This window comes from Scyliorhinus canicula, chromosome 31, assembly GCF_902713615.1.
Source record: "Scyliorhinus canicula chromosome 31, sScyCan1.1, whole genome shotgun sequence".
In the NCBI taxonomy this organism is placed as follows: domain Eukaryota; kingdom Metazoa; phylum Chordata; class Chondrichthyes; order Carcharhiniformes; family Scyliorhinidae; genus Scyliorhinus; species Scyliorhinus canicula.
This window is the reverse complement of record NC_052176.1, coordinates 1,524,497-1,595,660: the sequence shown is the minus strand read 5'-3', so window position 1 is coordinate 1,595,660 and position 71,164 is coordinate 1,524,497. Positions and strand designations below refer to the sequence as shown.

Below are 71,164 nucleotides of genomic sequence, written 5' to 3'. Positions count from 1 at the left end.
TGATGATAGGGTGAGATTAAGCATGATGGGAGAAGGATCGGGAACTGCCGAAACCTGTTAGGCCGAATGGCCTGTTTTTGTCCTAAATTTTCAATGTATATTCTACAGCAAAACACTCCGTTTTATTTTGAACTGAACATTTCTCTTCACCTCCTCCAATGGTACTGTCACGGTCCTGAAGGAGGCAATGAAAACGTTGCACTCAAACCCGCACATCAATACAGCGCACAACACACTAATGTATTTGTCCGTAACCCATTTTTTCTTAAAGCATTTCAAGCAAACTTCCTGTGATTCCGAGGGGTGCACATCTCCAAAATTCTGTCCTGGTCTACCCACTTCGACGCGGCCACCAAGAAAGCAGAACATAGAACATAGAGCATAGAACAGTACAGCACAGAACAGGCCCTTCGGCCCTCGATGTTGTGCCGTGCAATGATCACCCTACTCAAACCCACGTATCCACCCTATACCCGTAACCCAACAACCCCCCCTTAACCTTACTTTTTAGGACAATACGGACAATTGATCATGGCCAATCCACCTAACCCAGCGCCTATACTTCCTCAGGAAACTAAGGAAATTCGGCATGTCCACATTGGCTCTGACCCACCTTTACAGATGCACTATAGAGAGCATCCTATCAGGCTGCATCACAGCCTGGTATGGCAACTGCTCGGCCCAGGACCGCAAGAAACTTCAGGGAGTCGTGAACACCGCCCAGTCCATCACACGAACCCGCCTCCCACCCATTGACTCCGTCCACACCTCCCGCTGCCTGGGGAAAGCGGGCAGCATAATCAAAGACCCCCTCCCACCCGGCTTACTCACTCTTCCAACTTCTTCCATCGGGCAGGAGATACAGAAGTCTGAGAACACGCACGAACAGACTCAGAAACAGCTTCTTCCCCGCTGTCACCAGACTCCTAAACGACCCGCTTATGGACTGACCTGATTAACACTACACCCCTGTATGCTTCAACCGATGCCAATGCTTATGTAGTTACATTGTGTACCTCGTGTTGCCCTATTATGTATTTTCTTTTCATGTACTTAATGTACTTAATGATCTGTTGAGCTGCTCGGAGAAAAGTACTTTTCACTGCAGCACGGTACACGTGACAATAAACAAAGCCAAATCCCTAATATTTTGGAGAAAGCTGTCAATCAAAATAGACACCAGTCAGCTACTCGGCATTCCCAAACCTGCGCGTTTCAAGGTTTGTCTATTTTTCGACTGATCGGACTCAGGCTGAAGGCTGACAAAGTTTAGAAATCAATTCGCCAAATATTTCCAATGCTATTAAGCGACAGGTAGGCTGAATGAATGCATCGGGAATTACTCTGCGAGGAGGATGTTGTGCGTCGCTGGGAAGAGACGTCCATCAATTGGTAACGATCGCGCAGTTACGGAGATTGTGAGACGAGGGATGGGTGGACAGCAAGGCCAAAGGTCAGAGGCCATAGTTGGCGGAGCGGCTCCGGCATTGGGCGCGATTCTCCCAGCCCCGCGCCGGGCCGGAGAATCGCCGCAACCGCGCCACGCCTCCCCGACGCCGGTGCCCGATTCTCCGAGGTGCGGAGAATCGGCGCCGGCGCGTTTGGCACGGCGCCGGCCGCGGGCCGCTGTACGAGGCCGGACCGCCGATTCTCCGGCCAGGATGGGCTGAGCGGACGCACGGAAAAAGCAGAGTCCCGCCGGCACCATCCACACCTGCGGCGGGAGCTCTGCGCGAAGGGTCGGGGGTTGGGGGAGGCCTCCGATGGGGTCTGGCCCGCGTTCGGGGCCCTCCGATCTGCGGGCCGGCCTCCCCCCCCCCCCCCCCCCACCCCTCTGGGCCTACTTTGTTGTGCGTCCGGCCCCGGAACCCCCGCGTCGGGGCTGGCTCGTTCCGTAAAGCCACCGCGCGTGCGCGGATCGGTGCCGCCCCCAGTGCGCGGCAGGAAGTGAGGCTGGAGTGGCGTGAACCGCTCCAGCGCCGTGCTGGCCTCCTGTGGGGGCCAGAATCGCTCGTGCCCGCGCCCGTTTCGCGCTGTCGTGAAACGCGACAGCGTTCACAACGGCGCGGACACCCTGTCCCACGATCAGAGAATCGGGCCCATTGGCATTCTGGTCAAGGGATGGCTGCTTGGGCCGGATGTCAAGTCCGTGAACTCGGGGTGTCCCCCGTGGAATTGTGGGTAGCCTGGCTCAGACCCCCATTGCTGCAGTCTGTGGTGCTCCTCACACCCCTGTGGTGCACCTCACAGGCCCCTGGCTGCTCACACTGCTGAGTATCGCACAACCTCAAACAGACCATTGTTTGCAGCAAACTACCCAGCCTTCAGAACAGCGACCACGACACCACGCAACCCTGCCAGGGCAATCTCTGCAAGACGTGCCAGATCATCGACGTGGGTACCACCATTACACGCGAGAACACCACCCACCAGGTACGCGGTACATACTCGTGCGACTCAGCCAACGTTTGCAACTCGTGACAATAAGCGATTTTCATTTTCATTTCATTTCAAGCAGGCTTCAAATGAAGTTACTGTGAAAAGCCCCTAGTCGCCACATTCCGGCGCCTGTTTGGGGAGGCCGGTACGGGAATTGAACCGTGCTGCTGGCCTGCCTTGGTCTGCTTTCAAAGCCAGCGATTTAGCCCAGTGTGCTAAACCAGGGGGTACTCTAAATTTATATTTAAAAAAAATAAACGATTGGATTGAGCTGCTGTTTTCTTGTGCCCCCTTTGTGTCCATGTATGTTGAGCCCTTACTATTTGCCTCAATAAACATTTTAAAAAGGGAAGCGATTCTGGAAGCAGGGAGAAAGAACAAGCACAGGTTCCGCTTCTCTGTGGCCGTCGTTAAGCAACCGAGGATTGCCAAACAAAACCCTGGATTGGTTGTTCAACACCGTCAGCCAAGCAGCCTCCCTGCTTCCTGTCATGTGAAAAAGCTGAGCACACGAAGAGGAAGTGTGGGAAGCTGCCTGAAGCTGGTAGTGGAACAGAAGGCTGCCTTATCGGTTGTCTGAGGCTTTCCTGAAGCCAGCCGCCTGTCAAACAGCACTTCCTGCACTCCACATGTTCAGCTGCTCTCGTTTGCAGCTTTAGCCTGGTCGGGGAGCTGGTCGGGGGCACTGCGAGGGAGGTCAATGGAGGAGCCGAGCCCCGCGTCGGCATTCGACAAAGACCCGTTCGACCTGACGGCGGAAGATGTCTACGACATGTCCTACATCATCGGCCGGGATTTATTCAAGCTCAGCGGCGCGGCGGAGGGCCGCACCGTGGCGGAGCTGCAGTACAAGATAATCAGGGTGCTGGAGATATTCGAGGCCTTGGTGGACAAGCAGAGCCTGGCGGCGGAGGCGCTGAGGCTCGAACGCGAGGTGCTGAGGGCGGAGACGGAAAGGCTGCAGGGGGAACTCCGGGAGGCGAGGAGCTGCTCGCCGGCGGAGCAGGCCACCGGTCCGGACAAAACGGCGGCGGACGTTAACGACCCCGACCGGCCGCGCTTCACGCTGCAGGAGCTGAGGGAGGTGTTACAGGAGCGCAACAAGCTCAAGGCTCAGCTGCTAGCTGCGCAAGAGGAACTGGAATGTTACAAGAGAGGGTTAATCGCCGCGAAAGAACCTCAAAACCCAGGAAAGGACACGCCGAGTGCCGGCCGGGAACATGAACGAACCACAGTGAAAAAGCTGTTTGCGCTCAAACAGAGGAAAAATCCTTAAGCTCCAGGTCTTCGAAAGGTTTTGTGGGCATTTACTCATTGTTTTGCTAAACGGAATGACGGTACTCTGGAATAACTGTGCAATGTATTGACACAGAGCGTTTACTTTTCTACACAAACCAAAAAATTGATTTTTGCTCCGTATTAAATGAGGCGATGTGGGCAGCACGGTGGCCTAATGGTTAGCACTGCTGCCTCACGGCGCCGAGGTGCCGGGTTCAATCCAGGCTCTGGGTCGCTGTCCGTGTGGAGTTTGCACATTCTCCCCGTGTCTGCGTGGGTTTCGCCCCCCCCCCCACAACCCAAAAGATGTGCAGGGCGGGTGGATTGGCCAACGCTAAATTGCCCCTTCATTGGAAGCAATTAATTGGATACTCGAAAACATTTTGTTTGTTCAAAATTAGGTGCGTTTGTCTGGCTTTTTCTTTTGTCTAACTGGAGTTGGAATAATAGGGCCAGAAAATGAAACAAAATAGGCTTAATTTCCAAGTCGCCGCGTTTACTCAATGATAAAGGCATAGATGAAGGAGCACGGTGGTTAGCACTGTTGCTTCACAGCGCCAGGGAACCGGTTCGATTCCAGGCTTGGGGTCACTGTCTGTGCGGAGTCTGCACGTTCTCCCCCACATCTCCATGGTTTTCCCTCCGGGTGCTCCGGTTTCCTCCCACAAGTCCCGAAAGACGTGCGTGTTGGGTGAATTGGACATTCTGAATTCTCCCTCCGTGTACCCGAACAGGAGCCGGAATGTGGCGACGAGGGGATTCTCACAGTAACTTCATTGCAGTGTTAATGTGAGCCTACTTGTGACAGTAAAGATTACTGTTATTATAATAGTGCTTATGTTACGAGGCGAATCATTTTTTTATTTTACTTTTTCTTCAAATTTAGAGTACCAATAATTTTTTTCTTTCTAATTAAGGGGCAATTTAGCGTGGCCAATCCACCTAACCCTGCAGATCTTTGGGTTGTGGGGGCGAGACCCATGCGGACACGGAGAAAATGTGCAAACTCCACACGGACAGTGACCCAGGACCGGGGTCGAACCCAGGCCCTCAGCGCTGTGAGGCAGCAGCGCTAACCACTGTGTCACCATGCCGCCCTGAGTTTTAAAAAAATTATCAGTTCACAGGGATGTGGGCGTCGCTGGCTGGGCCCAGTATTTATTGCCCCACCCCCTAATCGCCCCCTTGAGATGGTGGCGGCAGCGTAGTGGTTAGCACTATGGCTTCACAGCGCCAGGGTCCCAGGTTCGATTCCCGGCTTGGGTCCCTGTCTGTGCGGAGTCTGCACGTTCTCCCCCGTGCCTGCGTGGGTTTCCTCCGGGTGCCCTCCCACAGTCCAAAGATGTGGTTAGGTGGATTGGCCGGGCTAAATTGCCTTTAGGTTAGATGGGGTTGCTGGGTTACATGGATAGGGTGGAACGGACATTTTACGGCCTTAGAACATAGAACATAGAACAGTACAGCACAGAACAGGCCCTTTGGCCCTCAATGTTGTGCTGAGCCATGATCACCCTACTCAAACCCACGTATCCACCCTATACCCGTAACCCAATAACCCCCCCCTTAACCTTACTTTTTTTTTAGGACACTACGGGCAATTTAGCATGGCCAATCCACCTAACTCGCACATCTTTGGACTGTGGGAGGAAACCGGAGCACCCGGAGGAAATCCACGCACACAGGGGGAGGACGTGCAGACTCCACACAGACAGTGACCCAGCCGGGAATCGAACCTGGGACCCTGGAGCTGTGAAGCATTTATGCTAACCACCATGCTACCCTGCTGCCCCTTGTCGAGCCAACGCTGCTACTGCCCGAGCCTGTCGACCAAGACAAAATGTTGCGATCGTTTTCAGGAAATGAGCTCACATCACCTTCCCCCAAAACGGCTCCGGGCGACTGAGCATGCCGATGGCAAACTGGAAGAGCTCTAAATCAATAGGAGCCATGTCGTGTGATTAACCTACGGCAACAAATGCGTGTCAGGGTCCGGCGTCTCATTTTCCAATCGCATTCCACTTTTCATCGCATTCCCACATGCTGAGAAAGACAATCTTTGCAAAGTGCCTCTGGCTAATGCCTATCGCTGTAAAGTATACAGCGTTGTGCGTACTGACGGACCAAGTTGTTTTCTGAACAATACATGAATCGATAAATTTTGGCCCTTGCAGCTCTCAATCTCTTGTAGGTGTAATGTCGCTGTAGAGATTAATAAATGCATTTATTATTCAGTAGTCCCTCCTGTCTATAACATGTATTTGAGAGAATTGAGATTGATTTCCGGCTGAGCTGTCACGACTAGATAATGTTTTGCAAGAATTTACGTAGATTTCTTCCCAAACCCCTGCATTTTGTAACACTGAGATGGACTCTGATTGGGGCAGCACGGTGGCGCAGTGGTTAGCGCTGCTGCCTCGCGGTGCCGAGGTCCCAGGTTCGATCCTGGCTCTGGGTGGGGCTGGAGTCTCCGATTCTGAGGCTATGTCCCCCACGCTGGCGTGGGTGGGATCGGTGGTGTTTTACGCCAGAGAAAATGGGGTAAAGCGGCCAAAGATTCCCCGTTTGGCTGGGGGCTCGCAGGGCAGCAGCGTAGAGCACCCCGGCTCGAGCTGCCGTTACGCCCCGGTCCGTTGCCGCGCGCGCGCGTGGCGGGGGAAGGTGACGTGAGCTAGTTTCCAGAAAACGATTGCAACATTTTGCAGGCTCGGGCGGTAGCAGCGTTGGCTCGACAAGGCCGTAAAATGTCCGTCCACCCTATCCCTGTAACCAGCGCCGGCCCTAGGGTTGCTGGCGCCCCGGGCAATCTGAACTTCGGCGCATGGCGAGCACATGGCGCCCCGGGCAACTGCCCGAGTTGCCGGTACCTTGGTACCTTGCCGGTAACCCAGCAACCCCATCTAACCTAAAGGCAATTTACCATGGCCAATCCACCTAACCTGCACAACTTTGTGGGAGGAAACCGGAGCACCCGGAGGGAACCCACGCAGGCACGGAGGGGAGAACGTGCAGACTCTGCACAGACAGGGACCCAAGCCGGGAATCGAACCTGGGACCCTGGAGCTGTGAAGCCATAGTGCTAACCACTACGATGCCGCCACCTTCTCAAGGGGGCGATTAGGGGATGGGGCAATAAATACTGGGCCCGGCCAGCGACGCCGTTGCCGCGCAGCCACGCCGCGCTACGTGGCGGAGGCCGCTCACGGACCCGGCCCGTGAAATAGTGCCCCCTCGTTGGCCGACTCGCGCACCCTGAACCACCCCCCCACATTGCCCCCAGCCCCTGATCAAGACCCCCCCCCGTGCCCGCGGATCGCCCAGCCCCCCCCCCCCTCCCCCCCCCCCCCCCCCCCCCCCCACCACATATTCCTTCCATGACCGGACTGGCTTACAGGCTGTCCACTTTCTCAACTCCTTCCAGGAAGGACATCGGCAGCGTTAACTCTGTACCTCTCGACCTGCTGAGCATTTGCAACATTTCCTGTGTGTTTATTTTGTTGACCGGATTCCGGGACGCTGAAGGGAATTGTACATTGGGTCAGGTAGGTTATAAGGCACCGAAACGGGCCATTCGGCCCGACGAGTCGGTGCTGGTGCCTATGCTCAGCTCTGGCCTCCTCTGCTAACATTAACGTGTTAGTGCGTGCGTTATCACCTGCCCGGATCCTACTGGCTGGGGACAATTGGTTACCCCATGCTCCTTGGGGAATATGAGCTCCCCCAATGAGGGGGGGAGGGGGGCGCGGAGCAATCATTAACAGTGCAGCTCTATACATAGAGCTGGCCAGTGTGGTACCGGCTGGAAAGGGAATCAGTGGTGAACCACTGGCATTGTGTACATATGGTCGTAAATAAAGTTACTTTCTGTTTGACTCCACCAACCCGTGCTGGATTCTTCGTGGCCCTCACAAAGATATGCTGGAGGAATAATACAGTAGTTTGTCTTTTACCTTCAGCAAGTTTATTTTTCATCCAACTCGACAGAGACACAAACTCCCTATAATTTCCCCACAGGGGCCAATAACCATTACCTGTCCATAACCATTAATAAGGCAAAATTGCTTAACAATGTTGTTACACGAGGGAGATATTAGGAAATCGGGTCCAGGAATGAGACCCCAATGTAGCGGGCAATTTCGGGATGAAACCGACAGAGGGAAAATACTGCTAAAATGGAATCAGAGGGATACGCGCATACCTGGATTATCCCAGTCAGACACGTGAGTGGAAATATACAGGATGCCCCCAGATCCATTGTTCTTCGGGACATTCCCTTCTGACCAGCTATTAGCCCATTAGAGTCTTATGGCCTCTTTGTTGGTCAACGGGAGGTCAGTTGCATATCAATAAGATGGCTCTGTTCTTTTGTATAAAAGGGCTATCAAACAGCCAAGATAACGATGATGGGTTCAGGTCTGGACACCCCAGCAGAGAACCTTTGTTCGAGGGGCTGGGCAGGGCTCAGAGATAGAGCATGAGAAGGAATGCTGTTTTGAACAGATAGGGGGAAAGGCTTCAGAAATCGACCGAGAGAAGTGATGAAAGTGCCAACGAGGCAGGCTTTGCAAAAAGGGTTCTGAAAGAACGTCCCTCACAGAAGAAAAATTGCTTCGTAAATGCAAGTATTGCCTTTGCCTGCGTAGATGGCATGAGAGTTACGTGTTTATTTAAAGTAATGTTTAATGGAAACTAATGTGTTACGGTTCAGAAACTACATGTAATCAGTTATCGTTAGGGTTGAAGTTGGAATGTTTAAATAATGTTTACTTTTGCTTTAATAAAGTTTGTTTATAAACTAACCAAGCCCTATTTCTTATATTATCACTCCTGGAACAAATCGATCTTTCAGCGCCTTCTGAAAACTTTATAAAGTTATACACTTGAAGTATAGTGTTCAATTCAGGTCGCCACACTACCAGAAGGATGTGGAGGCTTTAGAGAGGGTGCAGCAGAGATTTACCAGGATGTTGCCTGGTATGGAGGGCATTAGCTATGAGGAGAGGTTGAATAAACTCAGTTTGTTCTCACTGGAACAACGGAGGTTGAGGGGCGACCTGATAGAGGTCTACAAAATTATGAGGGGCATAGACAGAGTGGATAGTCAGAGGCTTTTTCCCAGGTAGAGGGGTCAATTACTAGGGGGCATAGGTCCAAGGCGCGAGGGGCAAGGTTTAGAGGAGATGTACAAGGCATGTTTTTTACACAGAGGGTAGTGGGTGCCTGGAACTCGCTGCCGGAGGAGGTGGTGGAAGCCGGGACGATAGTGACATTTAAGGGGCATCTTGACAAATACATGAATAGGATGGGACTAGAGGGATACGTAAGTGTAGAAGATTTTAGTTTAGACAGGCAGCATGGTCGGCGCAGGCTTGGAGGGCCGAAGGGCCTGTTCCTGTGCTGTACTTTTCTTTGTTCTTTGTTATGGCTCTGGTTCACCACTATTAAGAGCTGTCCAGGCGACCGTAACAATGTAATTAAAGCATGCTTTGCTGACACACTGACATCCTCCAACCTCTCCTCGGCTAAACCTCATAACTCGCTATTCTCTTCTCCATCATACATAGAACATAGAACATTACAGCGCAGTACAGACCCTTCGGCCCTCGATGTTGTGCCGACCTGTGAAACCTCTCTGAAGCCTATCTACACTATTCCCTTATCGTCCATATGCCTATCCGATGACCATTTGAATGCGTTTAGTGTTGGCGAGTCCACTACTGTTGTAGGCAGGGCATTCCACGCCCTTACTACTCTCTGAGTAAGGAACCTACCTCTGACATCTGTCCTATATCTAGCCCCCTCAATTTAAAGCTATGTCCCCTCGTGCTGGACATCACCATCCGAGGAAAAAGGCTCTCACTGTCCACCCTATCTAATCCTCTGATCATCTTGTATGCCTCAATTAAGTCACCTCTTAACTCTCTAACGAAAACAGCCTCAAGTCCCTCAGCCTTCCCTCATAAGATCTTCCCTCCATACCAGGCAACATCCTGGTCCTTGGGCCCTGGTAAATACACTTCCCCCCCTTTCAATGCATCGTGCTGTTCGCTTCAACCACTCTGGTAGTGAGTTCACATTCTTGCCGCTCTCTGGGTAAGGTTTCTACTGAATTCCCTGCTGGATTTCTTGGTGACGATCTTATGCTGATGGCCTCCAGTTCATGTTCTAACCTCACAAGAGGAAGCATTCTCTCCGTGTCTACTCTTATCAAAACCTTTCGGAATTTTCAACAGCTCCGTCAGGTCACCCTCAGCCTTAAGGAAGAGGAGTCCAAGCCTGTCAGTCCTTTCCTATTTAAAAAAATAAATAAATTTAGAGTACCCAATTCTTTTTCCAATTAAGGGGGCAATTTAGCATGGCCAATCCACCCGCCCTGCACATCTGTGGGTTGAGGGGGCGTGACGCACGCAGACAAGGGGAGAATGTGCAAACTCCACAGGGACAGTGACCCGGGGCCGGGATTCGAACCCGGGTTCTCGTGCGCCGTGAGGCAGCGCCGCCAACCACTGCGCCGCCCTGCCAATCCTTTTCTGAGGCGGCACAGTGGTTGGCACTGCTGCCTCGCGGCTCCAGGGATTCGGCCTCGATTCCGGCCTCGGGTGGCTGTGTGGTTCGCACGTTCCCCCCCCCCCCCCCCCCCCCACCCACCCACCGTGTCTGCGTGGGTTTTCCTCCGGGTGCTCCGGTTTCCACCCACAGTCCAAAGATGTGCAGGTGAGGTGGGTTGGCCACGATCAATGCCCGGGGTCACGGGGACGGGGATGGAGAGTGGGCCCAGGTAGAGTGCTCTGTCGGAGGTTCGGCTCACACTCGATGGGCCAAATGGCCTCCTTCTGCACTGTAGCGATTCCATGGATTGGCGTACCCACACATTTCTGGTCCCATCATTGTAAAAGAAGAGTTGCGGATTTCTTTACCGCAGCAGAGGGCGAAATGCGCTGGGCCGTAATGTCTGCTCCAGGCAGAGGTGGAGAGTTTTTAATTAGTCGGGAATCGAGGGTTGTGGAGGTAAGGCGGGAGAGTTGGGGATTATCACATCAGATGTCACAATCTCACTGAATGGCAGAGCAGACTCGATGGGCCAAATGGCCGACACCTGCTCTTATGGAGAAGTAGAACTGGAGACCCCCACCGATGTCTGGCTGTCGGACATGGCAAGCTTTCTCGGCTTGGAAAACAATCAAGTTGGCCTTACGAGGATCACTCTCGGGGTTCGCCCGGAGGTGGCAACCATTCATCGACTTCTTCACGGGGAACTAATCGTCAGCGGGGGGGGGGGGGAGGTTAGAATAGTGTAGAGTAGGGGGGAAGAATAGGCGGGTCTATCTGCGAGAATGGTACTGTTATTTGCACTGTTTTCTGTAAGTGGTATCTGCACACTAACGTATATTGTTACTGTTTACAGTGCCAAAAATACCTCAATAAAATTGTCTGTTAAAAAAAAAGAACTGGAGACCCCCTCAGCCACCCCTCGTCCCCTCCAAACAACAGAACCTTCCCCCCCCTTACTTTCTGGCTGAAAGGTCATACGAGGAACATTTCACCCTACAGAGAGCACTGATGGACCTTCTCCTCCGAGCTCGTTCTTTCAATAATAACAATCTTTATTAGTGTCACAAGTAGGCTCACATTAACACTGCAGTGAAGTTACTGTGAAAAGCCCCTCGTCGCCACATTCCGGCGCCTGTTCGGGTACGCGGAGGGAGAATTCCGAATGTCCAATTCACCCGACAAGCACACAGGGCTAAATCGCTGGCTTTGAGAGGAGGCCAGCAGCACGGTTCGATTACCGTAACAGCCTCCCCGAACAGGCGCCGGAATGTGGCGACTAGGGGCTTTTCACAGTAACTTCATTTGAAGTCTACTCGTGACAATAAGCGATTTTCATTTCATTTCATTTCTTTCGGGACTTGCGGGAGGAAACCGGAGCGCCTGGAGGAAACCCACGCAGACACGGGGGGGGGGGGGGGGAGAACGTGCAGACTCCGCGCAGTGGCCCAAGCCCGGGAATCGAACCCGGGTCCCTGGCGCTGTGAAGCAACAGTGCGAGCCGCTGTGCTCCCCGTGCCGCCCGACAAGCGTCAGCAACATATGACTCACCTTCAGCCAGGTCTTTCCACGTTGGAATCTCATCCAGGGTGACATATTGTCCGGCTCTGTAGTATCTGCGTCTTTCTGGGCGGTCAATTTTCTCCAGGTGCTCTTCGTGCGAGAGAGAGAGAAAAACAAACAAAAGAGGTTCTGTGTTTGTGACCCTGATGGTACCTCTTTCTGCAGAGGCCTATTAGGCTGGAGAACGGCAGCTTATCATCCTCAAAGGGCATCAGTGAAGCAGATGAGTTTTTAAGATTTGATTTTGATTTGATTTATTATTGTCACATGTATTAGCATACAGTGAAAAGTATTGTTTCTTGCAGACAATGCATACCGTCCATAGGGAAGGAAGGAGAGACTGCAGAATATAATGTTACAGTTATAGCAAGGGTGTAGAGAAAAGATCAACTCAATACGAGGTGGGTCCAGTCAAAAGTCTGATGGCAGGAGGGAAGAAGCTGTTCTTGAGTCGGTTGGTACGTGACCTCAAACTTTCGTCTCTTTTTCCTGACGGAAGGAGGTGGAAGAGAGTACGGCCGGGGTGCGTGGGGCCCTTAATTATGCTGCCTTTCCCGAGGCAGCGGGAATTGTAGACAGAGACGATGGATGTGAGGCTGGTTTGCCAGATGGACTGGGCTACATTTACGACTGTTTGTAGTTTCCTGCAGTCTTGGGCAGAGCAGGATCCATACCAAGCTGTGATACAGCCAGAAAGAATGCATCTGTAGAAGTTGGTGAGAGTCGTAAGTGACAAGCCAAATTTCCTTTGGAAAGGGAAGAAGGTGTCACCATAGTGACACTTCCAAATTTCCGAGGGTGGGGGAAATCCCCTAGTTGCCACACTCCGGCGCCTGTTCGGGTACACAGAGGGAGAATTCAGAATGTCCAATTCACCCAACAAGCACGTCTTTCGGGGACTTGTGGGAGGAAACCGGAGCGCCCGGAGGAAACCCAGAAAGAATGCTTTCCATGGTGCATCTGTAGAAGTCGGTGAGAGTCGTAGCTGACATGCCATTGGTTACCATTGATGACACCGCCTGTTTATTGAAGAATTTAATCCGGAACTACATTTAAATTCGCCTCCCCCCCCCCCCTCTCCCCCCCCCTCTCCCCCCCTCCCCCCCCTCCCTCCCTCCCTCCCTCCCCCCCCACCCCCCTCCCTCCCTCCCCCCCTCCCCCCTCCCCCCCCTCCCTCCCCCCCCCTCCCCCCGCTCCCCCTCCCCCCCCTCCCCCCGCTCCCCCCGCTCCCTCCCCCCCCCTCCCTCCCCCCCGCCTCCCCTCCTCCCAGTTTCTGTGGCGGGATTTGAACTCACGCATCATCAGTCCGGGAGCCACTATGTCAACCTAACCCCTGAACGCGAAGGCAGAGTGGCCACACATTGTAATGTCTCAATCCTGCCCTCACCTCACAGCCCTCACCCCCACCCCAAACTTTGTTAACTTAAATTGCAAATGGGGAGCAGGAAAATGGTAAGCCACGCATGGACATGATCAGTGGCTGTATTTCAATACTCTTCGAAATCCCTGTGATTGGAGTTGGTGCTTTTTGCCCCTGCTACACTCCCCCCCCCCCCCCCCCCCCCCCCCCATAGCTGTGACCGTAAACTATTTTGAATGTTAGAATCCCAGCGTGCGCAGGGAGGCACGGCGGCGCAGCGGTTAGCACTGCTGCTGCTTCACGGCGCCGGAGATTGGATCCCGGCACCTGGGTTACCGTCCGTGTGGAGTTTGCGCGTCCTCCCCCGGGTCTGCGAGAGTTCCCACCCCCCCCCCCCCCCCCCCCCTCCCCCATCCCTCCCGACCCCAAAAGGATATGCAGGAGAGGTGGGTCGGCCACGATAAACTGGCCCCTGAATTGGAATTGTCTTTTTTTTTAATCTGATTATGTACATCCCCCCCCCCCCCCCCCTTCCCCACCCCACCCCACCCCCCGCCCCGGCTAAGTACCAGACGACCGTTGTGGTGGAATATTCTCACTTAGCATCTGGCGATAAATATTCCGCAACTTTGGCTGCAGCAAGGTTGGGAGCACATTGGTGGTTTTGTAAATCTTTGCTGAGGTGCTGTTTATGGTTTATCTTGGAACTGAGAAACACGGTGGGGAGGGTTACCCCGGCTTCCCAGCCGCATGTTTCTTGGCCGAATCTGAATTCCCATCAAAGGCTCCCCACGCGGCCGGGGAAACTCGCGGGGAGGGGGTGCGCCACCGGCAGGGGGCCTGGAGAATATATGTGTCGGAAGAGAGGAATTGAGATGAAGTGTGTTCCTGCCCGACTTCCGTAAACTATGAACAGCCTCCGAGCAAGGCAGGGAAGGAGGTTAACGGGCCAAGGAGCGGTCATTCCAAAGATGTGCAGGTTGGGTGGATTGGCCATGACAAATTGTCCAAAATTCTATGATTAACCTAGGACAAAAGTTCGGCGCAACATCGTGGGCCGAAGGGCCTGTTCTGTGCTGTATTTCTCTATCTATCTATTCGTTTTAAGTCCTATTTTATTTTCCACTCCACATCTGGGATCTCTCCGCCCTCCCATTGATTCTGTCTCCGCCTCCCGCTGCCTCAGGAAGGCAGGCAGCATTGTCAGAGACCCCCTCCCACCCAGGCTTTGCCCTCTTCCAGACCCTTCCATCAGGCAGAAGTCTGAAGACCCGCACATCCAGACATAGGAACAGCTTCTTCCCCACGGCTACCAGACTCCTCAACGACTCCCCCCTCGGACTGATCTATTCCCTGTAAGAACACTATTCACGACGCCCTATGCTGCTCTTGCTCATGTATCTGCTTTGTTTGGCCCCTTGTTCCGCACTGTAATTTTCATAGAATTTACAGTGCAGAAGGCGGACATTCGGCCCATCGAGTCTGCACCAGCTCTTGGTCATGTATTTTGCTTTGTTTGGCCCCTTGTTCCGCACTGTAACCAATCACTGTTTGTCGATGTACCATTTGTCAATGTGCACTGTTGAATATTCTTTTTTGTCTACTATATACGACGTACTGTGTACGATTCTTTGGCAGCAGAAAAATACTTTTCACTGTACTTCGGAACATGTGACAATAAATCAAACCCAATACCGTGTACATATTTGGTCTTATTATTTGAAGAAGCTAGCTGCGGTTAAGAGCAGTCCGCTCGACCCATTCCTGAGCAACTTTTTGAAAATAAATTTAGAGTAGCCAATTCATTTTTTCCCAATTCAGGGGCAATTTAGCGTGGTCAATCCATCACTGCGCCACCTTGCCGTTCTTGGGATGAGGAACCTACCTTATGAAGGAAGGTGGAACTGGTTAGAACATAGAACATACAGTGCAGAAGGAGGCCATTCGGCCCATCGAGTCTGCACCGACCCACTTAAGCCCTCACTTCCACCCTATCCCCGTGACCCAATAACCCCTCCTAACCTTCTTGGTCACTAAGGGAGATCTATCACGGCCAATCCACCTAACCCGCACGTCTTTGGATTGTGGGGGGGAAACCGGAGCACCCGGAGGAAACACACGCAGACACGGGGAGAACGTGCAGACTCCGAACAGCCAGTGTCCCAGCAGGGAATCGACCCTGGGACCCTGGCGCTGTGAATCCATGGTGCTATCCGCTTGTGCTACCGTGCTGCCCTAGGTCTGTGACCCGCTCCCGTCAGGAGTTCAGAAGAACAAGAATTGATCTTACTGAAACATGGAAGATCCTGAGGGGACTTGACAGGGTGGATATCAGCAGTATGGACCCATTCGTGGGGGCGATCAGGATGAGGGGACACAGAAAGAATACCAGGGAGATTTGAAACGGCAGCAAAAAATATTTTCACAAAGAAAATTTGAAATGCCGACGAAAATATTTCAAAAAATATATAATTCCAGGGAGATGGAGAAGGTGATCCAGGAGGAGGGGGTTTTAACGAAGGGGATGAAAAGACCAGATTCTGTGGCCCCCAAGGGCAATTCCACCGTTGCCCGTGGATTTCACGGACTGAGAAACACGCGGCTAGAAGGCCAGAGGATCCGTCCGATTTTCTTCCCTCCGAGGGCCGTCGGTATGTGGAATTCTCTCCCCCACCGAATGCACTCGAGGCTGGGTCACAGAGCAGGGTTAGACTAGCCGATCTAAAGGGGCTGGTGGGTTGTCAAGGGCTGATGAGTGGACAGACAGGGAAAATGGAGTTGAGACCTCAACCAAATCAGATGTGATTTTATTCAATGGGCCGAATGGCCTCACTCGTGCTCCCATGTTCCGGAGTTTAACAGTCCCCGGCCGGTTCTGCCCTTTTATTGTAGAGTAGTAATACGATGGTCATGTTTATTAATAATAATAATCTTTGAGTGTCACAAGTGGGCTTACTAAACACTGCAATGACGTTACTGTGAAAATCTCCTCGTCGCCACATTCCGGCGCCTGTTCGGGTACACGGAGCGAGAATTCAGAATGTCCAATTCACCCGACAAGCACGTCTTTCGGGACTTTGTGGGAGGAAACCGGAGCGCCCGGAGGAAATCCATGCAGACACGGCGGGGAGAACGTGCAGACTTCGCACAGACAGTGACCCCAAGCCGGGAATCGAACCCGAAGACCTTGGCGCTGTGAAGCAAACGTGCTAACCACCGTGCTACCGTGCTAACTGCTGAACACAAGCCGTTTGTAAATGCGCAAGAAGGCGACGGCGGACGGATTCATTCCACACAGTTGACACCTGGAGACAGATAGTGACAGCAGTTACTGTGAAACCGAATGGCAAACATTGGTGGGAAATGACGGCCAATAATGCTGACCTCCTGCACATCACCCATTTCCAAAACCTCACCATGACTTTCCGGTCTCTTAAGCGTCAATCTCTGAAATTCCCTCCCCTCCTCTTGAAAGATGCTCCTTAAAACCTGCCCCGTCGACCAAAGATTTGGTCAAATATCTCTACCATGTACCTCGGTGCCAAAGGTTGGAGTTTGCGAAAGTCAATTGGACTGTTGCTTGGCGAGGACTAGTTTCCAGGGCTTATAGTCTCCTTCTGCGTTGACATGTTCTCAGGCTCCTACAAACTGCACCTGGTGGAATATATTTCTACAGCTCCCAGCACTATCTCGTCAGTAACTTTCCAGGGTGGCACAGTGACGCAGTGGTTAGCACTGCTGCCTCACGGCACCGAGGACCTGGATTCGATACCGGCCCCGGGTCACTGTCCGTGTGGAGTTTGCGCATTCTCCCTGTGTTTGCGTGGGTTTCGCTCCCACAACCCAAAGATGTTCAGGGTAGGTGGATTGGCCGCGCTAAATTGCCTCTCAATTGGAAAAAAAATAATTGGGTACTCTAAATTTATATTTAAAAAGAAAGTCAACAACTTATGGACGGCACGGTAGCACAGTGGTTAGCACCTCCAGGGTCCCAAGTTCAATTCCCGGCTTGGGTCACTGTCTGTGAGGAGTCTGCACGTTCCTCCCCATGTCTACGTGGGTTTCCTCCGGGTGCTCCGGTTTCCTCCCACAGTCCAAAGATGTGCAGGTTGGGTGGATTGGCCATCCTAAATTGCCCTTAGTGTCCAAAAAGGTTCGGTGGGGTTACTGGGTTGTGGGCCTAGCGTGGAGGTGTGGGCTTGTGTGGGGCGCTCTTTCCAAGGGCCGATGCGGACTCGATGGGCTGAACGGCCTCCGTCTGCACTGTACATTCTATGAGGCTGTGATAACTTTGTGATCAAACCTATAGTGCTTTTCCGAGACTTGGCCAAGATGGAAAAGGAAGAGGGGTGTTTGAATCAGATTGAAGGCGCGATATAAACGCACACCACAATATGGCAGTGTAACATTGGTTGTGAGGAAGAATCTTAATGTCGGATAAACTTTTACAAAGTGCTTTCATTCGCTCCCAACCTATTCAAAACAATGAAATGAAAATGGCTTATTGTCACAAGTAGGCTTCAAATGAAGTTACTCTGAAAAGCCCCTAGTCGCCACATTCTGGCGCCTGTTCGGGGAGGCTGGTACGGGAATTGATGCTGCTGGCCTGCCTTGGTTTGCTTTAAAAGCCAGCTATTTAGCCCAGTGTGCTAAACCAGCCCAGAGGGATAAAATTGAAAGTTGGGCCTTTCCCAGGAGCAGACCTGGTCAACCGGCGAGGTTAACGAGAACGTTTCCAGGGATGAGCAACTTCAGTTACGAGGATAGATTGGAGAGCCTGGGACTGATCTCCTTGGGGAGAAGAGGGCTGAGGGGAGATTTGATACAGATGTTCAAAATTATGTGGGGGAGGGGGGTTTGGGTGGAACAGAGTAGATGGGGAGAAACTGTTCCCGAAGAGGGCACAGGTTTGCAAAAGAAGAAAATGTGACATGAGAAAAAAACCTTCATACGCAGCGAGTAGGTTGGGTGTGGAATGCACTGCGTCAAATGCGTTCAAGAGTGCGTTAGACGATTATTTGAAGAGAAGCAGTTCAATCGATGCATTCAAAAGAGTGCTAGATGATTATTTGAACAGAAACAATGTGCAGACGGGGGGGGGGGTGAAGGCAGGGGAACAGCACGAAATTCATTTGGCGAACGCGATGGGCCGAATGGACCCTTCTACGCCATAACAATGCCGTGACTCTGTGAGGACGACGGTGCGGGCAAGATGAAAACGCGGCGGCAAGGAAAACTCCGAACGCGACGTCGGGTGTTGAAGGTGAATCTGCAATCGGGCAGCACTTGCTGAACAACCCCAGAGTGCGCCAAGGATTACGTTAACAATGTAACATTGCAGTCGGGCTCGCAACGTGGCTCACTTTCGCCTCTGAGAAACTGCGTCCAGTCACGCATATATGGGCTTGTCCTGCGCAAACAGAAAGAACAGGACCAAGCATTGCCTCTTTTTTTTGGTAATTAAAAAAAACCTGACGACAGGGACAGGATTGAACGAGCACCCCAGTTCGTGTTTTCAGGCAGGATGGGACGGGTGGACAGCGGGATCTCCCACCCCGCCGTCAGCTGCGCCCCTCAATGCCGGTGGGACCGGGATTTCCCGCCGGCGCGAGCAGCCGGTAAATCCCACCCTCGTCGCCAGATAATAATAATAAAAGCAATCTTTTATTGTCAGAAATATGAAGTTACTGTGAAAATCCCCTAGTCACCACATTCCGGCGCCTATTCGGGGAGGCCGGTACGGGAATTGAACCCGCGCTGCTGGCCTTGTTCTGCCTCACGAACCAGCAGTCTAGCACACTGAGCTAAACCAGCCCACCGGCAGCGCCTCAGCCAACCAGAGATGACACGCCGACCGATCAGGGAACCGATCCTCATCCCTCCCTCGGAAATTTGGCATTCTTGTGTTTGTCCCAACGCTGGAGGTTTACCACCCTGGCGAAGTCTGAGCTTTTTTTTTTCAGCAATAGGTGTAGACTGAAGTGTTTGATGTGTGTGGGGGCTGCAGTGACACTTACTTTTGGCCACTTTCCAGTCGGTGCTGGGGCGAGCGGAGTGAAAGTCCTCGGGGCTCATGGCGCCGGTGGCCGCCTCGCTCGTCGGCACCGAGTGCGGGGGGCGTGTCCCGCCGGCAGCCAGCCAGCGCGCAGGCGCGGGGCCGCCGCCTCGGCCGGCAACGAGCCAGCGCGCAGGCGCGGGGCCGCCGCCTCGGCCGGCAACGAGCCAGCGCGCAGGCGCGGGCCCGCCGCCAACGCCGGCCGACCGTTGGCCCGGCCGCGCGCCCCAGGCCGACGCCCTCCGCGCCTGCGCCAAGGCCCGCCCGCCCCAGCGCAGCAGGCGGCTCCGCCCGAGCCCGGATGCCATTCTCTCCATCGCTTCTTCTCACGCCGAGCTGCCGCTCCGTCCAGCCCGTTGGAAAATGTTGTGATTTTGCACCTCCCCCGAAGCACTACCGGGGCATCGGGTCCCGCCCAAGAGGATGGGCCAATCAGAGCGGGGGGCGGTGACCTCCGCGCGCGGGGCCTTCTGGGATCTGTAGTCCATCCATTGAAGGAGTCCACATAATAATGATAATTTAACCAGAATGGAACAAAGTCCAGAACTCTGGCTTCTACACGAGCATTTCCAAACTCCGCTCTTGAAAAACACACCTTAAAGGAACGGTACATGGAGTGGTACAGCGATAACAAGCCTACCGTACCAGCCTCCCCGAACAGGTGCCAGAATGTGGCGACTAGGGGCTTTTCACAGTAACTTCATTTGAAGCCTACTTGTGACAATAAGCGATTTTCATTTTCTTCATTTCCTCAATCTCTCCCTCCAGCAAAACTAAACAGTAGCAATTGACTTCAGGAAGCAAAGTACTGTATACCCCCACCCCCGTCAGCATCAACGGGGCCCAGGTGGTGATGGTTGACAGATTCAAATTCCTAGGGGTGCACATCACCAACAATCTGTCCTGGTCCACCCACGCCGGCGCTACCACCAAGAAAACCCAACGGCGCCTATGCATCCTCAGGAAACTAAGGAAATTCGGCATGTCCACATTGACTCTTGCCAACGTTTACAGATGCGCCATAGAAAGCATCCTATCTGCCTGCATCACAGCCTGGTATGGCAACTGCTCGGCCCAGGACCGCAAGGAACTTCAGAGAGTCGTGAACACAGCCCAGTCCATCAGACGAACCTGCCTCCCATCCATTGACTCCGTCTACACCTCCCGCTGCCTGGGGAAAGCGGGCAGCAAAATCAAAGCCCCCTCCCACCCGGCTTACTCACTCTTGCAACTTCTTCCATCGGGCAGGAGATACGAAAGTCTGAGAACACGCACGGACTGACTGAAAATTAGCTTCTTCCCCGCTGTTACCAGACTCCTAAATGACCCTTTTATGGACTGACCTGATTAGTACTACACCCCTGCATGCTTCACCCTATGCCGGTGTCCATGTAGTTACATTGTTGTACCTTGTGTTGCCCTATTATGTATTTTCTTTTATTCCCTTTTCTTTTAATGTACTTAATGATCTGTTTGAGCTGCTCGCAGAAAAATAATTTTCACTGTACCTCGGTACATGTGACAATAAACAAACCCAATCCAATCCAATAATCCTGCTTTCTCCCCAAAGACTTTGATCCCATTATTCCCAAGTGCTGTATCTAGCCGCCTCTCGAATATATTCAATGTTTTTGCATCAGCTACTTCCTGTGGCAATTCTCGTGGCGGCACAGTGGTTAGCACTGGGGCTGTGGCGCTGAGGGCCCGAGTTCGAATCCCGGCCCTGGGTCACTGTCCGTGTGGAGTTTACACATTCTCCCCATGTCTGCATGTGGGTCTCGTCCCCACAATCCAAAGATGTGCAGGTCAGGTGGATTGGCCACGCTAAATTGCTCCTTAATTGGAAAAAAATAATAATTGGGTACTCTAAATTTATTTTTAAAACAACGATTTCAATCTCTCCTTTCACTGTTCCTCTGTCTTCGATCATCACATGAATTCAAGCTTCCACATAATGTCTCAGGTCCCCCAAAGAACATTGATGCTTCACAGCCTGTATGAAGGTATCACCAGTATTTACACCTGCTGTCTGCTTTCCCGCTTTCGAAATCTGGTCACTGCAGGTTGTTCTTTCACTCAGGACACTTTCTCCGCCTTTTACTTGAATCCTCCTGAACATAACTTTGTTCAACTTCTGATTCTTCGTTCCTTTATCTGGTACTTCTCCTTCATTCCCTGGTTTGTACAGCTATCTGCTCTTGAGCTTCTGGGACTTCTTTCTGCCCCCTTACTCCATTGGCTTGCCTCTCTTGTCAGCTTTTGGTGTGAGACCTGCTTTCATCTCGATAACCTGGCTCCAACTGAGGCACATTTCAGCGTGGGGCCCCTGGTTTCTGAGCAATAGCCTCATCTCATCTCTGCTTGTTTTCATGTCGTAAACCCTTTCATGACAATGGGGGCACAGTTTAAAGTGAAACCAAAAGGCCTTTGATTCACATGAGCTAACTAAAATTTCAACTTCTCCAGAAACGCAAAATGGGCCGGTTTAGCTCAGTGGGCTAGACAGATGGTTTGAAATGCAGAACAAGGCCAGCAGCGCGGGTTCAATTCCCTTACCGGCTTACCCGAACAGGCACCGGAATGTGGCGACGAGGGGCTTTTCACAGTAACTTCGTACTTGTGACAATAAGCGATTATTATATTATTATTCAATTAAATTTCCTTAATGCTATACCCTGTTTCTCATATTCAAAAATACAAATATAGATCACTTCAAACAACCTCTTTCCCGATGACATGAAGCTACACTTCAGATTTGGCGCACAGTATGCACTCAGTTACGCAAACTGAATGTTGTCGGTGCAGACCCGATGGGCTGAAGGGACTGTATTATTCCCTGATTTCATTAATGACGGTAGTTAGATACACAGAAGGTACAGGGCAGCACGGTGGTGCAGTGGTTAGCACTGCTGCCTCACGGCGCCGAGCACCCGGGTTCGATCACGGGCCCGGGTCACTGGCCGTGGGGAGTTTGCATATTGTCCCCGTGTTTGCGTGGGTCACACCCCCACAACCCAAAGATGTGCAGGGTTAGGTGGTGGATTGGCCATGCTAAATTGCCCCTTTATTGGGATTTTTAAAAAAACAAGATACACAGCAAGTAGCAAAACCAAAATGCTTCAAAAGCGCAGAAGAAGCCGTACCGATAATAATAATCTATTATTGTCACAAGTAGGCTTACATTAACACTGCCATAAAGTTACTGTGAAAATCCCCTCGTCGCCACATTTCGGCGCCTGTTCGGGTGCACGGAGGGAGAATTCAGAATGTCCAATTCACCCAACAAGCACGTCTTACGGGGACTTGTGGGGGGAAACTGGAGCGCCCGGAGGAAACCCACGCAGACACGGGGTGAACGTGTAGATACCGCACAGACAGTGACCCGAGCCGGGAATCGAACCCGGGACCCTGGCGCTGTGAAGCAGCAGTGCTAACCAGTGTGCTACCGTGCCGCCCAATATTCCCTTTTTTTGTGTGTGGGATCTTGCTGTGCACTTACACCACTACAAGCTACTCGCTTCGTTGAAACGCTTCATGGGGCCGTGAGGGTTGGGGAATACAACTCATTCGCTCAACGTGGCAGCAAACCCCCAAAGTTTTTCTGGAGGGACGCAAATGAGGGGGTTGGCAGAACCTGAGGTCAATTAAAACCATTTTTAAAAATGGACACAAAGTTGTGATTTTATTTTTGCATATGTTTTATGATTTGCCACGCCGCGCACCCAGCCAGGTGTGCAGTTGGAATTGCAGTTTGCAATTCATCTATGGGGACCCTTGAGGACCCAGGTTGAATGGACACCCTCGGCCCAGTTCCCGGAAGTGCCACCCTCGGCTGATTGACGGCCGCTGGGGCCAACCGGCGGTGGCCGGAAGGGTTCCGCCGGCCAATCGCAGGCCTCTCCATGGCCGGAGGCGGGTCCGGGCTGCTGTCCGTGCGTCACGGGGAGGGGGGGGCGGGACCTGCGCGCCGTGATTGATGGCCCAGCCGACCAATCGGAACGGAGACCTACCTGGCCCAGTGACCAACGGGGACGGGGAGTGACGGACGGGCCGGCCGGGCCAATGGGAGGCGGTCGGCGGGGCGGGGCTTCCGGCGAGAGTTCTGGTAAGTTCCAGAAGGCGCATGGTGGTGAGCTGCTGGAGCTGCTGATGGAGCTGGGGAAGGTAAGACAGGGGGAGAGGGGAAAGGGAGAAGGGGGAGAGGGGAAAGGGAGAAGGGGGAAGGGGAGGGAAAGGAAAGGGGGAGAGTGAGAGAGAATGGGGGGGGGGAGAGAAACTCCTTTAATCACACCCCCCACCACCAGATCCCCCCCCACCACCAGATCCCCCCCACCACCAGATCCCCCACCACCACCAGATCCCCCCCCCACCACCAGATCCCCCCACCACCAGATCCCCCACCACCACCAGATCCCCCCCCACCACCAGATCCCCCCACCACCACCAGATCCCCCCCACCACCACCACCAGATCCCCCCACCACCAGATCCCCCCACCACCACCAGATCCCCCCACCACCAGATCCCCCACCACCACCAGATCCCCCACCACCACCAGATCCCCCATCACCAGATTCCCCCCACCAGATTCCCCCACCACCAGATTCCCCCCACCACCAGATCCCCCACCACCACCAGATCCCCCCCCCCCACCAGATTCCACCACCACCAGATCCCCCACACTAGACCCCCAACCAGATTCCCCCCATCACCAGATCTCCCCACCACCAGATTCCCCACCACTAGATCCCCCACACTAGACCCCCAACCAGATTCCCCCCATCACCAGATCACATCACCAGATCTCCCCCCACCACCAGATTCCCCACCCACTTACCAGATCTCCCACCCACCTACCAGATCTCTCCCCCCACCAGATTCCACACACCCACCAGATTCACTCCCCAAACCCACCAGATTCACTCCCCAAACCAGCCCCCCACCCACCAGATTCCCACCACCACCACCAGATTCCCACCACCGCCACCAGATTCCCTCCCACCCACCAGATTCCCACCCACCCACCAGATTCCCACCACCACCAGATTCCCACTCACCCACCAGATTTCCACCGCCACCAGATTTACCCTCCCCCACCAGATTCTCTTCCCCCCATCCCACCAGACCCCCCCACCAGATTCCCCCACCACCAGATTCTCTCCCCCCCATCCCACCAGACCCCCCTCACCAGATTCTCTCCCCCACCAGACCCCCCTCACCAGATTCCCACCACCACCAGATTCTCCCCCCCACCACCAGATCCCCCCACCAGATTCCCACCCCTACCACCAGATTCCCACCCCTACCACCAGATTCCCACCCCTACCACCAGATTCCCCCCCACCACCAGATTCCCCCCCACCAGATTCCCACCCCCACCACCAGATTCCCACCACCACCACCAGATTCCCCCCACCACCAGATTCCCACCCCCACCGCCAGATTCCCCACCACCAGATTCCCCACCACCAGATTACCACCATCACCAGATTTACCTTCCCCACCAGATCCCCCCTCCCACCAGATTCCCCCCCATCAGATACCCTCCTCTCACCAGATTCCCCCCCCACCACCACCAGATTCCCCCCCCCACCACCACAGAGTCCCCCCACCCGATTTACCACCTCCACCAGATTCCCCTCACCCCCCCCCCAGATTTCCCCCCACCAGCGTCTCTTCTCCCCACCCCCAGATTTCCCCCCACCAGATTCTCTTCTCCCCCCCACCATATTCCTCCCTCCCACCAGATTCCGCCCCCCGTTCCAGATCCCTCCCCCCCTTCCAGATCCCTTCCCCCCCTTCCAGATCCCTTCCCCCCCCTTCCAGATCCCTTCCCCCCCCTTCCAGATCCCTTCCCCCCCCTTCCAGATCCCTTCCCCCCTCCTTCCAGATCCCTTCCCCCCTTCCAGATCCCTTCCCTCCCCCCTTCCAGATCCCTTCCCTCCCCCCTTCCAGATCCCTTCCCTCCCCCCTTCCAGATCCCTTCCCTCCCCTTCCAGATCCCTCCCCCCTTCCAGATCCCTCCCCCTTCCAGATCCCTCCCCCCCCCTTCCAGATCCCTCCCCCCCTTCCAGATCCCTCCCCCCCCTTCCAGATCCCTCCCCCCCTTCCAGATCCCTCCCCCCCCTTTCCAGATCCCTCCCCCCCTTTCCAGATCCCTCCCCCCTTTCCAGATCCCTCCCCCCCTTTCCAGATCCCTCCCCCCCTTTCCAGATCCCTCCCCCCTTTCCAGATCCCTCCCCCCCTTTCCAGATCCCTCCCCCCCCCTTTCCAGATCCCTCCCCACCTTTCCAGATCCCTCCCCCCCCATTCCAGATCCCTCCCCCCCTTTCCAGATCCCTCCCCCCCCTTTCCAGATCCCTCCCCCCCTTTCCAGATCCCTCCCCCCCTTTCCAGATCCCTCCCCCCCTTTCCAGATCTTTCCCCTCCTTTCCAGATCCCTCCACCCCCTTCCAGATCCCTCCCCCCCTTCCAGATCCCTCCTCCCTTCCAGATCCCTCCCCCCCCTTCCAGATCCCTCCCCCCCCCCTTCCAGATCCCTCCCCCCTTCCAGATCCCTCCCCCCCTTCCAGCTCCCTCCCCCTTCCAGATCCCTCCCCCCCTTCCAGATCCCTCCCCCCCCCTTCCAGATCCCTCCCCCCTTCCAGATCCCTCCCCCCTTTCCAGATCCCTCCCCCCTTTCCAGATCCCTCCCCCTTTCCAGATCCCTCCCCCTTTCCAGATCCCTCCCCCCCTTTCCAGATCCCTCCCCCCCCTTTCCAGATCCCTTCCCCCCTTTCCAGATCCCTTCCCCCCTTTCCAGATCCCTTCCCCCCTTTCCAGATCCCTCCCCCCCCTTTCCAGATTCCTCCCCCCCTTTCCAGATCCCTCCCCCCCTTTCCAGATCCCTCCCCCCTCCCAGATCCCCCCAACCAGATTCCCCCCAGATTTCCCCCCGCAGATTCCCTCCCCTTCCCCCCTGATTCCCTCCCCTTCCCCCCCAGATTCCCTCCCCCCGCAAATCCCCCCTCCCACCCAGATCCCCCTCCTGCAAATCCCCCCTCCCGAACCCCCCCCCAGGTCCCTCATCCCCCGCTGATCTCCCCCCTCCCAAACTCCCCCGAAACCCCCCAGTTCCCCCCACCCCGATTTTCTCCCCCCCCCCCCCCCCCCCTCCCAACCATGCCCCTAGATTTCCTCCCTCACAACCTCCCCTCCCATTCCCGGAATCCCGCCGCGCCCCCCCCCCCCACCCACATGGAATCCATTCTTCCACCACAATCCCCACTCCTGAATTATCCCCTCCTTTGGACCCTCTTCAAAGTCCCTGAACCATCACTCAGCAACCCCCCCTGAATCTCCCCTCCATTGGACCCCCCTCTTCAACCCTCATTCTCTCTGGATAATAAAACCTCCCGATGGACAATAATACGGTGTGCCCCCCCAGGGATGGGGGGGGGGGGGGGGGTCCCCTAGGGATTGGGTAAGAGGGGTGTGTGATCCCCCCCCCCCCCCCCCCCCCCCAGACTCTTCCAATCTGTCCCAATGGTCAATAACCTTCAAAATCAAATGTGTACTTTCCTCTTTAGTTGTCAGTGGGCTGTCAAAAGTACAATATATAGAAATTCATTTGTGTTGTCTACAATCCTTCTTTAATCTTCAATATTCGGGGACGGGGAACTGCTATGGGCCTGTCTGGCTTTTTGACATCACTCATGCCATCTCTTTAAAAGTGAGTTTGGGTGACTCCGTGTCAAGGTTTAGCTCTTCAAAATTAAAATTGGGCGGCACAGTGGTTAGCTCTGTGGCTTCACCGCTCGAGGGACCCGGGTTCGATTCCCGGGCTTGGGTCACTGTCTGCGCGGAGTCTGCACGTTCTCCCCCCCCCCGTGTCTGCGTGGGTTTCCTCCGGGCGCTCCGGTTTCCTCCCACAAGTCCCGAAAGACGTGCTTGTTGGGTGAATTGGACATTCTGAATTCTCCCTCGTGTACCCGAACAGGCGCCGGAATACAGCGACGAGGGGATTTTCACAGTAACCTCTATGCTAACCATTTAAAAGCTTAATCTTGGACAGTCCGTGATGTGGAGATGCCGGCGTTGGACTGGGGGTGAGCGCAGTAAGAAGTCTTCCAACACCAGGTTAAAGTCCAACAGGTTTGTTACAAACACTAGCTTTCGGAGCACTGCTCCTTCCTCGGGTGAATGGAGCAGTGCTCTGAAAGCTAGTGTTTGAAACAAATATGTTGGACTGCGTGGGTATCTCCATATCATGGCATCGCCGGCATCTCCATATCATGGCATCGCCGGTATCTCCATATCATGGCTACCTCTGTGCTGCCCTTGATACTAACTATTTGACCATTTTGTGTTGCGTGCGTTCTGGAAAACGAGTCTTTGAATCTCTTTCTCTGCTACCTTCTGTTACTTGGCCTCTTTCGAAGAGTTTTAAATTGAAATTGTTTTTTTGAACTTGTCCGTTTTCCCCCCTCTCCCTTGGTGGATTTTAGGACTGGACTGCTTTTTAAATGGCCGTTTTTAAAAATTGAACCTCGCGCGCATGTTTTTCATAAAAAGCGGAAGATTATCCCAACGACAGAAAGGTAGACTGGTGTTTTGGGTGAAGTTCCTTCATCATCAATCCCAACAATCATCGCCGAGTCTATTTATAGCGCCTGATCCTGGGAAAGCAAGTCTAGGGGGAGTAGTTTTCCTTCCTCCTTTTTCCCAAAGTTGGAACTGCAAAGCTGTTGATTGCCAGACTCACTCTGTGGAAAGCAGCAAATACGCCGACTCATTCTGCTGTTACCAGCTAGTTAGGGTTGCCTTTCTCTGCTTAACCTGCCTGAATAATAGCTAGGAAAGTCCAGCAGGGACTGTGTCGTTTCCAACACTACCCCACCCAAACACACACTAATCAGCCAAGCAATGAGTTATTTCATTCAAGAACTAGCCCTCTTGCTATAGTGTGACCTACTTTCTTTGCCTCTGCCCACCTGCTGCTCATACCCTCATTTATTTGTGCCTTTGTTTATAGTCTCACATCTATGACCTCTAATAGACTCATCTATTCGGCACTCTAAACTTGAGGCCAAATCAAACTCTGCTGCCTGTGTCCTAACTTCCAACTCCAGTTCTCCTATCGCCCCCTGTGCTCGCTCATCAATGTCCATAGAATTTACAGTGCTGAAGGAGGCCGTTCGGCCCATCGAGTCTGCACCGTCTCTTGGAAAGAGCAGCCGACTGAAGCCCACACCTCCACCCAATCCCCGTAACCCAGCAACCCCACCTAACCTAAGGGCAATTTAGCATACCCAATCCACCTAACCTGGACTGTGGGAGGAGACCGGAGCGCCTGGAGGAAACCCACGCAAACACGGGGAGAAAGTGCAGACTCCGGACACAGTGACCCAAGCGGGAATCGAACCTCGGACCCTGGTGCTGTGAAGCCGTAGTGCTAACCACTATGCTAACGTGCTGCCCACTATGCTACCGTGCTGCCCAGTCAAGTAACACCTTTATTCCAAGGGGGTTTTTCTTTCAAACCCCTCCCTATCTCCTAATCTCCTCCAGCTTCACGACCCTTTTGAGATACCTGTGTTCCTCCAGATCCAGCCTCCTGCATGCATCGCTGATTTTAATTGCTCCATCATCAGTCCTGCCTTCTGCTGCTCGGGCCCCCAACCCGGAGTTCTGGAATTAGCTCCCCTCACCCCTCTGCCTCTCCCTCCCGGTCGCCCCTCCCTTGTAAGACGCTCTCGCTGAGCTCCGGACTCTTAAACATCCCACCGATTCTCGATGCTCAACATAATTGGTGTCCCCAAGCTCTGGGACTCTCTCCCTAAACCCCGTGGCCGCAGTCCGCCTCGCGCTCGTTCCTGATTATTTCGTGCCGTGCTGGGAATCCGAGATGGAAGCAAAAAAACACTGGAAAGACTCCGATGGTCAGGCAACATTTGTCGAGAGAGAGAAGGTGGGCTGACGTTTTGGCTCGATCGACTTTCGTCGTAACGAATGACAGGTCATCGGCACGAAGCGCTAAGTAGCTCCGTTTTCTCCACAAAGATGCTGCCGGACCTGCTGAGTATTCTGTGTTTTTTGTTTTCCGTACTGCTGTGTTATGACTCGCGGCAACCTCTGTGGAGATAGAAGTGAGTCCCTGAGGGAGAGGTGCGATGAAAAGTGGTCACTATTCGATTGGCCTCTGTCTAAACATCCAACGCTGTGGGTAATAGGCAAAAAAATCCATTTCCGTCTATGTCTTTTCACTGCCGCCCAGGAATTATTTCTACCCAGGTATCCAAAGCGCTGTTTAATTCCCCTGCTGTCAAAACAATAAGAGTGAATCCCCGTGCACATGTGGTACCGAGATAACAAGTGGAGAAGAAAAATGAGACACGTGCCAGGACTTGTCAGAGTTTACCTCTGATTTAGAACGAGCTTCTGGTGTCCAGTTTTCCAACTTCTCCCATCTCCCCCCCCCCCCCCCCCCCCCCCCATCCTTTTATAGTGAGGACGCTGCATTCTGTAACAGAATCCGTCATTTCCGCCAGCTGCCAGCTGTTCTGGGATCTTTACTTGTCTGCGTGTCGGTGCCCGGGCAGACTGTGTTGACCATATGTTAATGTCCTCCTGCAGCCTATAAATAGGAGCTGGAATGGTACTGAAACCCGGCTTGAGTCACCCGATTCATTGCCTTCTTTGCCGCAGAAGGCAGTGGAGGCCAAATCACCGAGTGTCTTTCAGACAGAGATAGATAGGTTTTTGATCAAGCAGGGATTATGGCGAGAAGGCCCACAAAACTGGCATTAAAACTGTCTTCTGGGTTACTGGCCTGGATATTCCGACGTTCGGAATGGTGCTTTTGAGGTTAGAGCGGAGGTGAATTGCTTGCAGAGGAGAAGGAACGTTATCTCTCATTGAACCTGTGCCATCTGTGAATGGGGGCAGGAGAACAGTCTTTGTTAGTTGTAGAAGTGGGGTTGTGTTCCATTCCCAGCCTTTGGGCCATCTCTGGTACTTGGTTACTGCATGAGTCACTTGGCGTACAACTCTCGCATGCCACCCCCAATCTGATCTAATGACAAACTAAAAACAACACCTGCCTGTCTATCTTGGGCAATTACTTCTATTCCTTACAGTCCGAGAGCAATCCACCTTTATTCCCTGACCGGGAATCGAACTTGAGCCCTGCCCACCTTGAATTTGGTTCCAAAATGTTAGAATCGGGGAATCACTGTCCTTCAGAAAGGTGCGCTGGCCACGCGATCCAGTTGGGCCTCTCGCCGGGATGAACGCTCAGAGCCACATATCGGAGACTCTGCCCCAATTCAATATCGATAAGTAATGGTGGATAATGCCGATTCTAGCGATGAATGTATCTGCTGGGGTGCATGGTTATGCCAGGAATAAGGATAGGTTTAGACTACCGGAGAGGCGGAGTACCGCGGGCATCGGAGCAGGAACCGCCCTTTGAGCCGGCTCCACTATTCCCTTGACAACCTTGCCTCACAAAAGTCCGTCTAACTCCGCCTGCAACAAATTCAATGGCCCAGCCTTTGTGGACAAGACAATTCCGCAGGCTAACGACCCTTTGCGAGAGAACCTTTCTCCTCATCTCAGTTTAAAGATGAGGGGCGGGATTTCCCTGTTCCCCGACACCAATTTCACAATCGCCGATCGGACGGAGAATCCCTTTGTAGATGAAATCGGGCGACGCCTGTTTTCAGATCTCTGCCCCTCCAAAACTGAGTCATTGGTGATTACGTCGCACGCTGTTGGGACGGCCTCGCGGCGTTACCCAAAGGCCCTCTCCCAATGCTCCGCCCCCGATGGGCCGAGTTCCCGATGGCACGGGGCACGTGTGGTCTGAGCGGCCGGGGACCCTGTATGGCGGCTGCGGACTGTGTCAATATCTGGCAGGTTGGGCCGGCGCAATGTCGTATGGTGCAACCGCTGCAGGTTGTCGCCATGCACAGCCACGGGCCCGGCAATTCTCCAGGCGTTTATATCGGGAAGGCCGTGGGGCCTCGCCGATTTTCCCCACATAAAACGCCATGGATCCTCCAGAAAAGCCCGAAAATCGGTCTCCTCTCTGAAGACCCACATTCCCTGGTTCCAGTCCCACCCACAGGAGGAGACACGCTCTGGGTATCCCCCCCCCCCTATTTAATCCCCTCAGGATCTTGTACGTTTTGTAAGATCACCTCTCGTACTCCTAAACTCCCAGTGGGTTATAAACCCAACCTGTTCAACCTTTCCTCATCAGGCAAGCCCGTTTCATCCCAGGAAGGAGTCCAGTTAACCTTCTCTGAACTGCTTTGAGAGCAATTACATCTTTTTTTTTCCAATATGGAGACCAGAACTGCACGCAGTGGGTTAAGACGAGCTGATTTTGTAACTTTTTGAAAAGTTTGGTTCTGTTGTCATGGTTCTGAGTACAAAAGCGACATTGAATTGCCTGCTTTAAATCTCCCGTTCAGCAGTAACAGTACTAAGAGAACGTGTTTAAACATAGAACAGTACAGGCCCTTTGGCCCACGATGTTGTGCCGACCACTTATCCTAATCTACGATCGACCTCACCTACACCCCTTCAATTTACTGCTGTCCATGTGCCTGTCGAAGAGTCGCTTAAATGTCCCTAATGACTCTGACTCCACAACCTCTGCTGGCAGTGCATTCCACACACCCACCACTCTCTGTGTAAAGAACCGACCTCTGACATCTCCCCTATACCTTCCTCCAATCACCTTCAAATTATGTCCCCTCGTGACAGCCATTTTCGCCCTGGGGAATAGTCTCTGCCTATCCACTCTATCCATGCCTCTCATCACCTTGTACACCTCTATCAAGTCACCTCTCTGCCTTCTTCGCTCCAGTGAGAAAAGCCCCAGCTCCCTCAACCCTTCTTCATAAGACATGCCCTCCAGTCCAGGCAGCTTCCTGGTAAATCTCCTCTGCACCCTCTCCAAAGCATCCACATCCTTCCCATAATGAGGCAACCAGAATTGGACACAATATTCCAAGTGTAATCAGGGTTTTATAAAGCTGCAGCAAAACCTTGTGGCTCTTTAACTCAATCCCCCTGTTAATGAAAGCCAACACACCTTCTTAACAACCCTATCAACCTGGGTGGCAACTTTTGAGGGATCGATGTACGTGGACCCCAAGATCCCTCTGTTCCTCTGCTGGGTAAACGGGGGGTGAACTTCAACAGCACATTCAAAAAGCCCTGTCAATAGTATCTCCGTCTGTGAGCAGGATTTTCGTGATCCCAATAGATACTGGGCAGAGACACCAATATTTTATTTAATTTCGTAAACTGAGGAAGGATACCTTCGCTCCAGCGACGGTTTCCTCAAAGAAATCAGGATAAGGTTTATTAAAACAAACTTTATTACTAACACAGTGTTAAAATCTTTAAATCGCACAAGAAAATAGCTTACAATTACCCCTCAAATATACTACTCAATACAGTGAATATAATACCCTCAACTGCTATCTTTATTCCCATCAAAACAAAAAAAAACACCATCTTGGCTCTAAATCCAACTACAATGGCGCGTGGAAAATACTTGCTTCACAGATGTTCTTTGCGAAAGAGAGATCTCTTGACAAACTGCTTCGAAGATAAGATCAGAGTCCGGTCAGAACATGCAGAAAACTCTGGTCTGTATCTCCAGAAGATGCTTTTCAGCCAAGTCTGCGCCGCTTTTAAATACTGTTGATCTCTTTTACTGAACTGCAGTGGGTGAAAAACTGCTTGCTTTCTGGACACCGCTTCATTCAGACCAGAACTGAACTGCTTTCTACAAAAATGCCTGATGCTTTGCTCCACCCAGCAACTACATTGTCGTACCGAGCTGAAATCTAATTAACTCCACAGGGAATTCCCTCAATCCAAACAAAATTCCCTGAGCCCAAAGTTTTTTTTTACGATGGTTTAATTGCACCCCCATCGGCTCCCAAAATACACTCGCCTTTCAAACTAGGATTTATTTCAAAACGTGAATGCAGCAGTCGCGCACACTAACCCAGGTTTTTAACCCGCACGAGACCGATTAACCTGTAATACATTTCTACCTTCATTTCGCGGGAAATGTTTGCATTGACGTTTGCTGGCTGACTCCTCGGTGGTGTTTGTGGGGGGGGGGGTGGCGTACGTACAGAGGAGTTGCTGCAGCATAGTTTGGAATATGGGTCTGGCTGCATTTTGCTTGCTGCCGTTCAGCTGCAGGTCACGGATATAAGACGGCAGGGGGCCCCCAGAACTAGCTTTTAGGAAGCTGCGCTTGCACTTTCCAAAATGGTTTGCTGTGGCTGAGGAGTCGGGAATACAAAAACGTTCCAACAGCTCTGCGTAGATTCTGACCCAGAGCTGTCAGCAGCTAGGTCTGGGGCCTGGTTAGCACAGTGGGCTAAACAGCTGGCTTGTAATGCAGAACAAGGCCAGCAGCGCAAGTTCAATTCCCGTACCGACCTCCCCGAGCAGGCGCCAGAATGTGGCGACTAGGGGCTTTTCACAGTAACTTCATTGAAGCCTACTTGTGACAATAAGCGATTATTATCAGGGGGTTGATCGCTACAATTGAACAGTAACAGATTTGTGCGACTGCACAAGTTGAGATGAGGATCTTCCCAGAGTGGTGACTTGTTTTTTTTTTCTCTCTCTGGCAGGTGACTGAACTTAAAGAGAAGGGTAACCAGGCCCTGAGTGCTGGGAAGATTGACGATGCCATCATGTGTTACAGCGAAGCCATTAAGCTGGACCCCAAGAACCATGTACTCTACAGCAACAGGTCTGCTGCGTATGCCAAAAATGGGGAATATCAGAAAGCCTTCGAGGACGGCTTGCAAACTGTTGAAATTAAACCAGACTTGGGGCAAGGTAGGTCGAGGGGGGGTAGCAATCAATCTGTACAACGTCACTGTATCAGTCAGTACGTGCTCTGATTAATCTGTTCGAGATGTGGCAAGGTGCTGTATCAACTCAAGCTAATGGGTCTTTAATGCCGGCAGTTAGTTGAGGGAGGATTGCCAATTTGACGCGAAAACTCCCTGCTCCTTTTATATACAATAAACGATGCCACAGGCCTCTTTGACGTTTTCCTGGCCCCGCCGAGGTAGGCAGAGAAGTCAGTGGGAGGAAGTTGGGACCCCAGAATGTGATTTGCTGGTCCTCGCCCACACTCGTCTGCCACCTCCCTGGAAGAACCCACTCCTCCTCGCCCGGGGCTTAAGACCGAGAGCTGTACTGGTGGATTAACCTACAGGTTACGACCTCTGGTCGGAGTGGAGACTCGAACCCACACTTTTTCTAACTTGAATGGGGGTGCTCCGCTAACTGAACAACGTTAACATTCCCGAGTCTGGGTTCAAGCTCCATCTTGGCGGATTGAATTGCATAAGAGGCATGTTACAGAAGCCAGCCACTCGGCCCATCCTGTCCGTGCTGGTATTTGTGCTGCTCACCAGCCTCCTCCAGTCATTCCTCGTCTAAATCTGTCATCAGACCCCCCCCCCCCCCCCCCCCCCCCCACAACACTCTATTCTTCGTTCCCGTAAATGCTTATCCAGAATCCCTTGAAATGTACCGACACAATTCATCTCCTCCACGCCTCGCGAGACCAAACTCCATCTTCTCCTCCGCTCCCCGGCAGAGCGAGTCCCACATTCTCCTCCACTCCCCATGGGAGCGAGTCCCACATTCTCCCCACTCCCTGTGGGAGCAAGTACCACATTCTCCCCACTCCCCATGGGAGCGAATCCCACATTCTCCCCAGTCCCCGTGGGGGCGAGTCTCACATTCTCCCCACTCCCCGTGGGAGCGAGTCCCACATTCTCCCCACTCTCCGTGGCAGCGAGTCCCACATTCTCCCCCACTCCCTGTGGGAGCGAGTCCCACATTCTCCCCACTCCCTGTGGGAGCGAATCCCACATTCTCCCCAGTCCCCGTGGGGGCGAGTCCCACATTCTCCCCACTCCCCGTGGGAGCAAGTACCACATTCTCCCCACTCCCCGTGGGAGCGAATCCCACATTCTCCCCCACTCCCCGTGGGAGCGAATCCCACATTCTGCCCCACTCCCTGTGGTAGCCAGTCCCACATTCTCCCCACTCCCCGTGGAAGCGAGTCCCACATTCTGCCCCACTCCCCGTGGAAGCGAGTCCCACATTCTTCCCCTACTCCCTGTGGGAGCGGGTTCCACATTCTTCCCAGTCCCCGGGGGAGAGTGGAGGAAAGATTCTCCTGAATTCCTCATTGAGTTGATTACTGAGTACCTTATACTGGTGGCCTCGAGCTTTTTTTCAACGTATTTTATTCCAAACAAATTCAAAAGTAGAAAAACACAAATCCATAACATTATCAACATCCCACAGTTCGCAATTTGTGCAGATTTCCACCTTTTCACCCTCTACCCTCCCTCCTCTTTCCCCCCCCCCCCCCCCCCCCCCCCCCCCCCCCCCCCACTCCACTCCGCGACAAACAAGTCCTCAAACATTGTCATGAACAGTCCCCACCGTGTCGCAAGGCCCTCTGCTGATCCCTTCAACTCGAACTTGATCTCTTCCAGCCAAAGGATGTCATCCAGATCCCCCAGCCAGGCTGCCACCCCCGGCGGCGTCACCGACCCAGCCAGGCCTCCACCCCCGGCGGCGTCACCGACCCGGCCAGGCCTCCACCCCCGGCGGCGTCACCGACCCAGCCAGGCAACTGCCCCCGGCGGCGTCACCGACCCAGCCAGGCGGCCAACCCCCGGCGGCGTCACCGACCCAGCCAGGCTGCCACCCCCCGGCGGCGTCACCGACCCAGCCAGGCTGCCACCCCCCGGCGGCGTCACCGACCGCCAATCCAACAGTATTCTTTGCCAGGCAATGGGAAAGGCGAAGGCCACAACATCGGCCCACCTCCCCTCCATCAGCTCCAGCATTTCCGATACTCCAAAGATCGCCACCATGGGGCCCGGCCCAACCTCTACCCCCTCAATCTTCAATAGCGTCCCCAATACCGCCTACCAGTATCTTTCCAACGTCTCGCAGCCCGAGAGCACCTGCACATGATTCGCTGGTCCTCGCACCCCGTGCACCACCTTAAATTGAATCCAGCTCATCCTCGTGCACGGTAGCGCAGTGGTTAGCACGATGGCTTCACAGCGCCAGGGTCCCAGGTTCGATTCCTGGTTTGGGTCGCTGCCTGTGCGGAGTCTGCAAGTTCTCCCTGTGTCTGCGTGGGTTTCCTCCGTGTGCTCCGCCTTCCTACCACAGTCCAAAGATGTGCTAAATTTCCCTTAGCGTCCAAAAAAGGTTGGGTGTGGTTACCGGGTTACGAGGATAGGATGGGGGTGTGGGGCTTAGGTAGGGAGCTCTTTCCAAGGGCCGGTGCAGACTTGATGGGCCAAATGGCCTCCTTCTTCACTGTAAAATCTATGATGAGGTTGAATTTACACTAGGCATCTCCTCACTCCACACCCTATCGCTCTTTTCTCTTTCTCCCCCCCCCCCGCCCCATTCTTGATCCCCACCACCTTTGCTTCCCCAGCTAACCATATATATCACCAATCCTGCCCTCCACATCCAGGAGCAGTGATCGCTCCAGCAGGATGTGCTCCGGCCGCTTGGGAAATCCTCTCCATTCCTTCCGCGCAAAGACCCTCACTTGTAGATATCTGAATTTGCTTCCCTTCGGCAGCTCCACCCTCTCCCGCAGCTTTTCCAGACCTGTGAATCTCTCTTTCAGGTACAAATCCCTCGCCCTCACCAGCACCGACATCCCCTCCATTAATGACCTCTGGTTATGAGACTCCGCTATAATATCGGCCGAGGTTACCCAAGGATCATTGTTGGAGCTGTAATGTTCCGAATCGGATATTGTCTCCCGGCCCCCCCCCCCCCCCCCCCCCAGCCGCTCGTTCCGATGGGTGGATAAAGATTGTGACACTTTTAGTTTCGGAAGACGCTCGGGACGTTTTTCTGGTGTCCCGGCCGTCTGTCATAACGGCACCGCCTGAAACTATTTGTTCCAATGATTTTGCCGCATTTAGGGTTACTCGAGGAAGGCTGCAGCCTTGGAGTTCCTCAATCGCTTCGAAGAGGCGAAGAAAACCTACGAGGAGGGTCTGAAGCATGAGCCAGGCAACCAGCAGCTGAAAGATGGAATGCAAAACGTGGATGCCAGGCTAGCAGGTAAGCTGCTAACTAACGGCGGGCGACGTTTGAATGTGAGTGTCCCTTTAAGAAAGGTCTCGCCTCTGATCATGTGCCTTGTAGCACATTGGGCTGTGGCTGTCTGATGTGAGGGGGTTCAGTTTGATGGCTTTCGACTGCAGAAGGAGAAAGAAGTGCTTTCCCTGTTTTTCATTTTTACTGTTCCAGTAAAAGGCACATTGGGCTGTGGCTATAACTTTAAAGATAAGAGGTGTTTTCCGGAAGGAGTTTTGAATCTGCTGTTTGGAACTGGATTAGAATCTCGGGGAAAGAACCAGTCTCATTGAAGTGAGATTACAGTGTGCTGGGCCACGCCCTTGAAAGGGGTTTTGGTTTCTTGAGTTTTGTTATTGAATTGGAACAGCTAAGGGGGAATTCATTAAGTGTTATATACATAGATTACTGTAGCTATGTGGGGTCTTTATGTTTGTAATTGATAAAAATTCTTGCTGTGTATAACCTTGTTTTGATTAAAGCGCCAAGGAAGTCTGATGAATCACACCTGCAGTGAAGGCACTGGTGTTCATCGTAGCCAAATTCTACATAAAAGGTTGTAGGTCAGTGGACTCCATAATGCACTTTGGAGTTTCTGAGCCCTGGCCCTTCACACGTTGGCAATTTGTCTTTCATTGGAGTACGATATTGTAGGAAACCTAGCTGTCACCAAAATGGAGTATCCGTGCGTGGGCCAAGAGAGATTCGCACGGGCAGTCTCTCAAATGTCATTCTTGCTTTGGAGGTACGGTCCGCCTGTCTGGGGCTACGGTCCGCCTGTCTGGGGCTACGGTCCGCCTGTCTGGGGCTACGGTCCGCCTGTCTGGGGCTACGGTCTGCCTGTCTGGGGCTACGGTCCGCCTGTCTGGGGCTACGGTCCGCCTGTTGAGAGGGAGGAAAGGCGATGCTGTATCTTCCTTTCTTGTAAAGAAAGTTTCCCTCGAGTGCCTCGGAACAAATCACGTGGCTAGCATTTCATTAGGGGATTTGAAGTGGGTGGGGCCAGGAGACTGATTGGAGGACGAGGTGGGATAGAGTACAAGAGCAAGTCGGTTATGCTGAACATATTGTTATGGGTCAGGGTTTAGAAAACTCCAAACTATATGATGGAGTTCACCTGGCCGACAACTGTTTGTTGATTTTGGTTACGGTGAGCATAAGAGCCTGCCTTTCGGGTGTTATTCAACAAGTTCTTAGGCGTTTTTAATCAAAAACCGGCTTTATTCTAAGAATTTAGTTAACATTTGTATAAACACACACGTATGCAAGAATTTTTATCAACTACAAACATAAAGACCCCACACAGCTACAGTAATCTATGTATATAACCCTTAATGAATTCCCTTTTAACTGTTCCAATTCAATAACAAAATCCAAGTAAAACCAGAAACCCCTTTGCAAAGGTGTGGACCAGCGCACGGCATTCTCACTGGTATATGACTTGTTATTGATCCTCTGTTCAAGTTATCACGCTGTCTGGAAACAGCTTTTAAAATGAAGATGGAGAGACATTTCTTTCAACCTGTGCAGTTCAAACCCAGTCCAAACTCAAAGCGAAAGTCAAACCCGCAGAGCCACAGCCCAGCTCCGCCCACACAATGACATCACTGAATCCATGTGATAAGACCAAACCATTTCTTAAAGGGACACGCCCGTGGCAGCACACAAGACGCTAGTTAGACTCCAGCTGGGCAGTTCTGGGCGCCACACTATAGGAAGGATGTGAATGCATTGGAGAGGGCGCAGCAGAGGTTCACGAGAATAATCCCAGGGATGAAAAACTTCAGTTATCCGGGTAGATCGGAGAGGTTGGGACTGGTCTCCTTGAAGAGAAGGCGACTAAGAGGAAATTTGATAGAGATGGTCAAAATCGTGAGGGGTCAGACAGAGTAGACGGGGGGGGGGGGGTCACTGTTATCGCTTGTTATAAGATCAAGGGCAAGAGGGGCACAGATTTAAAGTGACTTGCAAAAGAAGCAAATGCGATGTGAGAACTTTTTCGCACAAGTGGTTTGGGGTCTGGCATGGCGCTGCAGACTGGTGTGGTGGAGGCAGGTTCAATCGAGGCGTCCAAGAAGGCTTTGGGATGCTCATGTGCGGCGTATGGGGGAAAGGGGCAGGCTATTGGCAGCAAGTCAGAATGTTCATTGGGAGAGCCGGTACAGACACGATGGGCCACATGGCCTCCTGAGCTGTAACAACTGTGATTCTGTTTGGAACACAGCGAACTGCAGTTCGAGAGCCTCCCTGTGCTGCGCGCTCGCCGAGTGGGGTTTCCCCGGAGAATAAAATGCAGAATGATTCCTGGTGTTGGGCACTACAATTGCCTGGTTTCGTTTCCTTTTGCAGAAAAGAAGTTCATGAACCCCTTCGCTTCCCCCGGCCTGTACCAGAAGCTGGAGAAAGACCCCAGGACAAAGTCCCTGCTGAGCGACCCCAGCTACAGAGAAATGATCGAACAGTTGAAAAACAAACCTGCCGACTTAGCCACGTGCGTACAATCCCTTCTTTACAGCTTTCCTTTGCCGTTTGGGGGAATGTTTAGTTGGGAACAAGATTGACCTTGAAGTCATCTGGGTTGCTGGCTGATATCACATTTTGTTCTTTTACTGCTCTCCTAGACACACTGAAAACCTGGTTCCAGCTCCAGGGCAGTGGATGTTGAATGAACTGATCCCAGCTGGTGCCATAAGACATAGGAGCAGAATTAGGCCACTCGGCCCATCGAGTCTGCTCCGCTATTCAATCATGGCTGATATTTTCTCATCCCCATTCTCCTGCCTTCTCCCCATAACCCCTGATCCCCTCATTGATCAAGAACCTATCTATCTCTCTCTTAAAGACACTCCGTGATTTGGCCTCCACAGCCTTCTGCGGCAAAGAGTTCCACAGATTCACCACCCTCTGGCTGAAGGAATTCCTCCTCATCTCTGTTTTAAAGGATCGTCCCTTCAGTCTGAGATTCTGTCCTCTATTTCTAGTTTTTCCTACAAGTGGAAAAATCCTCTCCATTCCACACTATCCAGGCCTCAATAAGACCCCCACCTCATCCTTTGAACTCCAATGAGTACAGACCCAGAGTCCTCAACCGTTCCTCATACGACAAGCCCTTCATTCCGGGGATCATTCTTGTGAAACTCCTCTGGACCCTATCCAAGGCCCCAGCACATTCTTCCTTAGAGACAGGGCCCAAAACTGCTCACAATACTCCAAATGGGGTCTGACCAGAGCCTTATACAGCCTCAGAAGTACTTCCCTGCCTGTGTATTCTAGCCCTCTTGACATGAATGCTAACATTGCATTTGCCTTCCTAACTGCCGACTGAACCTGCACGTTAGCCTTAAGAGAATCGTGAACAAGGACTCCCAAGTCCCTTTGTGCTTCTGATACCGAGGCATTTCCCCATTTTGAAAATAGTCTATGCCTCCATTAATCCTTCCAAAGTGCATAACCTCACACTTTTCGCACATTGTATTCCACCTGCCACTTCTTTGCCCACTCTCCGAGCCTGTCCAAATCCTTCTGCAGCTGCCTGCTTCCTCAATACTACCTGCCCGTTGATTAATCCCACCTGGACAGTTTTAATTTCTGTTGGCCCTCTTCCGGAAGGTGCTTTTGGCAGTACGATTCCTCGTGTTAGCTTTGCTCCGGTAGTGCTTCCACGTGAAAACGTAAGGAATTGATGTTGCCCGACAAACCATTAGGTTTCAGTCCTGCGCCCATAGTTCACACGCACTGGGGTGAGGCATCATTCATTCGCAATTTGCTTCCCTAAAGCGGCCGGTGGCCCCCTGGGATTATGGAGACTTTGTGTTAGGGAGCCGTTTCAGCTCAATGGGCTAGGCGGCTGGTTGTGATGCAGAGCGAGGGCCAGCAGCGCGGGTTCAATTCCCGTACCGGCTGAGATGTGGTGACCCTCGGGGTTAAATCGCCATCAGTTCGCTCTCGATGGGGAAAGCAGCCTGTGGTCATCTGGGACCCAGGCGACCTTGCTTTAGCCCATACACCATCCATGTCAGTAGCACAAGTGGATAGCACCGTGGTTTCACAGCGCCAGGGTCCCAGGTTCGATTCCCCGCTGTGTCTGTGCGGAGTCTACGTCCTCCCCGTGTCTGCGTGGGTTTCCTCCTGGTGCTCCGGTTTCCTCCCACAAGGCCTGAAAGACGTGCTGTTCGATAATTTGGACATTCTGAATTCTCCCTCTGTGTACCCGAACAGGCGCTGGAATGCGGCGACGAGGGGATTTCCACAGTAACTTCATTGCAGTGTTAATGTAAGCCTACACGCGACACTAGTAAAGATTATGATTGTTACTTTGAACCAATCTTCCAGATAATTGGGTGCATTATTTTAAATCTGTGACTGGACTGTCTGACACGTTTCAGACTTTCTGGAAGCACCATAAAGTTTACGCAGGTAAACCAGCGATCTCGTCCAATCGGGAACGTGCTGTTGAATGTAGAGTAAGTGGCTGGTGACTTCTGCTTTCCCAGGAGACTACAAGATCCAAGAGTTATGACGACTCTAAGTGTTTTGCTTGGAATTGATTTACAAGGAGCAGAGGATGATGAAGAGGATAGTCCAGCCCCCCCTCCACCTAAGCCGAAGAAGGAATCGAAAGTGGAGCCAATGGAGGAGGACCTCCCCGAAAATAAAAGAAAGGTACAGTATGAACGAAAAGGGCACCTTGGAGCCCCATGTCGATAATGGGGTGTGAATTACATTGTTGGGCGAGACGGAAGTATTTTGAGCACAGGTAAACGGTGATGAGCTGCTTCCTGTGACCCAGGTAGTTCACGTGCTTCTTCGCTGCAGGGCTTTAGGTTCAGGTGCTGCCATAGAACTCGCACAAAACTAGTGGCTGACTCTCCAGAAGCATATTGAGGGTTGGGCGGATGATGTTCAAGTCCTTCCTTTTGACTTCCCTTTCTTCCCATTTCTTTCACTTTGCTGTTCTGTTTCGTCCGGGAATAGTTAGTTGAGATATACCTTGAAGTCAAGAGGATTGAAGGTTTCAAATAGCTTGACAACTGGAACACTGTGTGTATCTGGGTAAGGAAACCCCAGACTTTCTAGCGCCCAGTAGTTTGGAGGGATTCGGGTCGATGGGTTGGTCAGGGACAAAGTTCTGCCTGGCAATAGACAGCAATTGGTTCCTGCCAGGTGGTGTTTTTTTTTTTTTGGAGAGAACCCGAGACCCTCAAATTAAAACGCTGTCGTCGTCCCCCTGCTGCTGGCTGCCTGCTCTCTCTCAGTCTGCAATGAAGACCGTTAAAGGCTGATGGACAAGATAACCTCCAGCTGAAGGCCTCCACTGGAGAAAGGATCTAAATGGAAGCTATCAATCTGAATATGTATTTATGGGGTGACTTAGAAGGGGGAGATTGCGAATTAGATAGCAGTTAACTAGTTGTATTGTTGCCTATTCAGTACTAATTGTTGAATAATAAAAGGTTAGTGACGAAGATTGTCACGGAGAGTGACGAAGATTGTCACGGAGAGTGACGAAGATTGTCACGGAGAGTGACGAAGATTGTCACGGAGAGTGACGAAGATTGTCACGGAGAGTGACGAAGATTGTCACGGAGAGTGACGAAGATTGTCACGGAGAGTGACGAAGATTGTCACGGAGAGTGACGAAGATTGTCACGGAGAGTGACGAAGATTGTCAGAGAATGCGACAGGCTATAGATAGGCTGCAAAATTGGGCAGAGAAATGGCAGATGGAATAATAAAAGGTTAGTGACGAAGATTGTCACGGAGAGTGACGAAGATTGTCACGGAGAGTGACTAAGGTTGTCACGGAGAGTGACGAAGGTTGTCACGGAGAGTGACGAAGGTTGTCACGGAGAGTGACGAAGGTTGTCACGGAGAGTGACGAAGATTGTCAGAGAATGCGACAGGCTATAGATAGGCTGCAAAATTGGGCAGAGAAATGGCAGATGGAATAATAAAAGGTTAGTGACGAAGATTGTCACGGAGAGTGACGAAGATTGTCACGGAGAGTGACGAAGGTTGTCACGGAGAGTGACGAAGGTTGTCACGGAGAGTGACGAAGGTTGTCACGGAGAGTGACGAAGGTTGTCACGGAGAGTGACGAAGGTTGTCACGGAGAGTGACGAAGGTTGTCAGAGAATGCGACAGGCTATAGATAGGCTGCAAAATTGGGCAGAGAAATGGCAGATGGAATTTAACCCGGACAAATGCGAGGCGATGTATTTTGGTAGATCCAATTCAGGTGGGAGCTATAAAATAAATGGCAGAACCATCAGGAGCCTAGAGACACAGAGAGAGCTGGGCGTGCAGGTCCACAGATGCTTAGAAGTGGCAGCACAGGTGGAAATGGTGGTAAAGAAAGCATATGGCCTGCTTGCCTTCGTAGGAGGGGGTATCGAGTATAAAAGCTCAAATTATGTTCCAGTTGTATAGAACGTTGATTAGGCCACATTTGGAATACTGCGTCCAATTCTGGTCACCGCACTCACAGAAGGGTGTGGAGACAGTACGGGAAAGGTTTACCAGGATGTTGCCTGGTGTGGAGGGTATTAGCTATGAGGAGAGATTGAATATACTGAGATTGTTCTCACTAGGGAGACGGAGGCTGAGGGGGCGACCTGATAGACGTTTATAAAATTATTAGGGGCATAGATAGGGTGAACAGTTGGAGGCTTTTTCCCAGGGTGGAATTGACAATTACAAGGGGGCACAAGTTCAAGGTGAGGGTGGGAAAGGTTCAGTAGAGATGTGCGGGGGAAGTTTTTTTACACAGAGGGTGGTGGTGGCCTGGAATGCACTGCCAAGTGAGGTGGTTGAGACAGATACGTTAGTGACCTTTAAGATAGGCACATGAACAGACGGGGTATAGAAGGATCCAGGCGGTTGATCTAGATAGGACACGTGATCGGGGTAGGCTTGGAGGGCCGAAGGGCCTGTTCCTGTGCTGCATTGTTCTTTGGGTTAAAATTCACAAACCGAATGGCTGGACTTAATCGGGATCAAACCAAAGATATTGGATATTTAAGTATTTTTAATTTAACCTGTGTTCTGACCTCGGGTAAAGTTGGGCTGGAATTGACCACGCTCTCGTCGTGACAGTGAGGTATTCAGCTGAAGTCTTGTCTATCTGGTTGGATGTTGGTCAAAGATCCTATTATCCAGGCAGCTCCTTCGTTGATGGTTAGTGTCTGTCACACAGGAGCGTGACGGTCCATTCCACAATGGGAAAAGTCACTGTCGACATAATTAGACATTTTTTTTTGGTTTAAGAGACGTGTGTCGCTGGCAGGGCCAGCAGTAGTTGCCCATCCTTAACTGCCCTGCATTTCGGGGCATTCTTGAGAGTCAGCCACATTGCGGTGGACCTGGAGTCACATTTAGGGCAGGTGGGTAAGGGCGGCAGATTTCCTGGATTTTTACTACAAATCAACAAAGCTGTCACGGTCATCCTTCGACTTTTAAATTCCAGATTTTTATTGAATTCAAATCTCCACCGTCTGCCGTGGTGGGATTTGAACCCAGGTCCCCAGATCTTGCTCTGGGTCTTTGGTTTACTCATCCGGTGACGATGCCACTGCCTCCCCCTAATAAGGGGATGGCTGGGACACTGGACTGTGTGGAAGGAGAGCTGGGAGACTAAACAATTCAGGAAACTCTCAATGAAGGGGTGGCACAGTGGTTGCCACTGTTGCTTCTCCGCGCCAGGGTCCCAGGTTCGATTCCCGGCTTGGGGCACTGTCTGTGCGGAGTCTGCACGTTCTCCTCCCATGTCTGCGTGGGTTTCCTCCGGGCGCTCCGGTTTCCTCCCACAAGTCCCGAAAGACGGGCTTGTTGGGTGAATTGGACATTCTAAATTCTCTCTCCGTGTACCCGAACAGGCGCCGGAATGTGGCGACTCGGGGCTTTTCACAGTAACTTCATTGCAGTGTTAATGTAAGCCGACTTGTGACACTAATAAAGATAATTCTAAAGAAAAGCTCTGTCTTGGTTTTGGCTTCACTAACTCCCTTGGCCCTCTTCGCAATGATCTTGATTAATTTACCCAGCTCTTATTCCCATCGTTATCCTAATCCTGTATCGTTGTGTTGCAGGCATTGCAAGAGAAAGAGTTGGGCAATAATGCTTACAAGCAGAAGGACTTTGAAGCAGCATTGAAGCATTATGGCCAGGCTGCAGAACTTGACCCTACGAGTACGACCTATTTAACTAACCAAGCAGGTGAGATTTGCAGTGAATTATATTTTCAATGTGTTCCCTTGAGTGTAGCTGAAGCACGGAAAGTGGTGGATTACAAGCTGGTAGCTGTCATTTTTATTTCCCTATCCATGCGTTAATCTTTTGTGAACATTTCTTTATTTCTCTCCATTTACTGGCTCCGGAGAAGGTCACTGGGATCTGCTTTCTTGGGAGTTGTTTGACCTTTGGGGCTTCAGAAGAGAAGAGGGAAGGGCGATATCCACCTCGTCCTGACGGAGTTGAATTACTCAAACGAAATAGATTTGCAGTTTCTCTGTGCCCGTTTTGTAAAGATGCCCCCCCCCATCCCAGGGCAATGCCACTCCCCACACATGGGCATTACCCCACCCTCCGCCCACCCCAATTATGCTTGTGTGAAGATGAGACATGATGGTTCAGTTAGGGCGCTTGAGAGTTACAAGTTAGTTAGGAAGGCTCTAAAGAGAGAGCTAAGCAGAGGCAGGAGAGGGCATGAGAAGTCTTTGGCAGGTAGGATCAAGGATAACCCTAAAGCTTTCTACAGATATGTCAGGAATAAAAGAATGACCAGGGTAAGAGTAGGGCCAGTCAAGGACAGTAGTGGGAAGTTGTGCGTGGAGTCCGAGGAGATAGGAGAGGTGCTAAATGAGTATTTTCCGTCCGTATTCACACAGGAAAAAGACAATGTTGTCGAGGAGAATACTGAGATACAGGCTGCTAGACTAGAAGGGCTTGAGGTACATAAGGAGGTGGTGTTAGCGATTCTGGAGTGTTAAAATAGATAAGTCCCCTGGGCCGGATTTATCCTAGGATTCTCTGGGAAGCTAGGGAGGAGATTGCTGAGCCTTTGGCTTTGATCTTTAAGTCATCTTTGTCTACAGGAATAGTGCCAGAAGACTGTAGGATAGCAAATGTTGTCCCCTTGTTCAAGAAGGGGAGTAGAGATAACCCCGGTAACTATAGACCAGTGAGCCTTACTTCTGTTGTGGGAAAAGTCTTGGAAAGGTTTATAAGAGATAGGATGTATAATCATCTGGAAAGGAATAATTTGATTAGAGATAGTCAACATGGTTTTGTGAAGGGTAGGTCGTGCCTCACAAATCTTATTGAGTTCTTCGAGAAGGTGACCAAACAGGTGGATGAGGGTAAAGCAGTTGATGTGGTGTATATGGATTTCAGTAAAGCGTTTGATAAGGTTCCCCATGGTAGGCTATTGCAGAAAATACAGAGGCATGGGATTCAGGGTGATTTAGCAGTTTGGATCAGAAATTGGCTAGCTGATAGAAGACAAAGGGTGGTGGTTGATGGGAAATGTTCTGACTGGTCTCCAGTTATTAGTGGTGTACCACAAGGATCTGTTTTGGGGCCGCTGCTGTTTGTCATTTTTATAAATGACCTGGAGGAGGGTGTAGAAGGATGGGTGAGTAAATTTGCAGCTGACACTAAAGTCGGTGGAGTTGTGGACAGTGCAGAAGGATGTTAGAAGTTACAGAGGGACATAGATAAGCTGCAGAGCTGGGCTGACAGGTGGCAAATGGAGTTTAATGCAGAAAAGTGTGAAGTGATTCATTTTGGAAGGAATAACTGGAAGACAGAGTACTGAGCTAATGGTAAGATTCTTGGTAGTGTGGACGAAGCAGAGAGATCTTGGTGTCCATGTCCAGAGATCCCTGAAAGTTGCCACCCAGGTTGAGAGGGTTGTTAAGAAGGCATACGGTGTGTTAGCTTTTATTGGTAGAGGAATTGAGTTTCGGAGCCATGAGGTCATGTTGCAGTTGTACAAAACTCTGGTGCGGCCGCATTTGGAGTATTGCGTGCAGTTCTGGTCGCCGCATTATAGAAAGGATGTGGAAGCATTGGAAAGGGTACAGAGCAGATTTACAAGGATATTGTCTGGTATGGAGGGAAGATCTTGCGAGGAAAGGCTGAAGGGCTTGAGGCTGTTTTCGTTAGAAGAAGGTTAAGAGGTGACTTAATTGAGGCATACAAGATGATCAGAGGATTAGATAGGGTGGACATTGAGAGCCATTTTCCTCGGATGGTGATGTCCAGCATGAGGGGGCATAGCTTTAAATTGAGGGGAGATAGATATAGGATAAATGTCAGAGGTAGATTCTTTACTCGGAGAATAGTACGGGCGTGGAATGCCCTGCCTGCAACAGGAGTGGACTCGCCAACACTAAATACTTTCAAATGGTCATTGGATAGGCATATGGAAGATAAGGGAATAGTGTAGATGGGCTTCAGAGGGGTTTCACAGGTCGGCGCAACATCGAGGGCCGAAGGGCCTGTACTGCGCTGTAATGTTCTATGTTTAACCCCCCGGAGACCTCTACTTACCTGACCTGCCCGGCAGCCCCCCTCCCCCCACCTTCATACTCCACCCTCCTTTCAGGGGCAGTACGGTAGCACAGTGGTTAGCACTGTTGCTTAACAGGTCTAGGGTCCCGGGTTCGATTCTCGGCTGGGTCACTGTCTGTGCAGAGTCTGCACATTCTCCCCGTGTCTGCGTGGGTTTCCTCCGGGTGCTCCAGTTTCCTCCCAAGAGACATGCTTGTTAGGTGAATTGGGCATTCTGAATTCTCACTCTGTACCTGAACAGGTGCCAGAATGTAGTGACTAGGGGCTTTTCACTGGAACCTCATTGCAATGTTAATGTAAGCCTACTTGTGACAATAAAGATTATTACAAGGGCGTGTTCCCCCTCAAGCCCTGATCCTTGGCAGTGCCACGCTGGGACCCTGGCAGTGCCACCCAGCAACTTTGACAGTGCCAAGATGCCTGCGTTCCCGGGGCTGGGCCGGGGAGCCACTCTGCTCTGTCCCTGACCACCCAGGGGCAGTTTCCGCCTGGTCCACGTTCGGAGGACCAGTACCAAAAGGCGTCCGGTTGGGGCCTACCTGGGGGTGCAGGTAGCCCCTGGGTAGAGGTTGCCGAAGTCGGTTATGCAAGCGCCGCTCGGTTACGTCATTATGGGCGGGATCCTGATCCCGACACCTGGCACGATCTGGGTAGATCTTACGGGGGCATACTGGCTGCCGGGAAGCCAGCGGAAGGCTCGTCCAGCACCTACCGGCCCGCGTACTCCTGTCCGAGCGTGGCACAGCTGGTAGATTGCGACCCTTATATTAGAATCCAAGAATGGTTACAGCCCAGAAGGAGACCACCATGTCTCCACCACGATCTCGGCCAGAGCATTTCATATCCTAACCACTTTGTAATGAGCTTCGGTGGGAAGATCTCCTAAAATATTGTTCTATTCTTGCAGCTGTGTACTTCGAACAAAACCAATTTGACAAATGCCGAGAAGTCTGTGAAAAAGCCATTGAAGTAGGACGGGAAAACCGTGTAGATTACAGGCAAATTGCCAAGTAAGTGACCTGTGTGTATCGCTGACAGAATTGGTCTACTAAAATACTATAGGATTTATTGAATCCAGTACGTAAGAACGGATGCCCCGTTATTCATAGACCCACATGTGAAGGACAATATCACTTATTTTAAATATAATTGGGTGGTCAATGTTTAAACACTTGAGCTTTCATTCTGCTGTACTTGGGGTGAGTACCATAACTCATGTTTTTCAAACTTTGTTTCCCCGGGACCCACTTTTTCCAGCTGGCTAGCCATCCCACCCCACGCCACGTTCGCTTCCCTTTTAATGCAAAAGGGGAGCACGTTTGGCCCTCATGATCTCACTTGCATCAGGTTCAAAGGAGGAGAGGGCAATGCGGGCATCGGGTGCAGACTTCATCCAGTTCCTTTGTGTCGTCTTCACCCTCTGGAAACGGAAAATCCAACCTCGCACCTGTAGGTCGCCGTGAAGGGCAATAGCAACAAAATGCTCGTTTTACTCAGCACTGGATACTCCTGGGAACTGCTACTCCAGAATGCTGACAGCCTCATGGGCTTTTGACGGGTTTTAAATGTGGTATTACAGGTCAGCAGTGTAGTCAGCTTTTAATTTGGAGTCAGCTCTAAGTTAATAACTGACTCTGGGATCTCAACCTCAAGGAATGTTGCACCCACCACTTCCCTTTCGAAATCTCTCGTTTGCCGCTACTTCCCCTGTATGTAATGCGCAAGGGCTTTGCATCCTTATTTGCATTGGCACAATTGACAAAGCCATACCATGAGAAATCACCTTTATACTGCTCTGTTCCCGAGTTAATTTTCTTCTTGGTAAACGAGAGGCCCCAGAACTCTGTACGGTGCTGTGTCCTCCCCAGGACTCTCCTGTGCAGCGCTCTCCAGCAGATTCTGTTGTGAGATCGGCCGATTTGAGTCTCTGCCCGTCTTTTGCTTTGTGAGGAAACAATCTGTCTTCATGGCCTTCTTGCCAGCAGCTGGAAAATAGAAGCAACGCTGCTTCGTGTTTTAGCACTAAAAGCACATGTGTGGAGGACGTCAAAAATGTACGTACAGGACAAAAGAACTAATTGCTCCTTTTCAACCTTGAATTGAAGTCAGGGAGTTATGGTAATCCACGTGATCTTATCGGAATGCAATGATTCGCCTTTGTGGTGTTACAGGCCAGGGTTTAGAGAACCCCAAAGTCTATCATGGAGCTCGTCCGGCCCATAGCTTTGAATAGATTTTGGTTATGGGGAGCACAAGGGCCCATTTTACAGGTGTGATACAACAGAAAACTAAAAGTATTTTAAAAATGAAACACAAGGTTTATTCTATGAATCCAGTTAATGTTTTTAAACACACACACAGTAGAAATCTTAGTAACTATCAACTCTAATACTCCCCCCAAAAATACAGTACTCTATAAGTAACCATTAATCTTTCCCAGCAACATCCACGAGACAAATCCCCTCTTTAACGCAGACATCAGGTTTAAATTCTCTACTGAGAGCAGTTATCACTTTTAAATTAGCAAGTGATCTGAAGACATTCCTTTAATACAGAAAGAGATTGGAATTACACCTGGTTTTGCTGGATGCAGCTCCCGATCTGCAAAACTAAGGGGCTGGTTTAGCTCACCAGGCTAACTCGCTGGCTTTTAAAGCAGGCCAGCAGCACGGTTCAATTCCCGTACCAGCCTCCCCGGACAGGCGCCGGAATGTGGCGACTAGGGGCTTTTCACAGTAACTTCATTGAAGCCTACTCGTGACAATAAGCCATTTTCATTTCATTCAAACGAAACACACCCTGTAGCTGTTAGCCCAAAGTGAAAGTAAAAGATAGAGACAGCCCAGCTCCACCCACACTCTGACATCACTGCAGCTATTTGACAAACACCCATTTCTTAAAGGTACTCTCACATGACATTGGCATCCTGAATTTCGCGTGGTTTAGGATAGTTTTACATGAATGTTATTAATTGCAGAGTAGGGAAAGAGGGCGTATGCAAATGATGCCAACTCCTCGGCATTGCCCGCGTGATTTGCGTTTGGTGGACAGCCTTTAACATCCTTGCGTCTTTCCAGGGCGTACGCGCGGATCGGAAACTCCCACTTCAAAGAGGAAAAGTTCAAAGATGCCGTCCACTTCTACAACAAGTCCCTCGCAGAGCACCGGACCCCCGAGGTCTTGAAGAAATGTCAGCAAGTGAGTTTTCCCTGGCCTGTTTGTTTTCGGAAGGGGAAAAATTGGTCTTGGTGGTTTATGATCCTGTATCACCGAATGCCCCCCATCCCAATTTGTCCTCATTTTCTGAAGGCAGGAGTGATCGAAAGCGTTCATAGAACTTACAGTGCAGAAGGAGGCCATTCGGCCCATCAAGTCTGCAGCGGCCCTTGGAAAGGGCACCCTACTTAAGCCCGCGACTCCACCCTATCCCCGTAACCCCACCTAACCCACGGGTCAATTTATCATGGCCAATCCACCTAACCTGCACATCTTTGGACAGTGGGAGGAAACCGGAGCACCCGGAGGAAACCCACGCAGACACGGGGGAGATCACGCAGACTCCGCACAGACAGTGACCCGAGCCGGGAATCGGACCTGGGACCGTGGAGCTGTGAAGCAACTGTGATAACCACTGTGCTACCGTGGTTACAGCTGTTTTTATGCCCCTCTTTCTGCGCTGTGGCAGGTATAAGGAACTCCTGTCATGAAAGACTGATCCGGGGCAGCACTGTGGCGCAGTGGGTTAGCCCTGCAGGCTCAATGCGCCGAGGTCCCAGGTTCGATCCCGGCTTTGGGTCACTGTCCGTGTGGAGTTTGCACATTCTCCCCGTGTCTGCGTGAGTTTCGCCCCCACAACCCAAAGATGTGCGAGGTAGGTGGATTGGCCGCGCTAAATTGCTCCTTACTTGGAATAAATGAATTGGGTACTCTAAATTTATTTATTTTTTAAAAATGAAAGACTGATCCTGAATGTTGTCTTTTCTCCGTGGGTTCTCTTCGGTTTTGGCCGGGGCTTTATTTTGCAAAACTCTTTCTTTTTTAGGCTGAAAAGATCCTAAAGGATGAGGAAAGGGCAGCTTATGTCAACCCTGAGCTTGCCCTGGAGGAGAAGAATAAAGGCAACGAGTTCTTCCAGAAAGGTAAGGGCACACCAAGATTAGGTTCGGTAGATAGTCAAACGTGGGAGGAAGGAAGTATAACCGGCGCTGGGATATGAATTGACATGCCATTGGCTCCAAGTTGTTGCTAAGTTGGAGAAATTCTGCAGCAGCAAGATTCGGGCACCAGGGGGAGCCACTGCAGAGCCAGATACTCCCATTGGTGTCAAGCGAGCAAGTCACGTTTACTCCTGTTTTCCAATGAAGGCGGGTTTTCTAACTTCCACCCAATCCCTACAGTGCAGAAGGAGGCCATTCCGCCCATCGAGCGCACCGACGCTCTGGAAGAGCCTTCACCCGCCCTATCCCTTTTTTTTTTCAAAATGTTTCCAATTAAGGGGGCAATTTAGCGTGGCCACTCCACCTACCCTGCTCACCTTTGGGTTGTGGGGGGCGAAACCTACGAAAACACGGGGAGAATGTGCAAACTTCACACGGACAGTGACCCGGGGTCGAACCCAGGTCCACGGCGCCGTGAGGCAGCAGTGCTAGCCACCGTGCCGGCCCCCTGCCCGCCCTATCCCCCACCTAACCCGGAGGGAACCCACTCAGACACTGGGGAGAACGTGCAAACTCCACACAAACAGTCCCCCAAGGCCAGAATCGAACCTGGGCCCCTGCCGCTGTGAGGCAGCTGTGCTAACCACTGCTCCGGTCCCCGGCCCAGAATGTATTTTTGCCTGCTTCAATTTGTATTTTTTCCATTTTTGAGTTGGGATATCTTCACAAGACGATCCATACCTCCAGCGGTTGTGTACAGTTTTGCTGTGAGCAGTAAACGTGAAATGCCAATCCATGTTCAAGCGGAGGTTTGGCAAGAGCCCCATGGTTATGCAGTCTACTGTTTCTGATGTGACTAGAATCCAGGGTCGGGCTCACCAGAATTTGTATCTATATATGAATTAGGAGCGGGTTCCCTTGGTGCAAGCGCTCGGTGGCATGACCCCAATCAGGCCGCAAAATCAGACAATCTCACAGTGCAAAAGGGGGCCATTGCCATACACGTCTATCCCTTTTCGAAAGAGCTGCCCAGTTACTCCCAGTCTTGTCGCTCTTTTTCCCAAAGCCCTGCAGATTCTCCTTTTTTAATATGAGGCCCAATTACTTCTTGGACGTTGCTGCTAATCTGCTTCCACCGTCCTTTTTCCCAATTAAATCTCGTGCCTTTTGATCCTCCCGTCGGTGAAGCTGTTTCTCCCCGTCGACCCTGTCAAAACGCCCTGGTTGTTTGGAACAGAGTGCTCTTGAGATTTGGGTGGGGAGAGAGAGGGAATTTGCTGTGGGTCCTGCTGCAGTTTAGCTTGGTGAAGGCCAAGATCGAGAAACCCAAATGCCCTCCGTCAATTTCACCGAGTGAGTTGCCCCCAATGTTCGTTTGGAACCAAAGATTGCTGCTGGGCACCTTGGAGACCCCTATGTTTAGTGGTATTATTAATAGGACATGCGCCTATAATCTAATTCATCGTTCATTTAATTATTTGAATGTGCTTCCCCCAAATAGGGGCAGATACAATCTCATTAGTCAAGTGGCCTGGCCCCTACTCGCTATGTTCTACTCTGTATTTTCTGAGCTCTGTTCCAATTCTGGCAATCAGTGAGTTTGCCCTCCTTTCTATGTTATCTCTGTCCAAATGCTTAGAGTCGCCAGGTATCGAGTGATACCACCACAAGTTTCAACCGTCTTATCGATCAAAGAGCCAAACTCCAGTTAGTTAGTTCAAGGTCAAGGGTACTTTATTTACACACAATTAGTCATGCAACATAAACACTACTAGTTAGCTACACCTATCGACTATGACAACCTGTCCTTAACTTCGGGCAACCGGCTTAGGTCAGAAAACAGTTCAATTCTGGATCTCTCGGGTTTTGAAGGAGTAACTGCTGCTCAGCTGGGCTCATCCGTCTGGTCGGGGCATTGAACTTTGACTCGCTTCTGGTGTTGCTACACTTGGCGATGGCCATGACCGGGGTACCAAGGCCAAGAGAGGACGAACATGTGGCGAGCTCTTCTTCTTACACTCAGGGGGTTTTCGCACTCCTTTGGGCGGTCCTCCGGTTTGGGCCATCAAATGCTAACCGGCCTGATTAACATGCTAATGGGACGGAGTTTCGATACCGTCTGGACTTCTTGCTGACAAATATACATTTCAGGCTCTGAGTCTTGGCTTGTCCATTTTACCCACCAGCCTTTGCAAGTTGCTCTGTACCTAGTTGGAAGTGGCCGTCCCAGATGGCTACACTTCCCAGCCCCTGGAAGCAAGAATTCAGAGCAGCACAAAATGAGCAGCCACGGCCCAGAATAGAAACTTGCCTTTACTCCAGCAGCTCACGTTCTTTCAGTTATTGGAGTTGGGTACTTTGAGAGCTGTGACACAATGGGAAAGCGTGGAATTTATGTTCTTGAAGTTTTGAGGAAACTGTTTGATTTCACTGTCCATCGAATCACAGAATTTACGGTGCAGAAGGGGGCCATTCGGCCCATCGAGTCTGCACCGGCCCTTGGAAAGAGCGCCCGGCTTAAACCCACACCTTCACCCGTTCCCACCTAACCTTTTTGGACACTGAAGGGCAATTTAGCACGGCCAATCCAGCTAACCTGCACATCTTTGTACTCTGGGAGGAAACCGGAGCACCCGGAGGAAACCCACGCAGACACGGGGAGAACGTGCAGACCCCGCACAGACAGTGACCCAAGCCCTACCCGCCGTGTTGCTCGACTTCTTTTGGATGGGGGGGGGGGTTGGAAAGTGGATGTCCCTGTAGTGGGGCAAACGACCTCCCCTCCGTCTCGAGTCACTTGCTGTCTTTGTCTTTTTAATGGAGCACTGGGAAATTATTAGTTTTACTTTTCTTTACATGTAGACTGGATGTTGTGTATGCCAAGAATGATGGGCATGTTCGAAACAGGAGCTTGTTTCTTCAAGTCATTCGACCACACTCATAATCAACAGAATCCCGTGAAGCACCATCCACGCCTTTTAATTTGAAGACTGCATGTTGTAGCATGTCTGCATAATGCGCACTTGCTTCTGTATGAATGATTATGGTATGTGATGTGGAGGTGACGGTCTTGTTTTAATCGCAGGTGATTACCCGCAGGCTATGAAACATTACAGCGAAGCTATTCGACGCAACCCGACTGATGCGAAACTCTACAGTAACCGAGCAGCCTGCTATACCAAGCTCTTAGAATTCCAGCTGGCTTTGAAGGTAAATGTTTTCACAACCGCTGCTCCTGTTGGTAAGACAGCAGAGGGGGTAACGCAGAAACAGGAGGGCGACCTCTTTGCGTTCTGACGTTAGTTGCAAAGGGGCGCGATGGGGTTGGCGTGGAGGAACAGTGCTCCCTTGTGAATGAGTCCAGATCGAGGGGGCAGAATTGGTACGTTGGCCAATAATTCGCAATTTAGGAAGATTTTCTTCACACGGCGATGCAAATGTCGACTCTATTAATCACATGGAGTGATCGTGATAGATACCGATACATTTAATATTCATGAAGAAAAAACAAGTGTGGCTGCTCGAGAATTAACTGGCACAGAAAAACTCGTGCGGGATAGATTTCTGTTGGTTGAACCAACAACCGTATTTCTTACGTTGCAGATTCTATGTAATGTGCGCGATTGACCAATGTTAGGTGGAGAGTGGGGGAAGCAGTCAATCAGTAGATATCTTTTGGTTCCCTTCGGAGCCACTATTACAATCCCGGACCAGACCCCAATGGTTGCTAGGATACCGGACAAAACGCCAATTGTGAGAAAACTTTGCTCCTGGAGTGATCCTACGCACAGATAGGGCTATGTTACATTAAACAAACTTTATCACTAACACAATGTAACAAACTTTAACATCACAAAGAAAATAGCTTACAATTTCCAGCTCAACAATGCTCAATAATGACAATGAGGCACTCGATCCCGACTGCTATCTTTTATCTCCACTCGAGCAAAACCCAATTTCTGGTCAAAATCCACTTTCAAATACAGTTTTTTTTTATAAATTTAGAATATCCAATTCATTTTTTCCAATTAAGGGGCAATTTAACGTGGCCAATCCACCTAACCTGCACCTCTTTGGGTTGTGGAGGTGCAACCCACGCAGACACGGGGAGAATGTGCAAACTCCTCACAGACAGTGACCCAGGGCCGGGATTCGAACCCGGGTCCTCGGCGCCGCAGGCAACAATGCTAACCACTGTGCCACCGTGCCGCCCCCACTTTCAAATACAGTTAGCCAACCCAGGAATACTTGCTGTAAAGCAAAGTCTTGGGTCAACTACTTTTGAGAGCGATCCTCCAGGAAACCAGCTTGCAGATTCTTGCCTGCGTCAAACTACTGTTTAACCTGCCGGCCTTTTCGGAAACTGCTGTTCTGTTCACAGGCAAAAGCTAAACTGAGGGAAACGACTATTCTGTTCCCAGACAGATCAAAATTCAACACCTGACTGTTCAGCCTTTGGCTCCTCCCATTAACTGCATCACCTTTATCTACTCCCCGGGGAACCTACTTCATATAAACAAAATTCCATTCACCAAGCTTTTACGATGCTTTAATTACCCTTGTCGCCAAAGTGTCTATCTTTTAAACCAGGACTTTAAAAAAGATTACTGCAGCAGATGCGCACACACACCAACCCAGGCGTCACAAGTAAGCTTACATTAACACTGCAATGCAGTTGCTGGGAAAAGCCCTTAGTTGCCACACCGGAGCCTGTTCGGGTACATTCAGAATGTCCATTTCACCCAACAAGCGCGTCTTTCGGGGCTTGCGGTAGGAAACCGGAGCACCTGGAGGGCACCCACGCAGGCACGGGGAGAACGTGCAGACGGCGACCCAAGTCGGGAATCGAACCCGGGTCCCTGGTGCTGTGAAGCAACAGTGCTAGCCCACTGCGCTGCCGTGCTGCAATACATGTAATGCAATATACCTGAAATGCCTACATTCATCGTACCGCACACCACCCTGACTGGGAAATATATCGGCCGTTCCTTCACTGTCGCTGGGTCAAAATCCTGGAACTCCCTCCCTAACAGCACAGTGGGTATACCTACACCACACGGACTGCGGCGTTTCAAGATGGCAGTTCAACACCTCCTTCTCCAGGGCAGCTGGGGATGGATAGTGAATGCTGACCTAGTGAATGAATAGCAATATATATGTTTGGGTACGGCGAGACAAAAACTTTGGACAGGGCAGAGGTTTTAATCTCTTGACCAGGTATGGTCTCCACAATCCCCACAATCCACCTTGTCAACAGAGTTACGCTCGCGTATCCAGATATTCATACTAACCCATGCATTTGAAGTAGGCTATTTGACAATGGCTGATTTTAAACCCCCCCCCCCTAGTTCTTGTCTCTCCCACAAGGGGGAAGCACCCTCTGGATAGCCACACTGTCACGTCACCGCTGGCCCCAACTTGCCATCTGAAATGTGCTTGCTTTAGAAGGCAGAATGCAAGCAGCAGTTTGGCAAAGTCAGTGGGTGCCCATGAGATAACTGTCCAGAAGGGTAAGAAGTCTGACAACACCAGGTTAAAGTCCAACAGGTTTGTTTCAAACACTAGCTTTCGGAACGCTGCTCCTTAGGTGAATGCAGAGGTATGTTCCAGAAACATATATATATATATAGACAACGGATAAACGGACATCGCGCGACAATCGCCAGGCAGGAATGTTCCCTTCCAGTCGGGGAACACTTCAGCAGTCAAGGGCATTCAGCCTCTGATCTCCGGGTAAGCGTTCTCCAAGGCAGCCTTCAGGACGTGCGACAACGCAGAATCGCCGAGCAGAAACTGATAGCCAAGTTCAGCACGCATGAGTGCGGCCTCAACCGGGACCTGGGATTCATGTCGCATTACATTCACCATCTTGCCTGGGTTTGCGAAATCCTACCAACTGTCCTGGCTTGAGACAATTCACACCTCTTTAACTTGGGGTTAAAGATAGGGTTACCCCTATCTCTGGACCTGTAGACGTAATTACCTGCAATTGCTCGCATTCCAAGCATTGTCTGGCATCTTTGACTTTGTCTATATATATGTTTCTGGACCCTACCTCTTCATTCACCTGAGGAAGGAGCAGTGCTCCGAAAGCTAGTGTTTGAAACAAACCTGTTGGACTTTAATCTGGTGTTGTAAGACTTCTTACTGTGCTCACCCCAGTCCAACGCTGGCATCTCCACATCATATCCAGAAGGGGGCAGCACAGTGGTGCAGTGGTTATCCCTGCTGCCTCACGGCGCCGAGGTCCCGGGTTCGATCCCGGCTCTGGGTCACTGTCCGTGTGGCGTTTGCACATTCTCCCTGTGTTTGCGTGGGTTTCACCCCCACAACCCAAAGATGTGCAAGGTAGGTGGATTGGCCACGCTAAATTGTCCCTTAATTGGATAAAATGAATTGAGTACTTTAAATTTATTTTTTAAATGAGCTCGCGTAAAATAGAGGGAGAAAAGACAGCTTTTTGTTTCGAGAAGTTGATTAGTATTCGTCTGCGCCCACCCCGTAACCCCACCTAACCTGCACATCTTTGGACCGTGGGAGGAAACCGGAGCACCCGGAGGAAACCTGCGCAGACACGGGGGAGAGCGTGTGGAGTCTGCACGATCACCCGAAGCCGGAATCGAATCCAGGTCCCTGGCGCCGTGAGGCCGCAGTGCTGACCACTGCCATCCCAGCCATCCGCTCGCAAAACGCACCATTCCACGGAGAGAAACCAGCCTCCACCACGTCCCCACTGCACTGAGGAGGAATGTTGAATAGAGGCTGTTGGGTTTGCCGCTGTTCAACACACAATAATGGGGGCGGGCGGGCAGAGGACTGGTTTTGAAATTATTATTCAGGTGGATTCCAAACTTGGATCTGAATTGTCAGCATTTCTGCTTTCTGATGCTGTTTTCTATTTGCTTTGAAGTGTGACTCAGTTGTGGGGATAATTTCCAGGTGCCATCATAATACCTGCGTCCTTGACTGTCCTGGTTGTAAAGTATTTATCGGTCTATAGGATACCAGTCCTCGTATGAAAGTGTAGCACATTCACCGTCTGATTTTTTTTTTATAAATTTAGATTACCCAATTATTTTTTCCAATTAAGGGGCAATTTAGCGTGTCCAATCCACCTACTCTGCACATTTTTGGGTTGTGGGGGCGAAACCCACGCAGACACGGGGAGAATGTGCAAACTCCACACGGACAGTGACCCAGAGCCGGGATCGAACCTGGGACCTCAGCGCCGTGAGGCGGTTGTGCTAACCACTAGGCCACCGTGCTGCCCTTACTGTCTGATTTTTAACCAGACGCCAGTCATGTAATAAATCCGATTTATCGTTTGTTTGTGTTATCAGTTTAAATTTGCAGAATTTTATTCTCTTTCCATTCCCGCTCCCCCATTTTTAATCACACTTCAATCCCCCGTGAGTCGTGATTTGAAAATGAAAATCGCTTATTGTCACACGTAGGCTTCGATGAAGTTACTGTGAAAAGCCCCTAGTCGCCACATTCCGGCGCCTGTTCGGGGAGGCTGGTACGGGAATTGAACCGTGCTGCTGGCCTGCCTTGGTCTGCTTTAAAAGCCAGCGATTTAGCCCAGTGTGCCAAACCAGCCCCGATTTGTGAATCGTACCCGAATTTCAGTTGTAACAGGCAATAACTTTTCGACGCCTTTTCTCTTGACAGGACTGCGAGGAGTGTATCCACATTGATCACACATTCCGTAAGTTGATGGGGGGGGTGGTCGGTCCGTGTTGTGCTGATTTCGAAGCTCTGCTTAAACGTCACCTTCGTCAGTGAGGAATGGGCAGCGGTTGTATTAGTGTGTGACGGCATCTATTTCAGGCATGCCCGCCTAATTTGCTTTGTCAGCAACGGTACGGCCATCAGAAGACACGCCTCTTTTAAAACCCTCGTTCAGAGCGTTGTCTCGGCGGGAAATTCCTGCTTCCCAGTGGAATATGGTATCCTTGGCATTCGGTGCCTCCCTAAAGCATGCGTCAGCAGAGCTTCCTTCCAACTTGTAAAACAATTAAGTGATTCATCCAGGGTTGAAGGTATTGCAGCCACGATTCTGGATCAGACCCATCCTGCTGAGGGTTATCCTGGGGTCACTCGGGGTAGGGAGCTGCTGAATATTCTGCACACTTGAGGTCAGTATTGCAGGGTGGGCAAAGAAATCTAGTGAATGACTGGTTCGCCCTGGGTACAAGATGGGTAGAGCACAGCGGAAAGAGTTAGCCTGGCAGTCAGTGATTGGAAATATGGCTCTTCAATTCCTTTTGAGGAACTCCAGTTGTTTTAAATATATCCGACATGGGGCATTCTGCTGTCAATAGACATCAGAGTTGCAAATTAATCTTAATTCAGTGCACCGCCTGATTTATAACTGTTAATTTGATTTTGATTAGTTAAGGGTTACACAAGAAAAGGAGCAGCCCTCGAAGCCTTGAAGGATTTCTCCAAAGCCATGGATGTGTATCAGAAAGCGCTTGAGCTGGACTCTAACTCCAAGGTACGGGTGTCTCCTTTCTCATTTCCAGCTCTTGTTCTCTTGAAATTAAAATGAAAATCGGTTGTTGTCACGGGTAGGCTTCAAATGAAGTTACCGTGAGAAGCCCCCTAGTCGCCACATTCCGGCACCTGTTCGGGGAGGCTGGTACGGGAATCGAACCGGCGCTGCTGGCCTGCCCTGGTCTGCTTTCAAAGCCAGCGATTTAGCCCAGTGTGCTAAACCAGCCCCTTCTCTTCATGTCGGCTAGGCTGTGAACCCGAGGAGAGAGAGCGTTGTACCCTGCAGTCCCTGGTCGTGCAGTTTTAGTCAGCACAGTGCGTTCGGTGTTCCGCAGTGCGTTGGAGCCAGGACGTGGCATAGGCTGGCTTTCTCTCCGTGGAAAGATGCGTTGCGTGAGCTGATGGCTTGGTCGGCACAACGGTCAGCACTGCTGCCTCACAGCGCCGGGGACCCGTGTCCGATTCCGGCCTCTGGTGACTGGAGTTTACATGTTTCCCTCCGTGTCTGTGTGGGTTTCCTCCCACAGTCTAAAGATGTGCAGATTAGATGGATTGGCCACGCTAAATTGGCCCATTAGCAGGCAGCACAATGGATAGCACAATTGCTTCACAGCTCCAGGGTCCCAGGTTCGATTCCCGGCTGGGTCACTGTCTGTGTGGAGTCTGCACGTCCTCCCCGTGTCTGCGTGGGTTTCCTCCCACAAGTCCCGAAAGACGTTGGGTGAATTGGATAATTCTCCCTCCGTGTACCCGAACAGGCGCCGGAATGTGGCGACGAGGGGCTTTTCACAGCAACTTCATTGCAGTGTTAATGTAAGCCTGCTTGTGACAATAAAGATCATTATTATTATTAGTGCCCAAAGATGTGCAGGTTAGGTAGGGTAACGGGGCGGGGGAGTGGGCTGAGGGAGGGTGCTCTCTCGGAAGGTCGGTGCAATTCTGATGGGCCGAATAGCCTCCTACTGCACTGTCAGAATTCCACCGTCCTATGAACTGAAGGGAGCCTTTAAAAAGTACCAGAATTTAGAAAGGGATAAAAATATAACTGCCGAGGTCATCAACCTGTTTGATATCAGATATTCCCTTGAAGGTAATGGGTGGGACAAACAAATCCAGAGGTCCCTGGATGACAGGAAGCAGCTGAGATTGAGACGAAGGAAGAAGTATGCTAACGGCAGCAATCAGGCGGCTAACACAATGGAGAACCAGGCTGAATATACAAGGCTCCGAGGGGAAGTGGAACAGCAAATAAGAGAAGCAAAGATCGAGTATGTAAAAAGACTGGCAGCTAACATAACGGAGGGGAATCCCAAAGTTTTCTGTGAGGCGTATTAATAGTAAAAGTGTGGTAAAAGCAGGTTTGGGGTCTCCCAGAAAAGGGGGTAATGCATGGCGACATGGGGAGTAGCTGAGGTATTAAATTAATACTTTACATCTGCCTTTACCAAAGAGGAAGATGCTGCCCCCGGCCCCAGTGACAGAGGAGGTCATGAATATACTAAAGGATTTTAAACTGATAGGCTCGGTAGGTATTCAATATGCTCTCATAAAAAAGGGCTAGGACTGGGTGAGATGCATCCAAGGATACGGAGAGGCAGCGTGTGTGGAAACTGCAGAGGCTGTGGGGTGGTGCTGGAGAATTGGCAATGTTTCACCCTTGTTCAGAGACGAGCCCAGCAACTTACAGACCCGTCAGTTTAGTGATTTGTTCAGTAGTCAGTCTCGCAGAAACAGTAATTCGGGACGACGTTGATAGTCACGCGGACAAATAAGGGTTGAGGGAAGCCAGCACGGATTTGTTTTTGGAAAAAAAAGGAAAGTTGGGTTGAACTAACTTGACAGAGAGGGTTGATGAGGGTGACGCTGTTGATGCGACGTACACGGAGCTTCAGAAGACATTTGATGCAGTGCCACGCGAGCAATGTCATAGCGCATGGAATGGAAGGGGCGGCAGCACGGTAGCATAGTGGTTAGCACTACGGCACGGGGAGACCGTGCAAACTCCACTCTGAAGGTGACCCAAGGTTGGAATTGAACCCTGGCGCGGTGAGGCAACAGTGCTAACCACCGTGCCGTATAGACTGATAAAATAAAAGTGCAGAAGGTAAAGGGGGCTTCTTGGATGTTGGAACTCTCCTGTTGCAACACCAGTGCAATCGCTCCTTTTGCAATGAATAAACAAGAGGGCAAACCAGGCAGACATTAATGGCCAATACGCTAATTTGGATAAATACGGCAGACAGATCTGTTCATGGATGGTTATGGCTTGACCAGAGGGAGTTATTTTCTTTGACCCCTCAATTTTTTTTCGCGTATCTGTCCATGAAAGAAACCCTAATGAAAATCTGCAGTAGATGTCGATCCAACACCAGGGAGGGGAGCGGAAGACTCTCCTCCCTACTCGTTTTTCTCCTTGTCTTGGTGGCAAGGTTATCTCGGATTGCCTGCTGACGGTGTAGGGAGGTTGGCGCCAGTGAGGAGAAAGTGGGGGGGGGGGGGGGGGGGGGGGTTGCCTCAATCTCTTGGGGCAATCCAGGTCTCTTGTCTCTCGTAATATCAGAGGCTAGAGTGAGCAGCTCGTGGGAGTTTGGCGTGGATCTGCTGAATAGACGACTGTTAGATTGACAGGTTGAGAGCTGATTCCAGACCCCTGTCCTTATAAACCCCGCCCACCCCCTCTGACAAAAGTACAAGTGGGGAAATATATTTGATCGCCCTCCCCTCCCAAACTAGCCATTAGCGCTCATCAGCACCAAGCTAGTGGATTGGTTTAAGTGAGACGCTGATGTTGGCGGGGCCTGGGGTGTATGGGCACGCCAGCAACTCGTTCGGTGGCCTGGATCAAACAACCTCACGCGTGACCCTTCCTTTCTCCCCAATTCCTCAGGAAGCTTCCGAAGGTTACCAGCGCTGCCTCATGCTGCAGTATAACCGGAACGACACGCCGGAGGAAGTCAAGCGGCGCGCCATGGGCGATCCGGAGGTGCAGCAGATCATGAGCGACCCAGCCATGAGGCTGATCTTGGAGCAGATGCAGAAAGATCCACAGGCCCTCAGCGAGTGAGTACACGCAATAAATAGCCCATCGGAAATTGTGGGTATATTGTCTTTGTAACTCTTGGGCGAGTTCTCTACCAAAGCACATGGACTCTTAACGTTATCATTAAAACTCAGTAATAATTTGTTTCGACCTGCATTGTGCTACCTCTTGCGGATTTGTAAGGGGCGGGGGGGGGAGAGACACATTTCACCGTGCTTCGTTGCTGACCCAGCGTACTAATCTACTAATGCTGTCTCTCCTTAACGCACGGTAGCACAGTGCTTAGCACTGTTGCTTCACAGCGCCAGGGACCCGGGTTCGAGTTCCGGCTCGGGTCACTGTCGGTGTGGAGTCTGCACGTTCTCCCCCGTGTCTTTGTGGGTTTCCTCCGGTTTCCTCTCGCAAGTCCTGAAAGACGTGCTCGTTGGGCGAATCGGACATTCTGAATTCTCCCTCCGTGTACACGAGTGTGGCGACGAGGGGATTTTCACACTGTCACCTCCATTGCAGTGTTAACGTAAGCCGATTTGCGACACGGATAAAGATTCTTGTTGATTATTTCTCCCCAGCCACTTGAAGAATCCTGTCATAGCCCAGAAGATTCAGAAGCTCATCGATGTCGGCCTCATAGCCATCCGGTGATGACCATCGCAAGAGTTCAGCAGAGATGAAGCTCGGACTGTCCTTCTGGACCTTGCCCTCGAGGGGGAGAGTTTGGGGTGGGGTGGGGTGGGAGGGAGGGAAAACAGAAGAGAGAGAGAGAGAAAAAAAATTTACAACAGCCAAAACCAACACCGTGTACAGCATCTCATCTTAGTTTTTATTTGTAACATCTGATTTGTTTCTTGATCTGTTGACATACGGCACAATCCTATATAGCCTGTGCACTTTCTGTAATTTTAATTTTTAAGATGAAAAAATGTGAAATGTACATCTCTGCTGTTGCAGTCGCTGTAGAAACATTGGGATTTTCAGAGGTTTTGACGTTTATCGCGTACAAAGAGTTGCATTAAAGTGTTGTATCCAACCACCTGTACGTTTCTAGTCCACATCTGTTTTGCCGCCGCTTTAAAGGTAACGTTTACACGGTGTAAGGCGTACTTGCGCATGCTGGATTGTGCAAATTCCCTGGTGGGTTCTTTTTCTTTTTGGTCTACTTTCACCCTCCTCTGTCAACACGGGGCCCGGACACGAGGTACGTTTCTCACTGGGTCGCTCTGGCAAAGTGCCAAAGCTGGAGAACCTCCACGGGCGATCGTTGCCAAGCTCTGCAAATATCAGGACATGAAGCAGATTCTCAGCTGGTCAAGAAGCACGTGTTCCTGTAGATGGGATGGACAGATCATCGGGGCCGACCTACCTGGCCAGGTTGAGTTCAGCAGGGGACAGGGCGGCTTTATTCAAGAACCAAGTGCAGTTCGGAATGCTGTACCCGCAAACACTCTGGGTAACGTCCGGCTGCACGGAGCATTATTTTACCCTGCTGTGGAACACAGACGGCTTCATCCAGAAAAAGGGGCTGGGAAGACCGCAATAGTGGACATATCCGGACCATGAACAATGCGTCTTTGGGCAGCACGGCGGCGCAGTGGTTAGCATTGCTGCCTCACGGCGGCGAGGACCCGCGTTCGGTCCGTGTGGCGTTCGCACGTTCTCCCCGTGTCTGCATGTGGGTCTCGCCCCCACAATCCAAAGATGTGCAGGGTTAGGCGGATTGGCAAGGCTAAATTGCAGAACGCACTTAATAAACACTGGTTTCCTGCACTGGAATTTGGTTCTGGAAGGACGTTACAGAAGGCGGAATCCAGAATTTGCTTCAAACATGGCATCTCCCACCCAATAGACAGGCAGCGCCTCCACGTGCACAGGGCTGAACCTAACGCAGCTGAAGGTGGTGCGCAGGGCGCACTGGACCAGAACACGCACGTAGCGGGTTTTTCCCCGGGGGCGGGGGGCAAATGCGAGCGGTGCTCGGGGTTCTGGTCCTATCCCAGACTTATCGGGTACAGCCTTTTTTGAGGCCGTGTCCAGGGGTTGGGAGGGGGGGAAGAGAGCAGCAGCGCCCACTAGTGGCGCAATCCGGGGTGGCGGAACAGCCAGATCTCTATGCGAGGACAGGGGCCTCCTCCCCGATCGCCCGCTGTAGACTCCTGCTCGACCTGAGATCAGCAGCACCCACCCCAGCCCCCAAATCTGCGAGGACTTGGCTGTGTCCAACGTAGCGGAGTTCCTCAAATTGGAAAGGATAAAATCCCCCATTCGGGGATCGGAGGAAGGATTTCGCCACACGTGGAAACAATCCCTATCTCGCCATTCGCGCGCGATGTTCCTTGTGATGTTGCTCTCCAGATGCGAAACTAATAGAAATACGTTATAAAAAAAATTAAAAAATACTTCCCCGCCAGTGTGAGGGGAATCCGGCCTGAATTTGTGACAACGTTTTTGTATCCAAATCGAGGGCATTCGTGTGGCAGCTGGCTTCGTGGTTTGTCTTGTTCCTGTTTTTGGATCGAAACTCTGAGCTCGGAAGCTGAATCCACACAAGCGGCGGCGAGATCTCTCGGAATTTACAGTGCAGAAGGAGGCCATTCGGCCCATCGAGTCTGCACCGGCCCTTGGAAAGAGCACCCTACCCAAGCCCACACCTGTAACCCAGCAACCCTACCCCTTGGGCACTGAGGGGACAATTTATCACGGCCAATCCACGTCTTTGGACTGTGGGAGGAAACCGGAGCACCCGGAGGAAACCCACGCAGACACGGGGGGGGGGGGGGGGGGGGGGGAGAGAGAACGTGCAGACTCCGCACTGACGGCGACCCGAGCCGGGATTCGAACCCGGGACCCCGGCGCTGTGAAGCGACAGTGCTAACCACTGTGCTACCGTGCCGCCCTACAAACGAAATTTCGTTTTATCAGAAATTTTTAGATCTCGAAAACCCTGCGCCCGTCACGGGCGCGATTGGAGTCGCTGCCTGTCTATTGGGCGGGCGATGCCATGTTTGAAGCAAATTCTGGATTCCGCCTGCTGTAACGTCCTTCCAGAACCAATTCCAGTGTTTATTAAGTGCGTTCTGCAAAACTTTTTGAGGCTTTGTTGCAACACACACCAACCTCCACAAGGGGTCACCCTTGACCAGGAATTTAACTGTGTGGGGTCCACTCGATGTACTGACGTGACGCGGAAAGTCTTGACTGGCGATGCTGAAACCTGCACGGCCAACAGCAACAATTAGATTCCCCCAGCGTCCTGACCCACACATCACAGGATAATCTGTTCTGGTGGCCTTGATTGCGGGATTTGAATCGGCTGCGCTTCTTTCGAATTATGTTATGGGATCTTTCTGTGCCTTGCCCAAAAGACAGCCCCTCCCAACAGCGGGAGCGCTTTTTAAAAAATAATCTTTATTATTGTCACACAAGCAGGCTCGCATTAGCGCTGCAATGATGTTACTGTGAAAATCCCCTCGTCCCCACATTCCGGCGTCTGTTTGGGTACACGGAGGGAGAATTCAGAATGTCCAATTCGCCTAACAAGCGCAGTAGCACAGTGGTTAGCATTGTTGCTTCGCAGCTCCAGGATCCCGGGTCTGATTCCCGGCTTGGGTCACTGTCTGTGCGGAGTCTGCACGTTCTCTCCCCAGGTTTCCTCCGGGTGCTCCGGTTTCCTCCCACAGTCCAAAGACGTGCGGGTTAGGTGGATTGGCCGTGCTAAATTGCCCCCTTAGTGTCCAAAAAGGTCAATTGGGGTTAGTGGGTTAAGGGGGGAATGGGATGGAGGAGGTGTGTGCTTGAGGGGGGTGCTCTTTCCGAGGGCCGGTGCAGACTTGAGGGGCCGAATGGCCTCCTCCTGCACTATAAACTGCGTGACATGACATATGAAGCACGTCTTTCGGGGCTTGTGGGAGGAAACCGGAGCACCCGGAGGAAACCCACGCAGACACGGGGAGAACTTGCAGGCTCCGCACAGACAGTGACCCAAGCCGGGAATCGAACCTGGAGCTGTGAGCAAACCTGTTAGGCCTGTGAAATACCCGGGTTTGGTTTCTGTCAAGGCTATAGGGAAGAGTGGTAGGGAGGCAAAAAGGGGAAGATGCATTTTCGCTTCATTCAACTCTAACTTGAGTTCGCAGAACTTTACTGTTCCTGATATCAAGTTAAACCCTCGACTAATTTTGGAGATATGAGTGCTGAAACATGAGTCAGCCAACACGACAGTGTCTACAGGATTTCTACGGTGCAGAAGGAGGACGTTTGGCCCATCGTATCTGCACCGACCCACCGAAAAAACACTCTATCTAGGCTCACGCCCATGCCTACCTCCCTAGTCCCGTCACCCAACCTGTACATCCCAGGGCACTAAAGGGCAACTTAGCGTAGCCAAACCACCTAACCTGCACAATAGTGGTTAGCCCTGTTGCTTCACAGTCCCAGATTCAATTCCCGTTTGGGTTAACACTGCTGTCTCACAGTGTCAGGGACCCGGGTTAACACTGCTGCCTCACAGTGCCAGGGACCCGGGTTAATGCTGCTGTCTCACAGTGCCAGGGACCCGGGTTAACACTGCTGTCTCACAGCGCCAGAGACCCGGGTTAACGCTGCTGTCTCACAGTGCCAGGGACCCGGGTTAATGCTGCTGTCTCACAGTGCCCGGGACCTGGGTTAACCCTGCTGTCTCACAGTGCCAGGGACCCGGGTTAACCCTGCTGTCTCACAGTGCCAGGGACCTGGGTTAACACTGCTGCCTCACAGTGCCAGGGACCTGGGTTAACACTGCTGTCTCACAGTGCCAGGGACCCGGGTTAACACTGCTGTCTCACAGTGCCAGGGACCCGGGTTAACACTGCTGTCTCAGAGTGACAGAGACCTGGGTTAACACTGCTGTCTCACAGTGCCAGGGACCCGGGTTAACACTGCTGTCTCACAGAGCCAGGGACCCGGGTTAACACTGCTGTCTCACAGTGTCAGGGACCCGGGTTAACACTGCTGTCTCACAGTGCCAGGGACCCGGGTTAACACTGCTGTCTCACAGTGCCAGGGTCCCGGGTTAACACTGCTGTCTCACAGTGCCAGGGACCCGGGTTAACACTGCTGCCTCACAGTGCCAGGGACCCGGGTTAACACTGCTGCCTCACAGTGCCAGGGACCCGGGTTAACACTGCTGCCTCACAGTGCCAGGGACCCGGGTTAACACTGCTGTCTCACAGTGCCAGGGACCCGCGTAAACACTGCTGTCTCACTGTGCCAGGGACCTGGGTTAACCCTGCTGTCTCACAGTGCCAGGGACCCGGGTTAACACTGCTGTCTCACAGTGCCAGGGACCCGGGTTAACACTGCTGTCTCACAGTGCCAGGGACCCGGGTTAACACTGCTGTCTCACAGTGCCAGGGTCCCGGGTTAACACTGCTGTCTCACAGTGTCAGGGACCCGGGTTAACACTGCTGTCTCACAGTGCCAGGGACCCGGGTTAACACTGCTGTCTCACAGTGCCAGGGTTCCGGGTTAACACTGCTGTCTCACAGTGCCAGGGACCCTGGTTAACATTGCTGTCTCACAGTGCCAGGGATCCGGGTTAACACTGCTGTCTCACAGTGCCAGGGACCCGGGTTAACACTGTTGTCTCACAGTGCCAGGGTTCCGGGTTAACACTGCTGTCTCACAGTGCCAGGGAACCTGGTTAACACTGCTGTCTCACAGTGCCAGGGACCCGGGTTAACACTGCTGCCTCACAGTGCCAGGGACCCGGGTTAACACTGCTGTCTCACAGTGCCAGGGACACGGGTTAACACTGCTGTCTCACAGTGCCAGGGACACGGGTTAACACTGCTGTCTCACAGTGTCAGGCAACTGGGCTCAATTCCGACCTTGGGTCACTGTCTGTGCGGAGTCTGCACGTTCTCACCCCGTGTCTGCGCGGGTTTCCTCCGGGTGCTCCGGTTTCCACCTGTAGCCCAAAGATGTGCCGGTTAGGGTGGATTGGCCGTGCTAAATGGCCCCTTAAGTGTCCATTGGGTTACGGGGATAGGGTGGGGGTGTGTGGGCTTGGTTGGGGTGCTCTTTCCAAGGGCCGGTGCAGACTCGATGGGCCGAAGGCACTGTAAATTCTATGACCGCGGCCGGCTCCGATGGGCGCGCTCGATCGCCGGAGCAGGAAATGCCACTGAGCTGTGATCACCTCCCAGGTATGTTGTGCAATTAACAGTCCCAGTGACCAGATGTTTGCATTGCAGGAGATCCAATGTCTGAGGAATGTGGGTGACTCTAGCTGATAGTCATCCAATAGGCTCCCCCCCCCCCCCCGTGCGACTGTCGTACAAACAGGCAGGTTGGGGCCATTCAGCCCCTCGAGACTGTCCTGCCAGTCAATGCTGATCTGTTTGCTTGTTGGGTCTGGGAGTTTTTTCTTTTTAATTTTAGACTACAAAAAAATTCTTGTTTGTTTTTTCAATTAAGGGGCGGTTTAGCGTGGCCAATCCACCTACCCGGCACATCTTTCATCTGCGGGGAGCGAAACCCACGCAAACACGGGGAGGAAGTGCAAACTCCAGGCGGGAGCCTGGATCGAACCCGGGTCCTCGGCGCCGTGAGGCAGCAGTGCTAAGCACTGCGAGTCTTGGAGTTCTACATTCCCATCTGCCCCGACACCCCCTCCCTCCCCATAGAGTGCAGAAGGAGGCCATTCGGCCCATCGAGTCTGCACCGAGCCCCTTAAGCCCTCACTCCCACCCTAACCCAATAACCCCTCCGAACCTTTTTGGACACTGAGGGGGCAATTTATCACGGCCAATCCTCCCTAACCCGCACGTTCTTTGGACTGCGGGAGGAAGCCGGAGCACCCGGAGGAAACCCGCGCAGACACGGGGGGGAGGACGTGCAGACTCCGCACAGACCCAGCGGGGAATCGAACCCGGGACCCTGGCGCTGTGAAGCCACAATGCTAGCCACTTGTGCTACCCTGCTGCCCACTGATGTCATCAAGAATCTATCTCCCCCCCCTACCTTAAAGATATTCAGTGACCCCGCCAATGAGGGGGACAAAACAAACTCCACATCTGTGTTAAAAGGGCCACCCCTACTTTTAAAATAGTCCCCCGCCCCCACCTCCCGCCGTTGGACTCACCCCCTCCGTGTACCCGAACAGGCGCCGGAATGTGGCGACGAGGAGATTTTCACAGTAACTTCACTGCGGTGTTAATGTGAGCCTACTTGTGACACCAATAAAGATTATTATTATTATCACGTCCGCCTTATCGAGGCCATTCCGAATCTTACTTCATTCCGTTCGTATGTTAAATAGAAAATCACCCCTAGGGCGCGGCAGGGTGGCACAGTGGGTTAGCGCTGCTGCCTCACGGCGCCGAGGTCCCAGGTTCGATCCCGGCCCCGGGTCAATGTCCGTGTGGAGTTTGCACATTCACCCCGTGTCTGCGTGGGTCTCACCCCCCCACAACCCCAAAACGATATGCTGGGTAGGAGGATTGGCCA

General features: G+C 51.8%; 3 protein-coding genes across 4 annotated transcripts in view; 2 read left to right on the top strand and 1 right to left on the bottom strand.

Moving 5' to 3' along the window:
• LOC119959003 (ADP-ribose glycohydrolase MACROD1-like) overlaps window positions 1–19,339 on the bottom strand; it is an 811,859-nt gene extending 792,520 nt beyond the window's left edge. For both annotated transcript variants that reach the window (XM_038787543.1, XM_038787544.1), the window contains exons 1-2: window positions 19,204–19,339; window positions 11,815–11,916 (exon numbers count right to left, since the gene is read on the bottom strand). In XM_038787543.1, coding sequence (XP_038643471.1) covers window positions 11,815–11,916; window positions 19,204–19,261 — 160 coding nt within the window. In that variant the 5' untranslated portion in view covers window positions 19,262–19,339. The remainder of the gene's footprint in view (window positions 1–11,814; window positions 11,917–19,203) is intronic.
• Window positions 2,952–3,996, top strand: rilpl2 (Rab interacting lysosomal protein-like 2). Its single transcript, XM_038787545.1, has one exon. It carries the CDS (start codon window positions 3,140–3,142, stop codon window positions 3,713–3,715), a length of 576 nt encoding a protein of 191 aa, XP_038643473.1. The 5' UTR covers window positions 2,952–3,139; the 3' UTR covers window positions 3,716–3,996.
• A 9,787-nt stretch (window positions 19,340–29,126) lies between the features above and the next one.
• Window positions 29,127–64,714, top strand: stip1 (stress-induced phosphoprotein 1). Its single transcript, XM_038787317.1, is given in 15 exon segments — window positions 29,127–29,189; window positions 33,895–34,095; window positions 34,097–34,105; window positions 37,258–37,399; window positions 39,764–39,905; window positions 41,908–42,076; window positions 45,502–45,628; window positions 48,894–48,996; window positions 51,064–51,184; window positions 52,029–52,125; window positions 55,229–55,353; window positions 59,815–59,851; window positions 60,540–60,643; window positions 63,530–63,702; window positions 64,252–64,714. Coding segments are annotated over 15 exon segments (1,686 nt in total). The 3' UTR covers window positions 64,325–64,714.
• The last annotated feature ends 6,450 nt before the right edge of the window (window positions 64,715–71,164 follow it).

Coding starts and splice junctions, on each gene's coding strand:
- rilpl2 (XM_038787545.1), top strand. CDS start 3,140: ATGGAGGAGCCGAGCCCCGCGTCGGCATTCGACAAAGACCCGTTCGAC.